This window comes from Haliotis rufescens, unplaced genomic scaffold (genome assembly GCF_023055435.1).
Source record: "Haliotis rufescens isolate VD_foot unplaced genomic scaffold, xgHalRufe1.0.p SCAF_3, whole genome shotgun sequence".
NCBI classification, from domain to species: Eukaryota; Metazoa; Mollusca; class Gastropoda; order Lepetellida; family Haliotidae; genus Haliotis; species Haliotis rufescens.
This window is the reverse complement of record NW_025964001.1, coordinates 29,225,995-29,295,078: the sequence shown is the minus strand read 5'-3', so window position 1 is coordinate 29,295,078 and position 69,084 is coordinate 29,225,995. Positions and strand designations below refer to the sequence as shown.

Sequence of the window (69,084 nt, the reverse complement as noted above, 5' to 3'; positions counted from 1 at the left end):
AATTTTGGTTTGTTGCCAGGAAATATAGTTGTCTGAATTGTCATAATATTTTTATTTTTGTACATTAATCCAACCTTTTGTAAATATATGATCTAATGAAGGGACCATGAAAAGTCGACGTAAAGAATAAAGTGGTTGTTATTCATAAACAAGTCTCACGTATTCATCATCTGTCATGTTTTGTTTCGACTGTATGCACCGGAAGTGGAGAGTTGTCCGAGGAGACAACTCTGTCGGTTTTTCGTTTCTCCAACAGACCCTATATCATATGTCAGATAATTCCTCAGGCGTATGTAAGAGATATAACAGGTATGAGGTTCTAATTGCAGGGGGCTGCTTAATTAAACGCCAACCATTCATTTGCAATATTTAAATAACGTACAAATGGACATAAATGAATCTTAACATATTATCAAATATTTTAAATGCTCAGTGTTGTCTAACCAAACAATAGGGGATGATTCTGTACCGTTAATGTTTGACGGTGTCAAAACGTCTAGTTATGCTTTACGTCATATTGAATAATATCAGGGAGTGTTGAGTTGTATTTCTGTAAGAGTTCCATCGCCATGTCAGCAGCTTGAACGCTTGTGTTGGCAAATTTCACAAACTCCATACCCCTCGTCCAGCTGTGCCTGTAGCTGGACACCTTGTGGTAGTTGTTGTCCAGTATCACGTGGGGGATGCCCAGCAGGGTGGACAGGATGTGTCCGTGCAGGCGGTCAGTGATCACCACGCGGCCTCTCTGAAGGAACATCATGCCGTTGGTTGCAATGGTAAATGCCTTTTCCATAGAACTGTCATTACAGGCCGAATGCCAGTGTATCCAGTCGGAAACGCGAACCGAGACATGCGCGGGGAAGACCGGCGGATCATATCCGGTTGTTTCAGCGTCACGGCGTTTTAGCCACAAGATGTCGAAGGATGGTGGCATAAACCGCGAAACTGGTCCAATTTGGAACGCCATATCCGGCGCCAAGATAATATTAGCTCGAGTGAAAACACCTTTTGCTCTTTTCAGTGAAAGCCTGTCTCGCACCATCACAGTCAGGTTGTCGTGCTGGTTATACATATGGGTGTAGCGACGAACTTTTTTCGCTCTATAGCGAAACCAAATGCTTTGTGGAAACAGTATTATCTTATGTTTTGTAAATGTTGTAATGACCAGTTTTCTCACAGTTTCAGCTCTCTCGTATGAAAAAATGTTCCCCCCTCCTTGTAGCAGTATAACCAGATCATCATTGGAATAGAGTTTGCTTTCTTCAAATGCCGTTTCTATTGCACCTGCCTTACACTTGGATGTTACGCAATAGTACACAAGCTGGATGCCCAGTCTTCTCAGGAGACGGATCTCGCCCACAGCTATGGCCGGGTCGCCTTTGTTCTCGTAGTCCGCTACATCAAATAACATGGCGTATTTATACCTCCCGATCAAATCACTGAAAAGGTTCATATGTATTCTTTGGGCTTCATTTATGACGTCATAACGTGACGTCATTAAAGGTGACATTTGATCAGTTTCTGTCGGATGTTCTACCAATCTCCATTTCAGAAACTCGTCCTTTACTGATGTATGATTGTTCGAATCATACGTTACATTTGAATACATAGTGTAGACATCATCTTCACGACCTCGCTCTTCAGGTGATGAACCAAACGACGAATCTGAGAAGTACACCGATAGAATAACTAGTCCAGTTAAAACAGCCAGTATGAAAGTCCCTGCCTTGTACGTGCGTACACCTGCAATGAACGATAAGTCTGTATAAGATTACAAGTGCAAAAACAATGTTCGACCCCCCAAGTCAGTTATAATCCAGCTATATCCCGGCGGCATGTAAATTAATTCTAGAACGATCATCGCCCCACGCCGTCCGTCTGGGTACAGTTATCTCCCAAAACCCCTACATCCCATTTCCCCTACAACCCAGTTCCCCTACAATTAGTTAAAACAACACGCGGCATTTACCTGTCTGGCATTATGAACTCACCTAAAGGAGAGATTAAGGTCTGGAGTAGAGGTAGTAGAAATGAAAGGGGTAGAGCTTTAGGGGATTAGGGGACTTAAAGGAAAATTAAAAAAAAAAAATTAATGTAAGTGTAATGAAAGATGCCTGTATGATGAGAAGACAATTTTTAGAAATTACAAACAACAATAGGAAGAAACAATTATTACACTGAGAAACTGAGATGAGACGATTTACAGTTGAGATGAAAAATGAACATTTTGTTACAATGTATTATGAATTTTGAAAAATGAACATTTTATTATAATGTATTATGAATTTTGAAAAATAAAGCCTTTTATTATAATGTATTATGAATTTTGAATAATATCGTAATCGTAATTAAATATTTATCTCAATCTATTCAAGTTTCTTGGGTTGTTCCATTGTATGAAATAGGTAACAGACTAGGGATTAGCAGTGCCATGAACCGTGAACTTTGTTGTCTTAAGCTGTAGGGGAAATGGGATGTAGGGGTTTTGGGAGGTTACCCTGGGTACCATGACACGCAATCAACAAAGTCCCAGTGACTGACCATTCGATTCCATTTTAGTCGTCACTTACGACCAGCGGGAGTAACTACGGATCTATTCTGACATTATTTGTTGTTTAACGCTACTGTCAGCAATATTACAGCAATTTGACGACGATCTGTAAATATTCGAGTTTGGACCAGAGAATCCAGTGATTGTTATTGTGAAAAACGATTTACGCAATTAGGATACGATGACATGATCCGAGCCTGACCACCCGATCCCGTTAATCCCGTTACAAGCATGGGTTGCAGAAGACCAACTCTAACCTGTGACCTCACGTATAAATTTAGAAAAAAAGTACATTGGATCGTGTGTTTAGTATGTTTCTTTGGTGTCATTGCATCGTTAGCCATCTATTCTTTACTATCGGAAATAGCCAAGGGCTCATAGAGAATACTACATTGTCAGTTCCTGAGGATTTGTTTACTTGAAATGAGATGCCATCGAAGTCAATCGCACACATCGCGTTAAATCTGGTTTATTGCCCCTGAACAAGATACACCATAGACTTTATAGGAGAGCCTCCTTACAGTGAAAGAAGAAGCGCATTATTTAAAATTAACTATGGCATGTCTAAGATAATTTTCTATGGCAGTGTTTTACACACCCAATAATCTTCCATCCATTGATGTGCCTTGCTTATGCTTCTTCTCAGTGGAATATGCGTACACTCCGACTGCCGCTACAACCAAACCAGCCCAGTTACTGATGCCGACATTCCTTTGAGCAAACACACACAGCAGCACCACGATAAACGCTCGCTTCATGATGTTGACGACGGCGTGAGTGATAACAGACACCGCCTTCAGCACCATCGCCACTGACAGGTAGGTATAGCCTACGTGCGCGATGGCCGACAATACTACATATGATAATGCTAAGACGTGTTTAGAATCAGCAAATTGGAATAATGTCAAAAGAGAAACTAAAGAAGCAAATATTAAACTGAGTATGTTATATTTGGATCTGGGCGTCAGCAGTTGATCATTTTCGAAAAGTTTCTTCATTGCAATGTTTCTGAAGACCAGTGCGATATTAGAAACAAGAGCCCAGATTAAACCTCGGGACAAAATGGCGTCTTGGAATGGATTCCCTGTGAAGACGATGGCTCCAGTGACGATTATAGGGAGACTAATAACATTCCCCGTTGAGAGAGGGACGGCAAACACTATCCACTGGATAACGGCGCTTGTGATTGGTTGCAACATTTTGATTGCAAATGTCGACGAAGCGTTGATAAGTGACATGCTGTAATCGGTCGATACCGTTCCTATCACATGACCAGCTAATGTGATGACCTTGTTCCTGAAATTGTCGCCGGAATGAATCCCAGTCGGGTTCGCGAATGTCAGACACAGGAAAAAGAAGAGGAGCTGCGTGTATGACACAACAATGACGTTCAGAAGTTCAGAGCCGTTCAAGGAGAAGTAACTCTTCGCAAGCTGATGACATAGAAATGACGTCAGTGTCCAGGACAGGAAAACGACGACCACACGAACCAGATGTAACTTCTGAAACACAGTGCATGTTCTAGGTAACAAAATAGACATCGTAATATAGACATGGTCTACGTAATAAAATAGACATCGTAATATAGACATGGTCTACGTAACAAAATAGACATCGTAATATAGACATGGTCTACGTAACAAAATAGACATCGTAATATAGACATGGTCTACGTAACAAAATAGACATCGTAATATAGACACGGTCTACGTAACAAAATAGACATCGTAATATAGACTACTGCCTGTCTATATGTATAATTATCAGGAATATAGTTACATATTATTAGAATATTTTCTTATTGCGAGTAAAGGAAACCCGACCTCTTAGTTGATTTTATAATGTGTTTGATTTTCAACTGAAAATATCTTTAGTCACCAATATTATATCCAAACAATGAACTGTACTGGTGCTTTGTCAGCACTGAAAGAGTAGTTTTACATGGTTTTATTGTTTTAAATATTATTTGATATAAAACTTTTAGAAGTTAAAACATAATACTCAACTGCTGATTGGTAGACATCTTTGAAAATCAATAAACTGTTGTGATGGTTAAATAGACATAATTAAATTTAACAAGTTTATTTCAATTTACAATCACATGAAAAAATTCGTTTTACTTTCATTTGCATCTCAGTTTATTATGAGAGCATTATATATATACTGAGTCAAATTAAAAACTTCACATTTTTAAAAGTAATCCCATATATGATATACAACGGACAAATGTATCAGAGAAGGTAATTTTTAATCATTAATGTCCAAAGAAGGATTTTAATTAACGGTGGTAACCATAATTTGTTAGTCCCAAGCACGAGAATCTGATGGCACACAAGTTCAGTAGCGTGTATGGCCACCATGTGCGTTGACAACTGCCACACAACGCCTCCGCATGGACCTTGTGATGCTTGTGAACACATGATTGGGAAGACGACGCCATTGTTGCTGCAAAATGGTGCCAAGATCTTGCAAATTCTGTGGTTCGTTCTGGAGAGTGCGCAGACTTATGCCAAGAGCATCCCAGACGTGTTCGATGGGATTGAGGTTGGGAGACCTTGACGGCCAGTCCATGACGTTGACTCCCGCATTCTGAAGGAAATTCCTTGTCAAAATTGCTGTGTGGGGTCTGGCATTGTCGTCTTGGAAGATCAAACCAGGCCCATATGCTGCCATAAAAGGCAGAAGTTCTGGTGCCAGTACCTGGTCGCGGTAAGCAGCAGCGTTGAGGTTGCCACGGATGACAAGAAGCCTGGAACGTGCATTGCCACAGAAAGCACTCCACACCATGACACTTCCGCCTCGAAATCTGTCAACTTCCTGTACACAACACTGGGCGTAACGTTCATGACGGCGCCTCCACACCCTCGCCCTACCATCCGCAAATCGAAGATTAATTCGTCACTGAAGACGACTTGATTCCAATTCCAATTCTTGAGTCCATCGTAAGTGTCGCTGTTCCCACAATTGACGTTGACGTCTGTGTAATTGAGTCAGAATCGGCCCGCAGTATGGCCGTCGTACTTGAAGGTGAGCAGTTCTCAGACGGTTTCGAACAGTTTGCGCACTCAGTCTACCCCTAAACAGTTCATTTCTGGTTGATGTAGCCGTCAAAAATCGGTTACAGAGGTGACGTAAGACAATCTGACGATCCTCTGTATGTGACGATACACGTGGTCAACCTGGCCGAGGGCGATCAGCGGTGGTACCCGTTTGCTGTAGACGCGTCTGTAAATCATAAACAGTCCGTCGACTACAACACATCGTCCTTGCGACCTCCACTACGGACGTTCCTGTCTGCAACATGCCGATGGCACGTTCACGTTGTACATTTGAAAGGCGTGGCATGACAAATGGCCGTAAAGACTTTTGTTTTCTTGTGTTTTTCTTGTTTTCGTTCATGACAAGTATGGCTGAAAACACGTGCGGTATTATGGCCACGTGACCAGTTGCACGTGAAAAACACTTTTGCCACAATAGTGCTGTGCACATGATTTTGATCGATTCACCTGCACAAAAACGGGTGTTATCTGAAGACAATACATGGCCATTACTGTTTAAATACACAATAAGGGCCCACAATGATAACTGGTTAAAATGTTAACATTTTAGGAGTGTGAAGTTTTTAATTTGGTTCAGTATATATGTGACATTAGTGAAACCAGCTCATCTTTGGACTTTTGTGTGTGTGTGTGTGTGTGTGTGTGTATTATTATATTTTTATATATATATATATATTATATATATATATATATATATATATATATATATATATATATATATATATATATATATATTAATTATTCATCCAAAACTGGCTTCAACAAGAGATATCACTTGCGTGAGATCAAGCAAGATACCAAGACGTCACAATCAAATGACATCACTAATGCCTCTGCCACTGGAGCTTGATAGCTCACTCAAGACATTGCTTATTACTTATTACAAACTAAAAAATTGAAATAAGGTGTTAGATGATAAATAGAATCCCGCCCTCATGACTTCTGATATATAATATGTCAGCACTCGTTGAAAAATACTTGAAAAAAAAACATCCTCAGATTTTACAAAACACCTGTTCAGAATCCATACTGGATTTCCTAAACATGAAGTGTTGTGAAAAGGTGGGTTTTTCGACTCACAACCACGCGACACCCCCCACACACCGACACCTTCCAAGCGAATGTTTAATGGCCCGTCACTCAGACATGAAGACTTTTGATGAATACTGATATATACCGGGCAACTCCGTTAGTTTACAAATGCACACAGTATGGTCAAATGTACAATTTACTATAGCCTGTGTTTCCAATGTACTATGTTATCGCGTGTTAAGTTTTGAATTTAGCAAGGCGATAAATCTTAAGTATAGAAAATTTCGTCTTCGAGTTTCAACTAACCTTTGGCGCGTTTTCCACTCTCGTCTCCATGATGGGGAGGACTCCGTTTCTAAGATGAATCTTTCACGTCTGTAGAAACCGTGTTCATTGAGAAATGAAACTCTTTGTCGAATTCTGGTAAATGACCGTTTCTCAACCAGCACAGCTTAAAGGTTATTTAATTTTCCTTCCCACAGACATGCGTCTTCTGTTGCACTTGGCGATCTCTGACACTGTGTCCAAGGGATATGTGCAATACCTCCACACAGGTTAGACCATGTCTGAATCATGTAAATTATAAATCACCATCTGGCATGCATTAAATACGCACAAGGTCAGAGTTTATCAGCTTTCCATTGATTGAGGCGGGGGTCACGATGAGAAGCCTTTGAAGCCACGCAGGGAGGTGCACAGGTGCTCTACCCATCTGATGACGCAAATCGCAATCGGCGGCATGTGAATAATATAATCTGGATCAGGAAAGTCTGTGACATGACTGATTGCTGTTCATGGTGCCCTGATTGGCGTCCTCCCATTTGTTAGACAGCCAGTTTTAAGACATCTTAAAACAACCACATTCCCAGATGGAGGGATAGCTAACTAGCCACTTGTTTCCTAAGATAGGTCATGGATCCACCTTCTGTTTGAGCACTTCGGCTGATCTGTACCTCTTTGGTAGGGAAATGGAACCACCCAGGTAGAGAATAACATAACGCCATATTAGTCTGTATCTTATTTATTGTGATCTCTTTTCTGTACTCCGAGAATAAATAGAGATTATGAGTTCCTCTCGGTGACGTAAATTATTCTACTTTGCCTAACCAAGCCATGCTGATACTATCAACGTTGTTGCCGCTTTACGTGTTTAAGAGGACGCCTTGTGTCTGAGCACTTTGCCTGACCTGTCCCTCTTCAGGACTCGTGTGTGTCAGTACAGGTACATCTATCTATTGGGAGTTTTAGTATTGATAAAATTTCGGTTTTGTATTGATAAGATTTCTATTTTCGCATTGATATGATTTGATTTTTGATATTTAGTAACTGATAAAAGGTCTTTGGCCCCGCTGTATATATACGTTCGAGTAGCCACCTTTCATAATCAGTTCATTTGACCTTCGCATTTGACCTTCGCTATTGCATCTCTTGGCTTTATGAGATCTAAATGAGATAGCGGATCTAACTGCAATTCTTGTTTTAATCGTTCCCCGGCTGGGGCATGGTCTTTACATTTCAGTAACAAGTGAGCAATGTATTTAGGTTTATTTTAAGATGCGCATACCTTGTCGTATTGCTTTTTGTGACCTAGCCTGTCGCGTGAGATGGCTCCTTCAACCTTTTGAGTCAAACATCTGTATCATCAATGTGGTTGTGTCATCATTGTATACCTACCTGCTGGGTGTTTCTGTAAGTGGCATTAAGATGTTGGTCTGACAAGGGAGATAGTTCTATGCATATACAACATCCCTGTCACAGTGACTGCGAGGTTTCGGTGTAGATACTAACACCGTTATCAAGCAAGTATTAACAAAACATCGCATTCATTGTAATACAAAAAGTTGTAGATCCATAGAACTATCGCCCCTGTTCAATAGGATGCTCTGAGGAACCAAAATAAGTTTATTGTTTGACTATTAGAAAAAGTAAATAAGTTGCTGACAAAGTGTACTTAGAACAAACATAAAATGAGAAGGTTTAACGAACATTCTTCAAACAAGCAAAAATATATTGACATGAAAAGAGCTACATAAGTTTTGTAGTAGGTCCGCATCAATTTCTAGCTAGCTCTCCTTTCACAACAGCAATCCAATTAGAACTGTCCCAATATAGCTTTTTGTTGTTGTACCTAACCTTCTTAGGGTCTGACAACTGATGGCCTCAGACAACCATTACTCCCATCTCCTCCTTAGTTTTACCGTGAACCGAAAGGAAAATAGGAGAATAAAGTGCCCTGTTTAAATGGGCTGGTCAGTTTGCACCGTTTTTTAGAGTGACTTGTGATTGCTTAAATGAAAGATAGGACATTGTACTTTGTTGCAAATGTTTTGTTAGCAACAATCCGTGCCAGGTATTGATTCCAAGTTGAAGGCCGCTGTGTACATCCAGAGAGCATTGTTGACAGTTGTAACGGTGAAATCTACCTGGTGGATCCAGACCGATACTTGGCGGGTTTTAGTGACAAGTGGCAGCTTGGTCAGCGTGCAAAAGGAGAACAGCCTACGGCCTATATTAATTATGATGGGCTGTCATGTCACTGTAGATAGCAAAGAAGGAAAATAATTGTGATCTGAGGCCAACTAACACATGGGAGATCCCCGATTGCCTGTATCGTTGCTGTTGCTTGACTGGCTCAGTTACATGGCTGATTGTGGGTCATGGACGGCATGATCGGATGATATAAAAGAGTTGGTAAAATTTTAATTAACATCACGAAGTGTAATATACCCTATGGAGCCGTAATAGAAACGATACACTGTGTTCGGAAAATCAATTGTCTCGTGATTAAAACAAAAACAGTTATCTCGTCGGCTGTTCTTCAGGTGAGGTGAGGAGAAATGGGGTTTAACGTCGCGTCCAAGATTATTGCACTTATATAGCGACGTGCATGTACGTGTGTGTGTTAGTGTGGCTGCTTGTACTAGTCCGGACTGATGCCGATTTATAGTGCTAGCTCACTGAGATACCATGCCGCAGTTTAACATGAATACCCCACTCAGACACAGTATACTGACTCCGAGCCGACCAGTCCTTGTTTTAGCCCCTTAATGCCGAGGGCCAGACAGGGTAACAATGTTCTTCAGCATCCGTCCATAATGTATGTGAGTGATATTGTTTTACGCCGCTTTTAGCAATATTCCAGCAATATCACGAAGGGGGGACACCAGTATGTAACAGATATTAACCCAGTATCTTTAATACGGTTCATTACACTATTTGTAATAGTCTGTAGAAACATGGGGGGTTATATATAATAGAATAGGAAATTCTTGCATTTCTAATTTTGTCTACAATTGCCTGTGACAGTTCAGCTTTGGTATGTGTGTATTACACCGTTCCGTTATGTCGTTAGTCGTTCAGTTTAATGTTTAACGAAACCCAAACATTCATAAAATGTGTTAGTAAGTTTGTCACAATAATGAAAGGTAGACCCCCACACTATCCAGTGTGGCCGGAGGCTGTGTAGGCAGGTCGGCTATTTGTGATCATCAGAAGACCACGTGACACAAATTGGACAGTTACTGATTTGCTGTGCCACCGGCTGATGGGGGACCTTTGTTAAAGGTTGGGGCAGTTTCGCAGCTAATCAGCTAAGAAATCCCTATATAAACAGTGCCGTTAGTGAAGACGGCGAAAAGCGCATAATGTCGGAAAGCGCACGTTAAATCTCCACCAGTAAGTTGGTTGGTTGGTTTGTTGTTTTACGGCGCACTCAGCAATATTCCAGCTATATGACGGCGGTCTGTAAATAATCGAGTCTGGACAAGACAATCCAGTGATTGATATCATGAGCATCGATCCACGCAATTGGGATCTATGTCATGCTCCAACCAAGTCAGCGAGCCTGACCACCCGATCCTGTTAGTCGCCTCCTACGACAAGCATAGTCGCCTTTTACGGCAAGCATGGGTTGCTGAAGACCTATTCTAGCCCGGATCTTCACGGGTCCAACAGTTAGTAAGTAAGTAAGAAAGAAGTCGACAGAGAGGGACAGCAGGGCGCTGGTCCAGAAGGGTCCAGAAGACATGGCATACAAAACACACCTGGTAACGCCTGAAACAGCCCGTGGCCTCGCTCACAACCTCACAAACTCCTTTAGTTCCCCCACCTTATTAGCATGGCATATTTCAAAATTCCAAATTTCCGCCAAAATTAATTAAGCGACCATAAAGCCCCTCGAGGTTGTCTTACCTTTCGGACATATCCTTCTCGACCACATCACTAGATGGCGTGTCGGGCCCGTGCGCGAATTACGCATACGTCGGAAAGCGCACGTTAAAACCCAAACTAAGTAAGTGAACTCATCCCAAATACGATCCCGTTAGTCGCCTCTTAGGACAAGCAGGGGTTGCTGAAGACCAATAATTATTCCGACCCGGATCTTCACGGGGACATCTTTCTAAATGTATAATGGACCTGTCTGTTTCTTCATGTATTAGGAGGGAAACACAGTTTCCTACTTAAAGGACTACAGAATGTTTTTGGCGATCTCTCCCATTTCAAAAGAAATAACGAGGCGCAGTGGGTGTCGCCTGGAAGCGATTGGCAGTTTCAAGTTGTACTTGAATTTTACATCGACGATTGTCCCGATGTTACCTTGTCAGCTTAGCAATGATTACGTTACTGGGGTTGGTTGGTTGGTTGGTTGGTTGGTTGGTGTTTTGTTTTGAACATGTTTTGACCCCAAATTAAACTGAGGGTCACTAATAGCCTAATTGCTGACTGGCAGTGTTGCCGGTTGATTAAGCTGGATGCTTGTTTTGACCACGTGACACAAATTGGACAGTTACTGATTTGCAGTGCCACCGGCTGATGGGGGACCTTTGTTAAAGGTTGGGGCAGTTTCGCAGCTAATCAGCTAAGAAACCCCTATATAAACAGTGCCGTTAGTGAAGACGGCGAAAAGCGCATAACGTCGGAAAGCGCACGTTTAATCTCCACCAGTAAGTTGGTTGTTTTGTTGTTTTACGCCGCACTCAGCAATATTCCAGCTATATGACGGCGGTCTGTAAATAATCAAGTCTGGACCAGACAATCCAGTGATTGACATCATGAGCATCGATCCACGCAATTGGGATCGATGACATGTATCAACCAAGTCAGCGAGCCTGACCACCCGATCCCGTTAGTCACCTTTTACGACAAGCATAGTCCCCTTTTACGGCAGGCGTGGGTTGCTGAAGACTTATTCTACCCCGGAATCTTCACGGGTCACGTTACTGGGGAGTTTACGGGTTATGATCAACGTCGAAATGTGGATGTGTATTCAGGTACAGTAATCCAGCACTCACCGTTTATTTGCATACATGTGTGTAGTATACATTTAAAGGAGAATTTAGAAAGTAACACGGACTTTAAAATATCCTCAAATAAACAACTGGTCAAAAGTGCAAACACAAGTTTGACAAACAGCGTCATATCGATCACACACACACTTGTCAGGCACAATTAAGCACACTACAATATCGAAAATAACGTTCACGTAATATATGAATCTATTTGTCTAAACCCTTTCCATATTCATAAGAAATCGCTGTTAAAATCCCATTCCATTGTACGATTCCGACAATATCATGAGCATGTGTTCATGAATCAGTATCAAACAGTGATGATACCAGGTGTTTTCGTGAAGGTGAACATATCCTGCCCCACCGCTGGCGCCCATCACAAACACAAGGTACGCGAGTTAAAATAGGGAATTAAATCGAACATCATTTGTGTTACTGAGGCGTCAAATTTGGAAACGTTCTCCATATGTCTACCATAAAATATTTTGAAAGCTTTACTGTACTGAGGCGTTGAATGTTTCAACCTTGATCAAACAACTTCTGAACAGGGTTCGTATGACAAAGTAGACACAATTTATTGATAACAACTTCTCTATTTTACTGTAAAGGCCACGTTTCTGTACGTTTCCTTATACCGTCATCAAGCAAAGGATCTATACCGAAAGGTCGCCTTTACAGTAAAATAAAGAAGTTGTTATCAATCAATTGTGTCTACTTTGTCATCCGTCAACTTCTAAGTAATGATCAAACAATTCACGAGTCGTTTGCGTTGTGAAATGGAGACACAAAAGGCTGGAGCTGCCTGAATGTTGCTTGGCATGATGGGGAAGTTCAGAGTTGACAAATGACAATTTGTAGCATGAGTTTGTGTATTACATCCTGTACAGATGCTGCCGTTAGCATAGACCTCATCTCTGTCAACCATTTGTTCATACCCAATGTCAGGAGGCTACATGGGAACGGCCCTGCTGAAAGGGCGAAGGAGGTCACACATGATGTGAATGTTCCACCGATGCTGGTCACGCTTCTGCCGATACACTTGGAGTTCCACCCCTGGACCTGTTGTCAATGGTGCCACTCCCCTTCCACCAGTAGGATGGTACCGAGCGGCGAGAATCAGGTGACCCAGAGGTCATGGACGGTAACAACGTCATGGACTTTGACGGACTGTGCACGTCTACACCCCCTTGTAGTCTCTGTATTGCCATGTCCCAATCTCTGGAAGATGAACAAAAGCAGTTTATTCAAGTGTTGTGCTATTATTCACAAGCTGAACTGAGAAACCTCAACGTGATTTAGTATATCACACATAACACGATCGTAAACTAAAGTGAGTGAATGTTGTTTTACGCCACAGTTGGTATGTTCCAGCTATAAATGACGGCGGCCAGTAACGACTACATATGAGCCGGATATTCCAATGTTTGACTCAAAGTGAGTGAGTGAGTGAGTATGGTTTTACGCCGCTTTTAGCAATATTCCAGCAATATCACGGCGGGGGACACCAGAAATGGGCTTCACACATTGTACCCATGTCGGGAATCGAACCCAGGTCCTCTGCGTGACGAGCGAACGCTTTAACCACTAGGCTACCCGACCGCCCCGTTTGACTCAAAGGCAGGGTGACACATATAATATTAGCCAGGTCACATTATGTCACCAACCGGTCCTCATCAAATCGGCCTTTACGGCAAGCAGCGGCAATCTCACAGACTCCTAACAGGGGTCGATTTGTTACAGGCAGGACTTAATACCGTGGACGTACTACTAAAACCTATTACCACAGCAGAGTCCGTGTTAAATCTGGTCCCCCAGCAACCTATGCTGGTCATAAGAGATGACCAAATTGATCGGGAGGTTAGGCTTGCATAATATCGATCACTGGATTGTCTGGTCCTGACTCGATTAATTTCAGGCAGCCGTTATTTAGCTGGGAGATTGCTGAGTGCTGCGTTAAAACAACAAAGTAAGATAGAAACCAACAAACACAACGGCGATCTTCACGGGGTTTTCAGGAAACGGGAGTTGTTTACTGAGTGTATAATAAATAAAAAATGTTTTATAATCAAGTCTCACCTTATTAAGAATCGCCTGTTGCCATTTGAATGAACGAACTGGTTCAAAAGCGCCTGGGTTATCTTGTTTCGTATTTGCGGGGATTTCTGTGCAAACAGAGAAAAACCATCACGTAAAAGATACAGTTAAAGACCATATTTTTTTCAATGGATTATTAATAATACCAATATGTTTAAAGCAAGATTAATACCCAAATTAAGGAAATCCATGGTTAGATGAATGCAAATACGCTTGTCGTTTCTATAATTTCTGACGTCAATCCTCTTACCAACAAACGTTGAATGACGTCACTCGCTGAGATGATGACGTTATCTTCTGTGACGTCAGAGAAAATACTGGCGACGTCAAGTTGTAACTCACGAATCAGATGAAGCAGGGATTGAATGTAGCTGGATAAGACATCCCATGACCTTCCTCGACGAGATGGTTCGAGATGGTAAACAACCTTGACCTTGTCGTCCTTCATGAGGTCAGTAGCTTCGGATTCAAAACTGTGGCTAACGTAAACGCCCTGTGGAAGTTTAAATAGTCATTGAAAAGTATATTCCGTCAAACAAAAGTTTTCAAGCTGCATTCAATTGCACCCTGTATCAACAGCTCAGCATGATCAATACTATCTACGAACAAATCAACACATTTTGATCACCTCATATGAATATATCATTTTCTCGGAAAAGGACAAAACATATGAAGAAAAATAAATACATATTTTTGGATGAATTTCTCCATCTTTCTACTGTCCCCCATAATTAACATCATCATTACTGACATTTTTTTGGGAGTTAATGTAATGCACATATTGAGCGCTGGGGTAGCCTGGTGGTAGAAACGTTCACACCGAAGGCCCGGGTTCCATTGCCCAAACTAGTAGAAAATGAAGCCTATTTCTCGTGTCCTCCGCCGTGTTGTTCTTGGTGCATTCAAATGCATTCTGTATCAACAGCTTATCACGATCAATAACATTGACGAACAAATCAACACATTTTGACCACAGCAAATACATATATCATGTTCTCCTTCTATTTTGCGCCAGAGTAAGTAAATATCTTCTACGAATGATACATGAATTAACAGAACCGATATTCATGAACAGTGTGTGTGTGTGTGTGTGTGTGTGTGTGTGTGTGTGTGTGTGTGTGTGTGTGAGGGTGGGTGGGTGGGTGGGTTTAACAGCATTCCAGTCATAACATACATATTTCTATGTTTTTGAACACGCGTTCCTTCTGTTGGCTGTTGGTAGGCCTGATGTAGGACAATGAAACACTAAAGTCGTTTTGATGTTTTCAGATCCATCATGAAAGGGATTAACTTAATCTCAATCTCAATCAGTCATTGTGGACAATAGCCAATCAAAATAGCGTTGGTTTGAGGATTCGTGTAGACACCTTCTGGTAATAAATAATTATTTTTATTAATTAAAGTCAGCTCACCTCAAAGTCAACAACCATTCCCTCGCTGTTGTCCCTTCCCCCCACGGCTTCCAAGATGGCCTCTGCTCCTTCAGGGGTTAAAGGATTAAATCCGACCTGTTAAAATGAAACATGACAGATGAAAGAACAGTGTTATCTCAACCAATGGAGCATTTTTTTTACATGTCATCAGGATGCCTCCGGGGTGTAGTGGGTAGAGCGTAAGCCCGGTGGGGAGAAGGTCGGGGGTTCGATCCTCGGACGCGTCAAACCAAAAGACGTTAAATGATGGTTTGTGTTGTTACCCTGCCTGGTGCTCGGCATTAAGGGGCTAAAACAAGGACTGGTCGACTCATTGTCTGAGCGGGATATCCATGTAAAACTGAGGCATGGTATCTCTGCGGGCTGGCATTATTTTACCGGCATATGTCTGGACTAGTACCAGGAGCCACACATTCATGTCACTACATAAGTGCAATAATCTTGAATGCGACGTTAAACCCTATCTCACCTCACCGCATGTTAGCAAAATGACATAACCTTGATTGTGACTATTCAGTCAATTATGAGCGCCCCCACTTGTGTGTATAAGAATACAGGAAGTTCTTCACAAATGGACATCATGAGTGAACTCCCAAGGGAAACAAATCTTTGCCAGTGGTATTGATTTACGAAAACATGAACTCATCTCAGTGAGGAAAGCCGGCGTAATATTGTAGTTATACTACAGGTTGTGGCGTTAGGCAACTTTCTCATTAACTCTAAGTTAGGAAAGTAGTTTATGATCTTAAACGTTCTTATAAATTATGCTATCATGCTAAATGACGCGATTCAGGATTCCGGCTTTTCTATCGCTTATGTTTCAGAAGCATCGTCAGATATTGGCTAGACTATAACTCGCCCTGTCATGTTTATTGGATGTTTCACGTATCGGTCCCGAAAGTAAACTCCTGGGTGATTTAGGTACCCAGCACTTCATTCCTTGTCCTGAGGGGCAACTAAATGGCAAGACTTGAACTGGTTGTTTCCCCAAACAACTACAGTAAACTACGGTTATAACGAACTCAAAGGGACTACTAATTTTAGTTCGTTATAACCGTAGTTCGTTATAAGCATATAAACAGCATAACTACAGCAAATAGTCGGGACCAAAAAGTAAGTTCGTTATATCCGTCAGTTCGTTATAAGCGTGTTCGTTATAACCGTAGTTTACTGTAGTTATATCACGGTGTGTCAGTTTAATGTGGTAGGAAAGCCAGAATTGACGCAGGTCTTAGACGTTAACCTCTTTGGTAAAATTTAAGACCACTTGTATGGTGCTGACAAACCTAGACAAATAATCAGGGCAAATTTTGGATTCGTGGGATTCGAATCTATTTATCAGAAAACATTATAAAGTATGGAGGCTTAAGATAGTTCCAACCTTCAGACACCTGAGTTCCGTGTTGTAAGCCATGCCTTCAGCTAGTGCCCGGGCCCCAAGCCTAGTGATCCTATTAGCACTGACGTCTAGCTCCCACAGGGTGGTGTTCTCCTCAAGAGCGTCCCCCAGGGCACGGGCACCCTCCACGTGGAACCCATTCATCGACACCCGCAGGACGCGCAGTTGTTGATTGAACTGTATCAGAAACAGGTTGATGCAGTTATAAACATATAGATGCATTAACAAACATACTGATGCAGAAACACACACATTGATGCAGAAACAAACATATGGATGCAGAAACACACATATGGATGCAGAAACAAACATACTGATGCGTTAACAAACGTATTGATGCAAAAACACACATACTGATGCAGACACAAACATATGGATGCAGAAACAAACATACTGATGCATTAACAAACATACTGATGCAGAAACACACACATTGATGCAGAAACAAACATATGGATGCAGAAACAAACATACTGATGCGTTAACAAACGTATTGATGCAAAAACACACATACTGATGCAGACACAAACATATGGATGCAGAAACAAACATACTGATGCATTAACAAACATACTGATGCAAAAACAAACATATTGATGCATTAACAAACATACTGATGCAAAAACAAACATACTGATGCGGAAACACACATACTGTGTCAGCAACAAACAGATTGGTGCAGTAATGAACATATAGATGCGGAAACAAACATACTGATGCAGAAACAAACATATTGATGCAGAAACACACATACTGATGCAGAAACAAACATATGGATGCAGAAACACACATACTGTATCAGCAACAAACAGATTGATGCGGTAAGGAAGTTATAGATGCGGAAACAAACATACTGATGCAGAAACAAACATAGTGATGCAGAAACAAACATATTGATGCTGAAACAACCACTGGGACGCGAAAACAAACATACTTTTTAAAACAAACATACTGATGCAGAAACAAACATATTGATTCAAAACCAAACAAACGGATGCAGAAACAATAATATTGATTCAACCCCCCCCCCCCCCCCCCCCCCCCACACACACACACACACACACACACGCACACACACACACACAGAACTATAATTTGTGTTGTTTCAGTCACTCAGCACATATTATAGTTCAAACAAGAATGACTTGTGGGTCAGTGAGCATTCAGATGTGTGTTACGGCCTTTAAAAAATTGTAACTGTTTTGTTTAATAAAATATGTGCTTCTAACCTGGTCGTGAGAACTTGGGGATTTTCGTAAGTCTAGCTAAATCCACTGCCATTATTAACGGCATTATTGTTACTGAAACAAAATGACGTCTTAGGGATTCCGGATGACAATGCCGACTGGCATGAAGATGCTCATATTATCACGCACTGGTATACCTGACCCTGTCTCGAGTCTCTACAGATCGCTGTGATAAACCGCGTAAATGTACATTTACTTCATTTCACAAAAGGCGATTATTGTGTTCCATTCATACAAATGGCCAATGCGCTACACCACAGCCAATGTTACAAAAACAATTTAAGCTTAATGAATCAAAGACCATGTTTGGTTGTTGCAGACAAAGGCGCCAGCTTGCTTTATTTCTGACCTTGACTGCCTTGGCCAACTTAACAGCTCCTTGTGATCGTATGTGGTTCCAGGAAAGGTCAAGGACATCAAGGCTGACGTTGTTAGCTGGTGATAAACGTGGACAAAATATACATATGTTCTTGAAACACGTTCTATGAGTCTAATTCCACAGGAATAACAACACACGTCATGGGCTAAATAAATTAAATGGTATATTTGTTCATAATGTTTATGTTTAATGTTAATACAATGGAGATTAACAATTGGGATTGGCTTCTTATGAATAACAGCAATTAAGTGATTAAAGGCATAAACATGTCATGGCCTCAATGGTAATTAGCCTTTGGAATGAAATGTTAATTCAGAAAATGGCTATCTCAAATCAGTTATCATGACACTTTGAATGAATGTTAAACATGGTTTAAATAGGTTAGACCTTTTCGGCGCTCCGAGCCTAGGGTTTAACTGACCATTTCAACGATTAAACACCGGATCCGACGTGGTAAACGTCCGAGAACTGCGTCACTTCGGGCTTTCCTCCCACATTAAGCTGACACGCCGTGATATAACTGGAATACTGTTAAAAGCGGCGTTAAACCCAACTCACTCACTCACTCTAAACGCCTTTCTGAAAATGAACGGATGCGTGCACATGGAATTCTTGAAGCCGGAGTTACACAAAACGTTGTTGCTAGGCGTTTCAGATCATGACAGCAAGTTTATCAGATATGCTTCATCAACAACACTACCATTATATGATAAAGAAGGCTACTTACCGATGAATGGGCATAAATAAGATATTCCTCTCTCTCCGACGTCGTTGTGTGACAGGTTTAATTCTTTCAAAAACACGTTTCTCTGTGGAAAAGAAATGAGTCATTAAGAAGGTTGTGCATTATATGTGCAGTTGTTAAAAACCGCGGCAGGTTCACGCTACAAGTATGTTACAAAGGCATGTAGCTGGAAGATCACTCACCGTGTTGACAGTTACGTATTTAAGTATAAGTTATAGTATTGAACCTTTTTTCAGATGTTAACCACATATTGATAAAACGTTTATCTTTTCGAGAACAAAATACTATATATGCTAGTGTGCTAATAATTTACCACAGTTTCCAACGTGCAGCGACATTCAAATGATGACAAAGCTAAAATGTTAAATAGTCATGACGTCGAAAACAATGTTAACAGGTTTCCGATTTTTATTCGATTTTTTTTATAAAGACTTGATATTTTTCAGCTAAAGCTGCGAATCTAGATGTAGTTTTAATTAAAACTATGAGCGTGAATATCTTCAACAATGTATTTTTCGTTGCAGACAATTTCTTTTATTTTCAACAGCCTTAAGATTAATTATTTATTTTCTTGAATATTCTTGAAAAAACTGTTTTTTTCAATAATTTTCCTGATTTTATATTTTATATTTTAAAAAACGTTTTAGCTACAGATAAACATGACAGTGCGGAAATACATTATCCGTGTGAAAAATCGATCTTAGGCGTTAAGTATGGAGTTATGCCTCCTTTTTCTAGGCGTTTGTGCACACTTCCCAGTCGTATATGTAGTCAATGAGCAAAATACATTTAGCCATATATTACAATTATGTTTTGGCAGTGACCGCGTAACGTTATACATAACGGTACATCTGCAATGTATATAAGGCAATACTTTGTTCACAGTTCACTCCAACAAAATAAATAACCCAATACGCCGCACATTACATTTATCTGTGTAAGATAAACAGTGGTTAAATTTTCAGTATAATAAAACAAATGAAAATCTTGGATATATTTTTTTTAAACCTGCCCTATGTTTTAAATTAAGTTTACAACACGAGATGCTACGGAAAATATTCTACATCTGGCACGCCATTCAGTTTGCAGAACCTCAAAGATTGTGCGTCCAGAGTTGAAGCACTCAGGAAGCAACGCAGTTCGAGTTATGGAGAGAACACAAACCGTTACTGCCAGGCAATGTAAACCTGTACTATCGGAGGGCCCGATGAGCACTGGGTATATCAGTCACCCAATCACAATGTTCCACTCCATGCCGTCAGCGAGGATCCGGCATCATTTCAAGGAAAGTAGTGTGACACATTTTATCAGCAAGAATATACTTTAGGATTGCAATTACAAGACGGTTTTGATACTCATTCTTTAAGTCATTTTATCAGCGTGAATAATCTTTAGTTTTTCAATTACAAGATAATTCTGATACTCATTCTTTAACACATTGTATCAGTAAAAATATACTTTAGGATTGCTATTAAAAGACGATTCTGATACTCATTCTTTAACACATTTTATCAGCAAAAATATACTTTAGGATTGCAATTACAAGACGATTCTGATACTGGTTCTTTAACACATTTTATCAGCACGAATATTCTTCAGATTTGCAATTAAAAGATAATTCTGATACTCATTCTTTAACACCTTTTGTCAGCCAGAATATACTTTGGATTTTCAATTACAAGACAATTCTGATATCCATTCTTTAACACATTTTATCAACAAGAATAAATCGTACTTTAGATTTTCAATTTTAAAATGATTCTGATACTCATTCGTTCATTCTGCTTATATGGAAATGGTTTTGTCCCTTTTATTTGTAAGTTTCTTCTGTTTCGTCGCCATACATACCTCCAGACCGCTGACAATGAGTCGGACCCCTTTGTCTCCGATCGCATTACCTGTTGCATGAATAATAGCATAATTATTACAGGATACTTAGACTATACTAAGCTGTAGTAAGTTCTACAATATCAGTAGAACAAACAGGCTCCAGTACAATATGTTGTTATCAATGGATTTAAACAAAGCAAATGCGTAAGATTACATACTAATTCTGCCCTATTATATTGAATGAAAACTCGACAAGATAAAATTATGTAAGCCCCGCTAACGAACCTCGACGTTAAGGAACTGCATCGTCGCTCAGGAATTAATTGTCGGAAATTACTGAACGTCTTCGAGTCGTATTTACAGGCAGGAAGACCTGGGTGAGATGTAACCAAAATACTTCACGCTGGAAATCCTATTCTATATCCGACCCAAGTTTCTATCTACACATATCTTGATAACACTTGATAACGCTAACTAACAATACATACCACTCAAGAGAAGTACATTGTATATTTTAAACCAGCTTAAAAAAACCCATGGATACCCCACTCAGACACAGTACATATTCTCTCCGGGTCCGAGTCGACTAGTCCCTGTGTAATCCCATTATTGCTGACCTCCAGACGGGGTAACAACAAGTACCATCTTTCAACGTCTTTGATATGACGCTGACAGGGATCGAAACCCCGACCTTCCGTACTCCGGGCAGACGCTCCATCCACTAGACCACGGAGGCGGTCTGTTTGAGTTTCATACAGGTAACCCATGACAACGTCCAGCCCTAGACCAACAATTGTCTCAAGATCGTGGTACATGGTCCTCCTTTAAGTGTCATATAACCTGTACGATATTCATTTACGTACAACATACCTGCAAGGTTTAAGGAGTGTAAACGTGACTGGCCTTTCAGCACTAAACGCAGAATACGGGTTCCCGCTGTCCCGACTCTGTTTTCCGACAAATTCTGAAACGAACAGGTGACGAACCGAAGTGAGTGAGTGAGTTTTGTTGAACAATGTTTTGAAGAGCATTTAGGTTAAATATCGGCGTGTCAACTTTATGCGGGATGAAAGCCCAAAGTGATGCAGGTCTTCGATGTTTACCACGATACAATCTAAGAGCACGGGTGTGGTGCTGAAATCCTTTAAAACAAGTTAGGGCGAATCTCGGATTCGAAACCACGATTAACCCTTTCTGACTCGTCTAAGGGACTCTGGACAACGACATGCGGCGCAAGAGACTACTGGGACACCTGTAACCCTGACTGTGATTACCAGAATAATTTCAATATACAACGAGTGAGTGAGTGAGTTGGGTTTAACGCCGCTTTTAACATTATTCCAGTTATATCACGGCGTGTCAGCTTGATGTTTGAGGAAAGCCCGAAGTGATGCAGGTCTCGGACGTTTCCCACTTTGGTGAAACCCACGAGCACGGGTATGGTGCTGACAAACCTAGAAACATAATCGGGGCGAACCGGGATTCGAACCCACAATCATAGGTTTCTGGTGTGTCCAGGGGACGCAACTCTGCACAGCGAATCCCGACGCCGTAGACGACTTCGCCACCCGTGCCCCCCAATACACAACGATGTGTTGGATACGATCTACTTACCATATCAGTTATTGTCGTGTTATTGTGCAGCATTTGAGCAAGCCATAACATCTGGGGAGGCCCTAGTCCATTGTCAGTAAAGTCTAGCTTTGATATAGTGGCGTCATTCTGAAAATACATGTAAAATATTAAGCCACGAGGTTATGTTGCTCACGTGGTATGGGTGAGTGAGTGAGTGAGTGAGTGAGTGAGTGAGTGAGTTTGGTTTAACGCCGCTTTTAACAGTATTCCAATTATATCGCGGTGTGTCAGCTTAATGTGGGAGGAGGTGTTACAGGTCTCAGACGTTTACCACTTCGGTGAAACCCACGAGCACTGGTATGGTGCTTACAAACCTAGAACCATAATCGGTGCGAACCGGGATTCGAACCCACAATCATAGGTTTCTGGCGTGCCCAAGGTGCGCAACTCTGCACAGCGCATCGCAGCGCCTTGGACGACTGGGACATCCGTGCCCCCTTCTCGTGGTATGGAATGATTTCACGCCGCTTTATCAATATTTAAGCGACATCTTGATGGGGACACCAGAGATGGGCTTCACACACTGTACCCATGTGGGTAATCGAACCTACGCGTGACGAGCGAACAAGCCTACATCGTGTACGTACCGTACTGTTTCTAACAGACGCTCGCGGTGTGTATCTTTTCGGACATGACCTTGACCCGGTGTTCATCGAAGATCCGCCTCTATTTCGTCACGGCCATATCCGTTCGCAGACGTTTAAAAATAAGCCTGGCATAAATCAGAGGCCTCATGTCCATACGCACAGATATCTCTTCCCAATATGTTTCGTCAACCGTGACATGTGAGAAACAATGGGTTACAAGCAGACACCATGGGAGAAACGTAACATCAGTGCATTCATCTAAACATTGGAAAACCGCGAAAAGGTTCAGGCCCTTGGAAGCAGGTGGTCGAGAGAGGCCCGACCCCCACGTTTGCACACCAACATATTTTTTATCAACATATTTCACATAGAAATTTCACCCCCTAGATCAAGTAGATCCTATATCAGGAGCAGTCAATGTACTGACATATTCCCACCATTAAATCAAGCAGATCCTATACCGGAGGCATTCAATGTACTGACATATTCCCACACCTAAATCAAGATCCGCCATTCAATGTACTGACATATCTCCATCCCCTAGATCAAGCAGATCCTATACCGGAGGCATTCAATGTACTGACATATTCCCACCCCTAAATCAAGTAGATCCTATACAAGAGACAGTCAATGTACTGACATATCTCCATCCCCTAAATCAAGCAGATCCTATACCGGAGGCATTCAATGTACTGACATATTCCCACCCCTAGATCAAGCAGATCCTATACCGGAGGCATTCAATGTACTGACATATTCCCACCCCTAGATCAAGCAGATCCTATACCGGAGGCATTCAATGTACTGACATATTCCCACCCCTAAATCAAGCAGATCCTATACCGGAGGCATTCAATGTACTGACATATTCCCACCCCTAGATCAAGCAGATCCTATACCGGAGGCATTCAATGTACTGACATATTCCCACCCCTAAATCAAGCAGATCCTATACCGGAGGCATTCAATGTACTGACATATTCCCACCCCTAGATCAAGCAGATCCTATACCGGAGGCATTCAATGTACTGACATATTCCCACCCCTAAATCAAGCAGATCCTATACAAGAGACAGTCAATGTACTGACATATCTTCATTCCCTAGATCAAGCAGATGCTACACAAGTGACAAGTCACTCCAATGACAGGATCTCCACCATTAGATCACACAGTCCCTATACCAGCCGCCGTCACTCTACTGACATATGTTCAACACCTTCCCTCCCTAAGAACATCAGTGTTAAACTTTATATTTTAGGTTACTCAAAAGTTTAAGTCATAAGAATCGAGGAGGAATGGTGTGATATGAATAAAATAACAATATGAAAAGCGAAAAACACTGAACATAGACGTTTAAACGTTTAGGGATATGCACTACTCAAATGAAGTTAAGGGACGCTCATTTATTCATATGACTATAAGTGGCGGTCGGGTAGCCTAGTGGTTAAAGCGTTCGCTCGTCACGCCGAAGACCCGGGTTCGATTCCCGACATGGGTACAATGTGTGAAGCCCATTTCTGGTGTCCCCCACCGTGATATTGCTAGAATATTGCTAAAAGCGGCGTAAAACCATACTCACTCACTCATATGACTATAGCTAATCTATCATGGCTGGTGGGTATTGCAAAACACGGCCGTCCCTCTGTGGGTGTTTTGAGTAATATAACGTGTCACGCTACACAGCGCTTGTTAGTCCCATAACAGGGCAATACGTTTCGCAGAAGTTCTGCCTAGTGTTTGCGTAGTTACGCGGGAATGCCACAAAACCTCTGCGTAGTCCCTGGCTGGCTACGCAGGAATTTTAGGGGCACTTGAGAAATAACATAAACATTTGTGCGTTGTATTAAACTCGTGGACAATTATTTTGTTAAAAGCCCGAATACTTGCCTTTATTTCCTTTGATAATGCCTTTGTGTCCTTTACACCAGGGTAACGAAATCTCATTGCAAAGTCGTCCTCCAACGCATGTCGTATGAAATAACTGTTCGGTACTGCTTGCAGCGACCGACACATTTGTTTGTAATCCGGAAAGGGGCTGTCTTCCCTTCTCTGCCGTGCTCTCTCAACAGACACAAGGTCAGAACCTGGAGGGAACAGCATAACTGATCAATGACAACACACCTAACAATTGGTACTTTGGGAGCATTGATGGCTAAATGGTGTACATTCATCGCCTGTACTTTGACTGCTCACGAATATCAACACACACACGCACGCACGCACGCACACACGCACGCACGCACGCACGCACGCACGCACGCACTGAAATGACAAACACTAACAGCTCATTCATACGGACATTGCGTCAATTTTAAGGATAACTGATCAATGACAACACACCTAACAATTGGTACATGGGAGCATTGATGGTTCAATGGTGAACATACATCGCCTGTACTTTGACTGCTCACGAAAGTTACATACATACACGCACGCACGCACGCACGCACGCACGCACGCACGCACGCACGCACGCATCGGGAGGACCCTCAACTGTCACCAGTCAGGTAAATTGTTGATAAAATACATGATATGATTATGGATGACCGACAACTCATCACACGCCACACAGCCAATACATAAACAGCCACTAGTACATTAATCTGCTTGGGCAACTGCGTGAGACTATCAAAACAAAGACAGACAAGTCTGTTGTCGCCATGGCAGCAATGGATAACTGTCGTTTTGAACTCATTGACCATCCTCGTAGTCACCATATTTGACACCGTCAGATTTCCACCTCTTCCCAACTTTGAATTAAGGCTCCAGGCTCTCCAGCTTCGTTGGCAGAAGTGTGTAGTCCTCGGAGGGGATTACGGTGGAAAGTATACCCCTTCACTGCAGTCCCTCATAGTTAGGTTGAGAACGTTTCAGCCACCCCTCGCACATAACGTTATGGTAAATGCTTTGCATGTGATTTCACTATGTAGCACTTGCTGAGAGACCGAAGGGCAACCTTCCATATTGATATATTATGTCAATTTCCATTCATAGTTGCCGAAGGTATTTTCCGAAAGCCTCGTTACATAAAGCGTTTTTTGTTACTACTATCGTAGGTGTATTGTAAGAAATAATAGTAGGTACACTTAGCTGTAGCGCTTAGATCGCTTTGTTTTAAAAAGGACAAGTAGCGTAGACCATTTCAACTGCTAGCTATTTCAACTATTGTGGTTGGTTATCAAACTTGGTCTCTTAATATTGAACAATTATCTATATCAAAATAATCCTTTGAACATTTGTTACAATGCCAAAACCTCAATAGATTTCTTTGAAATTTAATCAAATAAATCTAAATAAATAAAATAATAAATAAATAAATCTAATTTATAGAAACTACACTGCGGAATGTGACAGCCCACTTCTTGATCGGTTCGGAACAGTAAGCACTTTATCATGCCCTTGTTTTGAACATATTCTCAAGGGAAGACTTATACCTGTACAATGTAGCATGGTTGATAGATGTACACTGAACCTTTGCAACTAGTAAAACAGAGATTATACGATCAATGTACATGCAATACCTTCATCTAGATCTGTGTCGTAGTCTTCATCGTCGGAGGGTACAGGCACTGCCAGCAATTTCTTTCTGGACACATGTGGGTAATAGTTCTCAAACTCCGCCCCGAACTTTCCCTTCAGCAGTTTCTGCCTCAGCTCCTCCTCACCCGGTACAGTGTAGTCACTCCAGGCGGAGATGGGGGTGCTGGTGTTGATGGGGATGGTGACGGAGCTCCTTGTGGAAAATCTTGAAGCGGACGACTCAGCTCGCATTGAACTTGCGTTTAGATCTTGGGCTTTGATGAAGCTCATTGGAGACCCATATTCGTCAGAGTCCAAGACGGGAGATGCTGAGTGATCAGGACAATTTGGGGATGGTGACATCAGTCGGTCTACTGTATCCTGCTGTACACTTGTTGGTATGTGGCTTTGGGATTCAGTCCCAAATTCAGTATTTTCGGACGGTTTCATGTCACTTGCGTTGTAATCGGGTGACGATTGTCCTTCAAATTCAGTTTTGCCTTCTGTTCCTCCAGGTGTTACTTTTCTTGTATCCTGTCCCCTTTTTTCAAGTTTTGACATCTTGTTAACGTCCTTCCTTCGTTTGCGTATTTCAGATGTTCTTTTCTCCACGGATCTTTGATTTATGCCATGTGGCATAATGCGTTCAGATGTCGACTTCGTATTGGATGCATTCACAAGAACCTTAGATATTCTGTCACCCAATCCGCGCATCTTAGTAGGCGCCATGTCCTCCCTTCCTCCGATGTGTCTATTCTGCAGTCGAATCACATCACTACCTATACTGCTGCCAGACTTTATCCGCCTTTGGCCAGCACCTGAAACACATGTTACGTTCCTTTGGGTAGCGCTTCTTGGCTTCCGGTTACATGCATCGCTCCACGTGTTTCCTCGACAGTCAATAGCAAGCTGGTAGCGGGACTGTCCAGGGATAGGCGTGCTCTGAGAACCAGAGGGGGAAGAACTTGCCGACGGCATTGTGATCTAAAAAGGAAATGTCAAAAGATGAACGAAAAATTTAATAAACCGTGGCTATTCTGTACATACTCAATGGAGGGTTCAAACTGTGCAATGCCCATTTAGGTCATCAATATTGTCCGAATATTCTGGCTTATAAACATATCTGTCGGAGTGTTTATATTTATTACACTTGATTTGACTTAAACGATGGTTGCAGAATCATTACTATGTGATGGATAAAGTATGTGTTTTCGTCACGTACGGGGGTGGGGCTGTTGTACATAACTTTGAACATTATTTTAGTTTCATTAGCATGATGTGGCTGAAGTCAAACGTGCAGGTGTGTTCAATATCCTGGGTTTACATTATAGTGTCACGCAACGACTTGTCACAAGGTTACCTATAGAGATTATCTGACTGTGTTTCCGTATCGTAATTATCATGTATTAGGGTAATAATCTATTTATCATATGATACTTGATGTTTGCGTAGTAATTACTCTAAGGGGCGGTCGGGTAGCCTAGTGGTTAAAGCGTTCGCTCTTCACGCCGAAGACTCGGGTTCGATTCCCGACATGGGTACAATATGTGAAGCCCATTTCTGGTGGTGTCCCCCACCATGATATTGCTGAAATATTACTAAATGCGGCGTAAAACTATACTCACTCACTCTCCCAATGAAGTAACGTTAGAAACCGCTTATGATTACAATGTGAATGCACTGTCAAATTATATGCAGTCATTTATGTCTACATAGTCACACATACTTTGGGAACGTTATTGGGAACGTCAGTCAACACATTATTGAGCAAACAGACTTCGATGTATGAAGATTAAAAGTAGTTCCGGCTAGGTGATCTTAACTACATATTCATCACATCGTCATATCAGGTTTATCGGATTGGTCTGTCGCATCAATTATATGATTATCCATTTTATGATACTATAATACAATTCACAAGTTAACATAGAGTCTACAACAAACTTTATCTTATCTTACATTACAATATTAGCTTTTGATGGGTAAAAGGGCGGGGAATTGTTTTCTATCCATCTCGCTGAGAAATCAATCAGAACACATCTTAGGTAACTTTGTTATTTCACATAAGTATTTTATCCGAATGTACTGGGTAGCGGGAAGTAAATCGGTTCGTTTGCCGCGTTTGCTACGAATTTTTGCTATACATGTATATTCCGGACCTGTACGAATGAATGTCCACAAGATAAATGCGTTGCCAACCGGCCCCTTGGGCATATGGTATGGTGTACCCTGTGTGAGATCCTATAACGGGTTGTGGTACATAGGCTCACACATAGGGTACATCACACCAATTAACCCTCAAGACAACATATAATGTAGCACACAACCCTATTATATTCTAAATCTACATGTCAACTTGACCGGCTTTGAATGTTATTACCTTCTTTTGTTAAAGTCCTAGGTCAATGGGACGTCTTCAGTTTAATTTATATCCAATGTAACTTTAGATTGTAATTATTTGTAGTTTTAGGACCGACAATTTTGAACAAAAGTGCATTTATAATTCTTTCAATCCGCGTTGATGTCGAGTTATGAGTTCACGTCCGAGATATACGAGCAGCGAGGATAAGTTCTCCTCCACGCCTATCTCATTGAAAATGACAGTTAATATCCTTCCTTCAAGATTCCATCTCACAATACCGTCTGTACATGCATCCCATTTCATAGTTAATCGAGAGACAGCTGGTAGTTTTACCTTAATATCTATCCGTCAATGCAACGTCTGTACATGCGTCCCATTTCATAGTTAATCGAGAGACAGCTGGTAGTTTTACCTTAATATCTATCCGTCAATGCTACGTCTGTACATGCATCCCATTTCACAGTTAATCGAGAGACAGTTGGTAGTTTTACCTTATTATCTATCCATCAATGTTACGTCTGTACATGCGTGACATTTTATAATTAAACATGAGACAGCTTTATGTCGGTTTGTAAAAGGTGTTTGCGATATCGAGTTGAGTTTGATATACAAAATGTACTTACAAGCAAGTTGTTGATCGTTCATAGGGGCACCCTGACTTCGAATGGTTACCCACTCCCCTTCCTTACTCAGTGGTAATCCTCCCTGGGGATAATCACAGCACAGGGAATGATAAGCCGATTTACAGGCCCCCAATCTCTAATCACTCTGCAGCAGGCTTAACCCAGGAAGTATTTTGGGTAAGTTAATCTTCTCTGGTTATTTACTCGATGCCCTGGTAGTCATCAAATATATTTTATTTTATCCGTAGTTTGAAACAAATGGTGTGCCGATAGTATCCATAGTGTCGACTTTGCATAGTCTGAATTGGGATGGTTGAGTCTGTTTGTTTGTTGTTTAGAGCTGTACTCAACGAAAGTCCAGCTATATGGCGACGGGCTGTAAATAATCGAGTCTGGACCTGATATCCAGTGATTGACATCATGATCATCAATCTACGCAATTGGGATACGATGACATGTATCAACCAAATCACCGAGCCTGACCTCCCGATCCCGTTAGTCGCCTCTTACTTAAAATTATTGAGCTTTCATTGCTTGAATATTATGCTTTGCCTGATGGATTCCGTGTTCATTGCATCCAATACATCAGAACGTTCCCTTTTCGCGGGTTCTATTCCTCTGTTTATGGTGTACCTGTCTTACAGTTACTGTAACATTGCAATTCATGTGATCCCTGCTCTCAATTTAGTACTGGTCGTCAAGAAATCCCATTGATTAAATATTATTTTGTACTGGATTGAAAAGAGCTTTCAATTTCGGAACAGAAATTCGAAACTGTGTTCTTACAATTATGTGTAGCTGTGGCGTTTGTCGTACGCCATGAGTGCAATGCCGTTGCAGAAACTATGAACCAGAGCAACATACATTAAACAAAAACATATAAATATATATTCTTTCCTGTGAGTATTGCTTGTAATAACTGTAGCACGCCACTCCGTGTTGTACTTGTCGTTTGGGGTGAGTGAGATGGTTTTGACGTCAGTTTTAACAGTATTCCAGTTATATTACGTTGTTCGGGATCAGCGGCTAATTCGTGGGAAGTATTATCACCTGATTATTACTATTAGCTACAGTACACAGTAATCCCCCCCCCCCCCCCCCCCCCCACACACACACACACACACACAAACACACACCACACCCGCAAAGCCTCACCCACTTTACTCCGAGCTTGACTGTGTTTCAAAGCTGTTGGACGACGAACATAATGGACGGCTTTTGTTCATAGCCAGTTTGTGTATGCAGCACGTTAACACAATGATACGTAATACCCCGCTTTCCAGGGACTAGGGCGTAATGCCTTTCAACGATGCACGCAAGGTAAACAACACTGTTAGTTGAATATGCATTTCTTCGTTGCTTTACCACTAACTGCGCCATGTTTAGAGTTAGATATTTCAGACAGGCGACATTGTATATATCGTTTAGGTACGAAATCAGATACTTCCCAAACTATTAAGTGAGTGAGTGGAATGGTTTTACGCCGCTGTTAGCAATATTCCAGCAATATCACATCGGGGGACACCAGAAATGGGCGTCACACATTGTACCCATGTACCCATGTACCCATGTACCCATGGGTCTTCGGCTTGACGAGCGAACGCTTTAACCACTAGGCTACCCGACCGCCCCCAAAACTATGAAGCCAGTATTTTAGATACGAATCATCTTCAAAGCATTAACAGAAATAGATGAGTTAAGTTCTGAAGGTAACTAGACATGTCTATCTTATCAGCTAAATCATTTATGAATAATGAAAACAACATTGGATTATCGTACACCCACATAATAAATAAACATTTCTAAAAAGAAATAATTGCATTTAGCACATGAATTAACCCTATCATAAATTGGTTCAATAGCTGTAATCACAAATTACTGTAAACATACAGAAGCGACACCGGGTGTTACATGTCTATAACTGCAATCATGAATCAATGTAAACATACAGAAGCGACACCGGGTGTTACATGTCTATAACTGCAATCACAAATTACTGTAAACATACAGAAGCGACCTCTGGTGTTACATGTCTATAACTGCAATCATGAATCAATGTAAACATACAGAAGCGACACCGGGTGTTACATGTCTATAACTGCAATCATGAATCAATGTAAACATACAGAAGCGACACCGGGTGTTACATGTCTATAACTGCAATCATGAATCAATGTAAACATACAGAAGCGACACCTGGTGTTACATGTCTATAACTGCAATCACAAATTACTGTAAACATACAGAAGCGACACCTGGTGTTACATGTCTATAACTGCAATCATGAATCAATGTAAACATACAGAAGCGACACCGGGTGTTACATGTCTATAACTGCAATCACAAATTACTGTAAACATACAGAAGCGACACCTGGTGTTACATGTCTATAACTGCAATCATGAATCAATGTAAACATAGTGAAGCGACACCGGGTGTCACATGTCTATAACTGCAATCATGAATCAATGTTTACATACAGAAGCGACACCAGGGTTAGTAAAAAAGCTTTGAAGACTTTAGAAACATATTTGCAACACTCCATCTTGCTCTGGGGCTAAAAATGCGACAATATCTCCTTATCTCATCGTTTCAATATTTTTTATCTGATTCTGAGTCTGAGTAAGAGTCCCCTGAAGTGTGTGTTGGTGCAGGCATGTGATTCTTTAACGATAATAGTCAAAAAAGCTGTTCATACCTTCTCGTGAAAAATGTTTTCAAAACGGAAATCTAGGATCTAACGATGATTCCACTCGTACCTTAAAATAATTACAAAGATTTTCCTAAGAAAGCACACTTTCACCTACGTGAAAGAGTATTATTACATATTACTCATGTAACTAGGTCAGTTCAGGCAGGACCTCTTTTGTGTGCTGATTGCTTTTCGCTGATCCCTATTCCAGTACATGTACCTAACCATTTCATACTCTGTCCCCTACTTGCTATATGAATATGGTAACACTGAAATGTTGTTTCTCACGAATGAATGAATGTTCCTCAAACCACTTTAACAAATGTATGATCCCCAGCAACCGATGTCATCTGTACAGTGACTCCACGACCTACTACCTCATCAGTTCTGAAAAACAACAGTCCTAAAAGTTCTGATGGATTTGAGGGGGCACGGGTGGCCAAGTCGTCTAAGGCGCCGCGATTCGCTGTTCAGAGTTGCGTCCCTTGGGCACGTCAGAAACCTATGATTGTGGGTTCGAATCCCGGTTCGCCCCGATTATGTTTCTAGGTTTGTCACCACCATACCCGTGCTCGTGGGTTTCACAGAAGTGGTAAACATCTTAGACCTGCATCACTTCGGGCTTTCCTCCAACAAGCTGACACGCCGTGATATAACTGGAATACTGTTAAAAGCGGCGTTAAACCCAACTCACTCACTCACTGATGGATTTGATCATTTTGTCTATTATGTCACATAAACTAGAAAATGTTTTGCAAATATTACAATAAAGGCAACAGAACCATTTAATTAATCGTAGGGGCGGTCGGGTAACCTCGTGGTTAAAGCGTTCGCTCGTCACGCCGAAGACCCGGGTTCGATTCCCGACATTAGTAAAATGTGTGAAGCCCATTTCTGGTGTCCCCCGCCGTGATATTGCTGGAATATTGCTAAACGCGGCGTAAAACCATACTCACTCACTCACTAATTAATCGTAAGAAATCTCTGCTAAAAGCAGAGTCTGACTACATCCAGACAACTACACGAAGTCCCACATTGATTTTGACAAGGAAATATTTCCGTTAGAAGTTTTTATGCAGCTAAAATCCATCTTGACATCCATACTTTATATATAAATAACATCTCCCATATAGATAACAATCCTGTGTCTGTGTACATAATGATGACCAACGTCATGAGTGCATTAACATCTGTATCTGGATTCATTCCTTCCAAACTAATCCTCTTGAAAAAGACAGACATACTGGTTTTTTTACTGCAGATTGATTGATGAACGTGTAAAAGACTTTGACCGGTGCAATCTTTCAAATTAATTCCAAGTATATGATGTCTTGTCTTTGCAGGGAAAGTCGCCATTGGAGTCATAGCTTTTGTGAGCTGGACCACAACCTCATTTGTTGTGCCATCAGTCTGCTGGACTCTTCCAGAGAACATCAGATTTATCTCCTCTTCGTTTGATGCTATTGTTGAAGCGTGGGGGCGCTGAACCTCACTATACATTGCCCCCAAATCCACCAGGGATTACAGTAAAGTGTCCTGATTGGTCGAAATGGAAACAAACTCCGATGGGACATATAACGATGGAAACTACTTTCCTGATGCCTAATATTGGATTAATATTTCTCCAACGTGGTTATGTTGTCATCTCCGACAGATTACACGGCCATATTCTCTGTACTTTACTGCATACCTCTCACGTGTTGATCAACAACGCATACGGGAAGGCCTACCACCCACGCCCTGGAACTAACTGAGCAACTTTTACACAAATACGAGTTACTACCCATTGCACCATATATGAACGTCAGAGACACTTAAATGATTGTTAAATACCTTTGGTTTAAGTGAATTTACGTATCTCTATAACCACGGATAGAAGCATGCGAGTGCTTTGGAACTATGTAATTGTTTACTGTCGTATAAAATATTGTCATTTTACAGACGCTTCTTTAGCAATTTTAAAATGGAAAAGAACAGATATATTAATGCTCATAGTGTTATAGTCAGATAGTGGAATGAACATATAAGTGTCCTTTAGGCTGGACACTTGTGGGATTTAATGTTTTTGAATACTAATATATGTACGTACTTCATAGCGTAGGCATTACTATATCCTCTTATTGATGCAATAAGGGGCGGTCGGGTAGTCTGGTGGTTTAAGCGTTCGCTCGTCACGCCGAAGACCCGGGTTCGATTCCCGACATGGGTACAATGTGTCTTGTGTCCCCCGCCGTGATATTGCTGGAGTATTGCTAAAAGCGGCGTAAAACCATACTCACTCACTATTGATGCAATACTTGTAAAATATCCATGTGCACATTTATCTCTCTGTCTGTCTCTCCCTCCGTCTCTCTCTCCGTATTTGAGGAACGAGTTTCAAATGGCATGGGACCATTTAAATAAAAACAAAAGTACTGAAATAATGCATATGTATTTAATAACATGTTTATAGTTTCGATTTTATAACAAAACAACAACGGTATTACGTTAATAACATTTACCACTGGGGTATATAAATAATTACATTATCTTGGATGAATGTGACAAATCCATCACATTGAACACATGAGTTCCTGGACTCTTCTATTTATAAGTAAGCTCCCATTGTTCCGAAACGAGGGTAGCACTGATGCACAGTAACCCCTGACGTCATATGACTGTCCATCACATCTCGCTCTTTTGGGAGTCTCATTGTCACATGACACATCACGTGATCGTTTCCTCTTCACTGGTCTCTGACTTCCGGTATATGGAAGTCCTGGCGATGCGTCTTTACCTACACATCCTGTGACTGATTTCAATCGCGTGACGTAATCGCCAACTACCAACTGACAACGACTTGAAGTCGGGACATGGTCGACTGGCACATCCCGACGTACACTTTGAACAAGAGTGTCTAAAGTGAACCCGCGGCCTTGGTTGACTTCTGGGTAAATGAGGTTCTGGTATATTGCGTCAAGGGCATATTTAGACAGATGCATCTGTTCTGCTTTGTGTTGTTCTGTGTGGTGTACTGGGGAGTGTTGGTATTGAGCTGGAAATTTGGAGCTGCTTGTCAAACAGGCAGGATCTAGTTGTGACGTTTGGGGATGTCGTCGTACTTGGTGATGATGAATTGGAGCTGGAGTCTTGCATGTAATGTTGTCGTTGTTGCAGTCTCCTATATTGGCCTTGTATTCTGGCTCGTGCTTTTCTGAAAAAAAGAATGTAACACATAATTATATGAAAATTATGGACATCCAACAGAAACAGCTTTCCCTTTGCGATCATTTGAAGGGTAGTTCGGAGATATGTAAGGTAATGGTGAAGACAATATTAATATAATTCCAAAAAGAAAAAAAGTTTTGTTTCCGCAACATTTCATTATCACGTTCGCAGACACCATCCTGGGATACTACATAGTAATAAGAAACAAAAGTAAACATGCAAACTGGCTACTTACCTATGATTGACAACAAATCTTGTAACAAGTCATCGGCTGTGTCAGTCGTGTCTTGCGTTGGACTTGGTATCAGTTCCACGGCTCCATCGGCTTCAAATGGTACAGACGATGTGACGGACAAAGCCATCTCGGAAGTATCCACAAAAGAAGAAGACGAGGCAATTAAAAGGGCCGGTTGGTTCTTATGCTGAGGGTCGTCCAGACCCGGGAACCTACTAAAGTCCAAGGAATATGTGATATTTGTGTCGATACACAAAGGTTGGCGAAGATGAGACGGTATATCCATATTGAGAAGAATGTCAGCACATGCAGCTCTAACGCAAAGAAATGTGAGGTTCCACTGAATGCACAAGACAGATATGCCCCTTTCCGACTGGTTCACTGCATTATATCTCTTCCTGTAGCACTGTTGTTAATAAACCAATCTGCTGCCTTGAGTAATAGATGTTACTAATACGCTATACATCCGGGGTTAGAGTTAATTAAGTCAACTCACCTTTCTTGTTTATTGTGACAGATAAGGAAGTAAACTAGATAGATATTGGTCCTGCTTCGCTGGGTCTCAATGGACACAGACAATGCGTGTTGTAAATACACCCCAGGGGTAGCTCATCAGAGAGTGTTATCTCTCGAAGCGGTGTCGTCACAACTGTAAGTGGTTGGCTGCCGCCCTGTCGGTGGTAATCTGTTATGTATTGCGGCGTCCGGGTACACCTGTGACTGCTCTTAATTAAGTGATCTGTATTAATAAGATGAAAATGAACTCATCATGGGTGACGCGTTGCCCTGTTAACATACGTATGGAGTCTGATTTGTCCTGAGCAAATTGGCGCAGTGCTAATTAAAGCTAATGCAATGCATTTGTTTTTATCTTTTAATGATTTAACAGAAGATATGCAAGTTTTCCGACTGAGGTGAAAAAGGTACTTACAGTTGCGGGATAATTCAATAGTCTCCTATGCAATGACAAACAGCGTGTGCCACATGCACACAAAGTTACAGAGCGGACAGACAGACAAATAATCTATTAAAGTCTCACCTCTTTACATCTGATTAAGGTAAAGAAATAAAAGTGTGTAGACATAATAAAAGACTTAAAATGATATACAGTGAAATATAACGAGCCATCCCATGCGGATTTTTGAGTGAGTGAGTGAGTATGGTTTTACGCCGCTTTTAGCAATATTCCAGCAATATCACGGCGAACCCGGGTCTTCGGCGTGACGAGCGAACGCTTTAACCACTAGGCTACCCGACCGCCCGATTTTTGAGTGAGAGATCATCAAAGCTATATGCAATAATAACATCTGCAAAACAACGAGGTTCACATTAAAATGTATCCTATAAGACCTAACATCGATCTTTAGGCGATAATGACACGGCAGGTCTTGACAAATAGTGAAAATACATATAGGCTAGAGTGTATAAAAGCTGCTTTCCTAATAGCATTATAGTTATCAAAGTTCTACTTCATTGCATCTAAAAAGCAGCTCCGATCATTCAGTTTCAAACATGTAACAATTAAAAAAACCTGTTTTCATCTCCATCTTCATGGGAACATGAGGGGCAAACTCAGTCAGAAAGAAGGTGGTTGGTCATCACCACATCTGAATCTTACAGGAGCGCTTCTGACATAATGTTCAGCCGGGTATAATTTCTTACAGTACAGTAATGCCTCAGTTTATTTCGGCCACTCATTCGTTTACTCTCGGTCTGTACGTCTTTCCACCAGTTATTAAAAAAATGCTTCATATAATTCTTTGTGTTTCCGACACAGCATGATGGTTGCAATATCTGATGTTTTGGTAGTCCTGCACCATGACCGTGGAATATATTTATTTTATGAAAAAAACATCATCTAGAAATGCATACAAAAGCAAGTCTAGCCAGCTCAAGCTAGCTCTATTCCAGCAGAAATCAGCATAGGGAATTTTATTTTTATTTTTAGAGTCAAGAAGGATATTGTGTAATATAAGATTTAAGAGACTAAATGTTAGTCTAATGTTTTGGGTATGATATGGGATAGCTGTAACATGTCTAGTTGTTGATGAATTCTAAAAGTCCTGTTATGTTTTGTTATAATGGCCCATTGGTAGCTCTACTGAAACATGTGATGTGTTAGCCGTCTTTGGTGCAGGTTACGTATACGCATATAGGGACGTATGACATTGCTTCATTGATGAATAGTGGGTGAGTATGGTTTTACGCCGCTTTTAGCAATATTCAAGCAATATCACGGCGGGGGACACCAGAAATGGGCTTCCATTGTACCCATGTCGGGAATCGAACCCGAGTCTTCGGCGTGACGAGCGATCGCTTAAACCACTAGGCTACCCGACCGCCCCTTGATGACTATGAGGGTGGATCAAACCCATGTCTCCATATACTGCATTGTTGAGTGCAAACTTCCTTAATCCCAAGAAAAACCGACGACAGTGACAAAAATCTTTTCCATGATAATGAGAAATATCTACAGTAGAGTCCATTGTACGATTCCGACAATATCATAAGTATGTATTTATGAACCTAAAACCTGTTTAATATCTTAATGTACTAAATATTCGTTTGCGCACAAATATGAAGAGCTTTCGTGACAGCTTTAGTATGAATACTGAGCCACATTCTAAATAGTCCAAAATATACAATGAACAAAACAGGCATTTCTTTGCATTTCATAAGAATGACCAAATGAAGGGCGAAATTTATATGTATTGAATTTAAGAAAATAAACAATTTGGACTAATTGAGACTGCCTTGTTTGACCACATTAGGCATGTGGTATTTTGGTCAAATTTATTGAATTCAACATTTTAATCGTAATCTCTTCTATTGCCTTGGGCGAGCAGCACAGAATAGAGATGAATTCATTTGGTCCTGGTTGTGCGATTAACATAATCTATCCGATTAAAGAAGATCGCATCTTATGCTAAGCCCTAAGAAGGATCATCTTTAAGGGTTCATGTCCCTAGTCTCTTGCCATTTCTGTCTGGGCATGATCTAATGTCGCGAAGTCAGTACAGCTTTCGCCTTTTAAATATGTCTCCACGCAGTTATATTTGTATATAGCCGTTCTAGGTGATAAAGGAATTGATTTCTGTAAAGATTTTGTACATTTTCGATTTACACCGTGCTACATAATGCACACAGAACACAATTCTCACTTAGTTGTTTCATGATAAATTCGTAATTAGAGAGAGATGTGTGTGTCGTGCTCGTGGATATTTTGTAAAAGTATTGGTATGCGAGAGGGGTTGTTTAATGTTTCGGTCTCTCTATCTGTACAGACATACACATGGAATAAGTATTTTATCGGCAACTTACTTACTTAATTGAGGGTTTAACGTGCGCTTTCCGACAAAAGCGTATTTCGCGCATGGGATGCTTAATAAATTTTAGAGAAAAAAAATGAAATTTGAAATATGCCATGCAAAAGGTATTGGCAACTTGGTGTTTTTACATGCGCTTTCCGACTTCATGCGTATTTCGCACTATCGGCAACTGCTGGGGTGCTGCGTAATGTTCTAGACATCCAGAAACATTGAAATAACATTGAAGTATTGCCCCAAAGCTAATTAGAACTCAATTAACAAATCACAAGCTCTAGTTGTGATTGCGATCCACGCTTTGATTCGTGACGTATTTATTGCTGGAACAATATCAGGTGCGAGAAGAACCTCTGACAGGTAACTCAATTAGACCGGCGTCTCGGTGTCAATGGTGCAATCAGCATTGTGAAAACCTATCACTCACCAGATAATTAGTACCGTCGCGACAGTAGGAGCAGATGATGTCAGCTTGTGACTGATTCATACTGATGTAAAGTCGCCATTATTGGTTCGAACCTCATTGGCTGAACTAAATAAACAAAGTCGGTGGAATATGGTTATATTCGGCTGCATGCAGTAGGCCTATACCTCACACAACGTACAACATTACAAACCAACCTAAATCCAAATAACGCTCTTACCTTAGAAGCAATCCTTAACCCCCAAAATAAAATAGAAAACTTCAAAGCCCTAGGCATTTACCTAACCAAAACAGAACTAATTAACCGTATTTAAAACTTCACTAAACCACCAACACTTAACATCAAAAAAACATCAACTCACCCCCACACACTCCCTTAGTCCCAACCACTCCCCCAAGGCATGTATTCCAAATCTCAAAATTTCAAAACTTTATATAAGCAACCACTAAACCCCCCTCCTTGGTTGCACTCCTCTTGCTACCACTTTTATACCACTAAATGGCCCGGCCGGGCCCGTGTGCGAAATACGCTCCAGTCGGAAAGCGCACGTAAAATCTCCTAATATAAGTAAGTAAGTAAGTAGGCCTATACTAACAATGGATGTCCCTCAACAACTACTTCAGCCCCTTACCATCGACACCAACATCACTTACGATCTGGATATGTCCAAGTTCCCAGGTGTAGACGACCCACAACACATGTACCACCCTGCTCTGTTGATAGCATCTCCCGAGACCTACAGGTCATGGTTGTTGGCTTTTGAAGACCACGGCACTGCGCCTGATCATGAAACATGTGAAGCAAACGACTTATTTGAACTCATAGGTATGTCACGAACTTTACTCTATCGCGATAATGGCTGTTAGTAATGTAACATAATCTTTGTAAATGAATGCGATCAATAAGCGTTACTGTTGGCATACAAAATTGTGACAATTATTGTTGTCGAAAGACTCGGTTTGTAATATGCTATTTTCTCCTGTTTGCAGAGACCTGCGATTTTAATGAGACCTCAGATATTGGTCCGGATTCCGAAGCTTTGGACAACTTCCTTGATGATGTCATAGACTGTACCACAGTGGAGGACATATTGTGCTCGTCCATTATTGTCATTACAGAAGATCTCCCTCCAGTGAACACTTTAACAAGCGTGGCATCAAATAATGGCACGGGGCATCCTGCAGTAAGATGTCGTAAACGGAAATCTTCTGATGACGAGCAAGTTATGGATCTTAAACGGAACAAGATCACCGATGATTCCGTGTTGCTGCGGAACGTAGTGGAAAACTTGTACATGTCCTACCTACCCACTCAGCAACCTTGCGGCTGCCCCAGGGAGTCCTGAAGACGCCAAACCTAAGAACATCCTAATTAAAAACATCACTGACTCTGCAAAAATTTGTGAAGGTGCAATGGATATATTCCTGAACTAGCTATAGAAAATGGAACTTGATGACAGTGCTGATTTACATCTTGTGATATGTTTTGCTGAATTTGCTATTTGCTTGTTAAATCTGTTATTTTTATTGTGCTATTCATGGAAACAATAAAACTTGACCAATGTATTAGTGACTAGTTACGTGATATTTAAAGATTCTAATTTTCAAGAATGAATGATACACGAAGAGCTGTTTCGTAATAACGAAATGACATAGCATGATGAATTCACAGAATAAATGTGAAAAAAACTTTTATGCATCACTATCAAAAAGTGATGATAGTTACTTGCGAAAAGGCGACCGTATCCTGCCCTATCGGTGGCACCCGTCATAAACACATGCAAAGGCAAGTCAATTGTGTATCTAAAATTTTACTTGTACCATATGTCCCCCTTTTATTTTTATTTTTTTGATTTGCCTTTGAATGTGTTCGTGGTGGGTGCCAACAGTGGGATAGGATATGCTTACATATGCCAACACATGGGCACACCAGAAGCCTATTATTGTAATTTCGAATTTCTGGTTTTGTCAGCACCATACCCGTGCTCGTAGGTTTCGCCAAAGTGGACAACACTGCATCACTTCAGGCTTTCCTCCCTTAGGAAGCTGACACACCGCGGCATGATATAACTGGAATACCGTCATAAGTTGAGTCAGACCAAACGCACTCACTCCACCGGGTTCCGACCTGTGCTCTGATAAATATGTGACCCGTGAACATTCCGTGAACCCGTCTTCAGCAACCCATGCTTGCCGTAAAAGGTGGCTATGCTAGTCGTAAAAGGCGACTAACGGGAGCGGGTGGTCAGGCTCTCTGACTTGGTCTGAAGCATGCCATCGGTCTCAATTGCGTGGATCGATGCTCATGATATCAATCACTGGATTGTCTGGCCCAGAATCGATTATTTACAGACCGCCATCATATAGCTGGGATATTGCTGAGTGCGGCGTTAAACAACAAATCAATCAACCAATTGATAATTATTTAAATCGGAAGATTCACTGATGCTTCCACACAACTCGTAGTCAACACTGCAGCAAAACTGTATGCATATCCAAAATTGTGACTCACATATGAACACCGATTTATAATCTAAATTTTACTGGTGCGACTACACATCTAATGACTGTTAATCGGTTTTAATTATTTTAATGTTCATTATATGGTTCAATATATAGTATTGTTTCTACATCACATTGTGCATACATCCCAATTTGACTACGAAATTAATGTAGGCACATTGGGAACCCAATTGTGTAAATGGAATGAACCTATTGTTAGACTAATTTTCTCAGGATAAAAGTCAATATCTGTTGCCCAATTCAGGCTTGTACTGTTGCAGATACCTGAATAAACTTTTGGTAAATAAATAAAACGGAGTAAAGGAATTATTACTATATAAACCGAAACAACAAAATGATATGGAACCAATTAACTATTTTAAGATCACTGCAATTTACGTTTTATTTCATTGTTGTAAAAACAAGCCACATCTTAAGCTGAGGAGACTTGTTAATTCATATGACTGTATAATCTTTATTTTCTTCCAGAGATCAATACAATTCACGTTTTAATCCATTGTTGTTCAAACCAGCCAGATCCTAAGCTGATTATGGACAAGTTTATCTCATATCACAGGTGAAACAGGTATCAGTCGTGTACTTTCTGAGAAGTTATCATTTCATGACTGTAGGCACCGATTAAATTGATCTCCCAGATATACAGATATTCTGATTAATAATGTCCACAAATGAATTTGATAAATTTGATATGTGTATATGATATGAAAATGTCTTATAATTCGTAGTGTTAGTATTTGTACATGTTTGTATCTGGTCTCTCGTAATTACGTGCACGTGCATTATTGATAACGTATATTTTATATTTTAATGGTGTACATGCAGTGATGCGTTACAAAAGTAGCTGTATGTCTGCCCCTACACTTGAATCAAGAAATCAGTTTTGCTGGTGGTTTGATTTACATGATTAAGTATTTGGTTGGGATTTGTCTCTCCCTCGGTGTATTCTGCAAATGACAACCCATGTGAAGTAACATCGCTACTTTCCTATGGGTTACATAGACCACCATTTCATTGGTGAAAAGCACCGGTCTTTCATCGTCTTCAAAATGACAATCAGCAACAAGACAATAAACACCAAGGACTGGACAATATTGAGTTGTTTATTTTCAGCGATTGTGAATATCGCACATGCACATGTATTGTTAGCTCGTGACATTTGTATCTTTGAGAATATCCTTAATACAAACATGGTTTCACACGCTCTTGAGAACTCACGTACGACAAAGAGATACACTAAAGGCAATACAAGCAACACATGATAATGAATACGATCATTCAACAATGGATATCGATGAATCAACGTCTGCATTGTCCCACTCGTCTTGGCACCACTTTTCTCCTGTCAGTATTTGCGACTTTTGATTCATCTTGGGGAGATTCACAAGAGTCATCTGAGAGAGTCTTGCATCTGAGCCGTTTCTGGGTGTCATCTCCACGCGACAGGTGATCTAAACGCTTCCTCTTTCCTGAAAGGGTTCCTCTTTTCACGGATGCTTCAGACAGTAACACACTGTCCTCGACCTGTGTCCGTGGAAGCCAAGAACACTGCAAATCAGAGGCAGCATTGTCTTTGTCGGATAGGGTTTGTAATAGGGTGTCGTATGTGACACACTGGCCTTCGTTAACGTCTGGGTAGATCAGGTTGTTGAAAATCATGTCCAAAGTGTACTGTGAGGATCTGCTGGAGGATGATTCGTGGTTATCAGATTGTTGGTTGCAGTCGTTTTGGCTAATAGATATTTGTTCACGATTCTGTCCATCTGAAAGTACGAAAGAAGAAGAATGTCAATAATTGGTTTTGCAGGGATCTCGTCCACCATACTTCAGTCATTTGAGAAGCGAACCACAAGACAACCCCTCCACCCCATTTAATAAAGTATGGCATAAGCAACTTTTGAATACACTTTTGGATAAAGTGCGCCGTTTTTAAATAAGTGGTCCTTTGCTAAAATGGTTTGATGTTTAATACAGTTCCAAAAGTATTAATAAACGGGTATATTTCGGAATTTAAGCCTGTGATTGGGGCGTACCTCAAGGATCGGCGTTGGGACCATTATTATTTCTTATATTCATATATGACCTTGGTAATATAGACATGGTGACTTAGAAAGAATTTTATTCTGGACATGCAATCGGGAAAAATCGCAGAGCAATAAAATCCTGTAAAAATATATAAAAAAAACAGTTATTCATGCAAGGTATTCCTATTACAGAAGCTGAGACGCGTAAACATTTAGGATTTTCCACAAAAAATCCAACGATGCTGACGTGAATGCTCATATAGATTCAATTAGTGACGTGCCGATGAAGATTCTTACACCGCTATAAAGCTCGAGAGACTTCAATTTAACCAAGTAATGAGAGTAGATATACATGATATGTTGTGATACATCGCTTCATGCAATAAATAAGAAGTTGTGACCCATAAAGTTGTATTCTTTGTCCTACAATGACAATACATTATTGAACGCAAGGGGATTCTGTGTTCGTGTATAAGTGCTAGATATGTACAAAAAATGACTTGACAATTACACTAAAACTGTATAGAACTTAGCAATCATCGGATACGTGATGCGATTAAAGATCTAAAAGCGGTTTGATTTAATACGTGTCAATAAATATCGCTTGCCCGAAGGTAAATGTCCCTCACAGATCAATTTAAAGATCACTGTCACGAAATATATATGTTTAAACCAAGTATATGTTACCCATGTTAGAGAAGACGTCTTGTAGAAGACTCTCGCTTAGACAAGGCATATCCATGTTGCGGTAACAGATTCAGGCAGATCCTCTATGGGTGTCGACGGGTGATCCTATGTTGTGGCTCACGAGTGGAGGTTGGCACAAGATGACCCTGCGTCGTGGTATAGCTAAATATAGATAAGGTGAGATGACAGTGAGTGAGGTCTCACTTGCTCATGGTATTATGTTTTGTCATGAGTTGTAAACCTCTAACAGTGTGTGCACCAATTCTTGAAGATTATGTGACAATGTTGTTTATCCGTTTTAATTGGTGAAGTACCAACACCACTTAACGTCCCTGACACCATGGCCTCAATCTCATTGTGCTGGACGCCGTTTCAAATGCACTGAGATATGCAAGCCCAATCTCCCGCGGCTTATGGCGGAAGGTGTGGATAAGGATTCTGCTAGGATTTGAAGTAAAAACCTTGCAAAAACAGCCATAGGTGATAATCTCCTATTGATCTACAGATAGCGGTATTATAACACTTTAGGGTGGAATTAAGAAATTGAGGTATAGAGATTACTTCGGCGTGTTCATGGTTAATACAAGGTGTACAACAGTTACCGAAAGCGCAGTGGGCTTCTTTAATAGGATAGCTGCGCCAAGCTTGGACCATTGTTGCTTGTGGATTAAGGTGTATTGAGGAAGTCAGTTAGTTATATATTCAGAATCTGAATTGAAATTGACAATCCTTCCGACTCCGAATGGGCATGGCCTCAGCCCTCCATAACCAAGAATCCCAAAACCACCAAAAAATCCTAATACTTACCGACTCCATAAGTGGACTGCAAGCCCTCCAAAACAAAAATACCAAAATCCGACCTAAATTAATAAATCAAATACTTAAAAGCTCCGACGACCTAACTAAAGCAGGCAAACAAATAACATTCTTATGGATCCCCGCCCACGTAGGAATACACGGTAACGAAAACGCCGATAAAGCAGCTAAACTATCCCTCAAAATCCCAGAAATAAGCTTAAACTTACCCATCTTACAAGCAAAAAATGGCATAACCTATATCTAAACTCAAATAGCCAAATCAAAAAAGTACTCAGCAAACAACTAACCAAACCAAACATTCTCCATCCATAAAAAAAATGGACAGAGTAATCACGCGAAATACGCATCAGTCGGAAAGCGCACGTTAAATCTCCAAAGTAAGTAAGTAAGTAAGTAAGTAAGTAAGTAAGTAAGTAAGTAAGTAAGTAAGTAAGTAAGTAAGTAAGTAAGTAAGTAAGTAAGTAAGTAAGTAAGTAGCCAAGCTTGGATCATTGTTGCTTGTGGATTCAGGAGTATTGAGGAAGTCAGTTAGTTATATATTCAGAATCTGAATTGAAAATTAGTACGTTTTCTGTCATATATCTGTAAATGTACATCAATCTTTATGATTGAATGGTAGAGAATAATCAGTCTCGAATATCTACCCCAGATTTCATATGGCGTACATGGCACAAAAGAGATGATAATCATATGACTGTGTCACTAAAAATCAATCACCATTTATTTGTAAACAATATGATAAAAATTAATATTGAACAAGATGATGGTTATACTGTACAAATATTGGGTGACATTTAACCTTTTGCTTGAAAATCTGTACGAACATATAAACAGAAACACATCCATAAAACACACATATATACAGTCAGAGGCAAAGGTACTTATCTATTATGCATATGAATTTTGCAAGGTCCATGATTTATTTTACATTTCTGGTACTCAACAAGTTTTTGAATTTTATTATATTTGGAAACTGCGTATATTTATTCGAGATAAGTTTCAATCTTGATTCACGGAAAGCTTCACATTTAAGCAGGTGGTGGAATTCATGGGCTATAGCTGACGACATACACAGTGTACATGTTCTCAATTCTCTGTCAATAATTAAAAATCAGTGTTGACCCTTGCATACGCATGCCATGCTCTACCGGTAGCTAGCAATTTAGATATTTTGTACATTGTGTCGTGCCGATTTCACGAATGCATCGGGAAAAGTGTTTCCGAAGCAAGAAAAACAGAGCGAGGTTCTGACACGAGGTTCGTGACATAAATATGAATGTTATAATTCATACGCATCAGACTTAGCTGTATTGAAGAAATAGTGACTTTAATATTGAAGTGCCAACATAAAGTCAACAATATGCTGTGATACACACAAATATATATATAGTGGCGTCTACTTAGCATTTGTCACCTAAAAATTATGACTTTGATTGTTTACATATTGTTACGAAAAGATTCAAGTTTGTAATATACACGATGGGTGTTCAGTGAAGGCTTACATGTTGACATTTATTTTTTAACCAGTGCAGGCTTGCCAGAATGTACTGTTTTAGAAGGAGCTATACTCATCCGCAATAGTCCTCACAGCATTACAGAAGAGAAGAAGAAGATATTTTATTAAAGTGTCACACACATATAAATGTGTCCGGCCAGATTTGGCCTATGAGACACTACAATTCAATAAATGTCTGTTAAAACATATTTTAAGATATTGGTTTAAAATATATAAAGGTAACAATGACAATTATCTATCACGTATGCTGAAAGGATGTGAAATTGTTAATAAATAAGTTAGTAATGTACATAATTATATATAAGCAAGTGTCGACCTTCGTCGGTCGAACATTTGCGACACCATGGCAGCTAGGGATGTGATGTTATTGTCATAATTCAGCAGGCGGATAACCTTTTGTAATGAAGATTTTCCCAGAAACGTCAGGTCAGTCGTATATATTTTGTTAAAATGATTATGCCGCAAATCGGAGTAGAAGGGGCAATCTACGAGAAAGTGAACCTCATCCTCGACTGCGCGATTGTTACATAATTTGCAAATACGGTTCGCAAAATGAGTTTAAAATAAAAGTTAAATGTGCTAATTAGCGAACGCTGATGAGGGCACAGTAAATCAATCTAACTGTTTATCTATAATTCTTGGCAAAGTGTTGAGTCATGGCATCATTATTTCTGTGACAGCAGTAGGTGTGAGTGACAAGTAATACAACCAAGGCTTTCTCGTTCTGAGTCACTGGTGCTGTCGTCATAGCATCTTAATCAGCCTGCAGGTAGCGTCGCGACAGAAATAATATACTACTTGTTCCAGTGACTGAAATATATGTACGTCAGTAAACCGTGGCTCAACATTCCTATTCTGACTTGAACCATATGTTCCCTTGTTTTTGTTCAGGTGAACAAGGGGGCACGGGTGGCCCAGTCGTCTAAGGCGCCGCGATTCGCTGTGCAGAGTTGCGTCCCTTGGGCACACCAGAAACCTATGATTGTGGGTTCGAATCGCGGTTCGCCCCGATTATGTTTCTAGGTTTGTCAGCACGATACCCGTGCTCGTGGGCTCCGCCGAAGTGGTAAACGTCTTAGACCTGCATCACTTCGGGCTTTCCTCCCACATTAAGCTGACACGCCGTGATATAACTTGAATACTGTTAAAAGCGGCGTTAAACCCAACTCACTCACTCAGGTGAACAATTGTCTTTTCGCGAACGCCTGGTAGCATCACTATTCGATAGAGATTCAATAACATATATGATGTCGTTAGAAACGTACAATGGACAAAAGAACTCTACATTTAGTAGAAATCTGTTATCATTGTCATTTTGTTGTCGCTTTTATTTATTTTGGTTAATAAGACATCACTTCTGATCAAGACGGCTGTAAAAAAAATGACCAACGTTTTGGGTTCACTGGTGAAGGCTAAATGATTGAATAAAAAATTTGAAAGCCTCGGTCAATTGCGCGTTGAACAGTATTTTATGGCTGTGTCTTATAAAGGCGTGTCAGTTGAATGTGAGAGAAAAGCCCGAACGGTGGGTGTCGTACATGTTTACTAGGTTTGTGAGTTAGAGAGTATGGTTTTCCATCGCTTAAAGTAATATACCAGTAATATCACGGCGGGGGACATCACAAATGGAGTTAACATATTGTTTCCATGTGAGGAATCGAACGCAAGCTCTCGGCTCAGCTTCAATTCAATATTAAATAGATTCCAGCGTTCTTAATTTTATTCATTTAAAAAAATCAGGAAAAAAACATTTTTGTCAATTACATGGCAAATAAACATGGAGCATGTGATAACTGGTTATCTCAATAACTATAAACAATTAGGAAAGCCAATGAGATAAAATAATAACATTTATTAATAATAACTTACAACATATATTAACAACGTGACCAAAAGAAACTAAATTAACGCTTGAACATTGTCATTCGTTTATATGTAGGCACCTTCATTCTTATACCGTGATGCATGCCATGTGCCACACCTGGATGACTATAAAAATATATAATGTCAAAACATGTACGTCATATCGCGAGGTGTAAAACAACATTGATGTTTAAAGGTCAAATAGGGTTTGTCAGAAAATATGTTTTGAGGTTTACAAATCTCGTAGCGACCCATGGATACATAGTGACTGTATCTGATAATATATGTTTCATTTTGAAGTCACTGTAAACCACTTTTTAAAAATCATAATGAATAATGTGTTATGATATCAATAAAACAGAATTATGACGATATGGGTAAAGCAAAGTAAATAATGGACAATGTAGCTTAGATCATCGTAAAATTGATAAACTTAGTAAAGCGCTTTATGCAGATACCACGAATTATAAAGACTTCAAACTTTTTATGAGTTCACGTAATATTAGTTACGGTATACAGATGTAAACATTAAAAAATGTACGTGTGCATATATACTGATATCCAAAATATTTACATATGGGTACGTGTTAATAAGGACGCGGGGAACATTGGTTCAACAAGTGTAACAACTTAATTTCAATCCTTTTGTAGAAATCTTTCGGATTTGCCACTCTATGAAGCTTTGAGTCAGGTTACATTAACTAGCATTGGGTTAAAATGTGACCTTGTATTGATAGTACTAAACTCTGGTTTATTTATTGTAAAAACAACCGTACCAAAAGCGGAATATATTGAACCAACAATCGCATGCCTGTAAATGGTCAACACTAATTAAAGTCTAATTAACAAATCAAAACCGTCACTGCAATCCATTAGTTGACTCATGACGTGCTTATTGCTGGAACAATGGTAGATAAGAAAGAAACAACTGGCAAGAAACACATCTGTGCATGTGAGCTCCTTTCATTTGTGAACCAACGCTGTCAAAATCAAGCACTCAGTTGGTAATTAGTGTTGTCGCGACAGGGAAAGTAAATCATGTCAGCTGTGACCTACCTTCGAAATGTCATATGTGTTTGAGTTTCATTGGTTTATTTCTATAGAATGAGACGCTAAAGATATACAACGTGGACGTAGGAAAGTGGGAGATGTTTGCTGGTAAGATAATGTGCGGGTATATGTTACATTTAAACTTGTTAAACCTCCAATACCAGTTCCAGCTCAAAGACGTTATACCAAGTGACAATGACGCGCACTAAAATGAGCTGTTCTGACCAATCCTGCCGCGTCACTTTCTGCAATGAAGTTATGAAATTATGTCCTACAACTAAATGTCACAGAAGTGTCCAAGTGTCCTAGTTTTAAACATTTTGTAATCAAAACAACATTCTTCTTCGCGGTGGCCACTAGACATAATTGAATGCGAAAATACCCTTCCATATAAAGTAAGATGTATATAAGCAAGTGGTGCCTGGCGATATTAGTTGATGTTCAATAACTATAAAATTTGAATAAAACCAATGCGATAAAATAAAAATATTTATTAATAATACTTACAGCATTTATTAACAACATAACAAAAACAAACTAGATTAACGCTTGAGCGCTGTCATTTGTTTATATGTAGGCACTTTCATTCTTCCACCACGATGCATGCCATGTGCCACACCAGGATGATATAAACTTGAGTCATAAGACTGGGCATCGTTTCTCAAACGTTTCTGAGTGTCGTAATCAAATGACGAATCATGTGAACGCTTCCTCTTTCCTGATAGTGTTCCTCTTTTCTTTGTCGGTGAATATCTACAGTGCTGTGTTCCCTGTACAGATGGTCCATTGGGTACACTTTGTAATAAAGTATCTAATGTAAATATGTGACTCTCACTAACATCTGGACGAATAAGGTTGTGGAAAATAACATCCAAGGTATATTGTGAACAACTGTTGAAGTATGCTCCGCAGTAATCAGACTGCAGGTGATGGACATCGGATGGAGTGGACTTGTTCAGGTTAACAGGCTCTGGCACTTCCCACTTCTGTACATCTATAAGCATAACGAAACACATTAAGAATGACATCATATGTAACTGCTTCATAACTATTCTCATTCAACATATATATTTTTCACACTCAAATAGTTCCACTTTCATTGTTGATTAATGAAGACAAAGATGACCCACAATATATTTTTACACTGGATTTGACATGGAGTGATACATTACCTGTAATTGAGAAGACGTTATTCATAAGACTTCCATAGTGACATGGTATCTCCATCATATGATAATAGTCTGGTCTGGTGAGGCCGTCTATTGATGGCGTCATCCCAGATGGGTCATTCCTGTAGGGAGGATCCATGACCAAGAGCCGTGACCAAGGTGCTTCTGATGATGATAATAAGTGCTTGCTTGTGTGGATCGGGCGTATTGAAGTAGAATCAGAGCCACAGTTGCCTGCACAATTGCGATCATACACAGCTTAGGGTTAGTAATGTAGATATATAGTCACAAAATGCATTTTACAACTGTCCAGACCAAATCGCCAATGTGTATAATGCATTGGCATTCTGGTCATATTTATGGAGGTTCCAACATAACATAATATCTATGATAACCGTCCAATGAACGTTATGCTTTAGGAGCCGATACGTAAGAATGGGTCATTTGCAACTGTTCTTAGATGAGCAAGCTTACCTTAAAGGAGTTTAATACAGATCTATACTACAATTATTGCGACACTTCAAGATACTGTGTTATAAAAACATCCCCTGGGTCTCGTCAACGGGCACATATCTGTTAAAGAGATATCATCACATTGTTTTTAATTTGTCTGCCTCTACAGACAGAGTTGTTATAGTACCTGAATAGTGGCATCACGACGAAAGGCCAATTAAGTTAAATGTATTACTGAGAACACATTACACTTATTGGTTTAGTTAAGACTAGATTGGATCACGAAGCTTGGGTGATATTACATCGGATACATCTTCACTGTAATTGTTTTATGTCTGAAACATAATTAGAAAGGAGTTATGGAAATAAGGGTATGGTAATTAGGACTTAAGTTTACTTCAAAGATATGAACACAGCTTCTGAATATTATTTCATTTGCCCTTTTAATTTATCATAATTTCGCCAACAGAAGCATTGCGTGAAACGTAATTTTGCTGGTATTATGTTGCACATGAATTAAGTAATCTAAAGTGTCCTCCTTGAGAGGGAACAACGTCACAAAGAAACGTCTCTATGTATGCATGCACGTTGCCAAACAAGTGCAATTATCTTGAACGCAACGTTTCGACTAAAACCAATAAAATAACATGTCCTGTAAGAGCACTTCATATTCAATTACACTGAGAACAAATTCTTTTCCTGGGTATGGTTAAAGTGAAAATAGTAAGGATGTCGACATGACTTCTCTCATTGAACAGTAACACATAATATCTGTTGCTGCTGTTACAGCTTCAACGTCTTCTGTAATATTTCGTCTCGATATATACCACTAAAGGGTAGAACATGGTCCCGAACGATGTCATCCAGATCGCGTACGATATTTAAAGTGCCATTAACAATGATTAGTTGTCTTTTCCCATGAGTTGTGATGCCATCCATACCATTACATTTCCAAACCGACGACGTTGAGTACCACAAGCGTCGCTAAAATGTTTCCCTGGACGCCTGTAGACCCTTGTCCGAGTATCAGAGGTGTCCAGATTATTGGACTCGTGTGTGAATAGTGAACTGCCCCACTCTTGTCTTCTGAACCTCTGGCGCTGTCTACACCAATCTAGGCTTGCCTGATGGTGACGTGAAGTAAAATTGGGCGTATCGTTTGACGTCGGCGTCAGAGGTTTTGCTCCCTCAAACCGGCTGCGTCGGGTTCTGTCTAGTCTGTCTTACAGACCCTGATACAAATATATATCAAATACAGCCCATGCAAGTCTATAATGTTTGGCAAGTCTAGATCACTGCAGTGTCTGAAAATGAAGAGAGTCACTGGGCTCCTTTTTATTATATTTTTATTAAGATAACTGAACAACTGTTTTTTTATGTACGATATGTTCATTTCAGAGACTAGATGTTAGTCTAGGTTCTGTCACTAATTGGTTTTTACCCAGGAATAGTTCTAGCTGTTAATGTGGCAGTTTGGTATGGATTGCAACCACCGAATATCGTTAACTTGTTGACATGACGACACACGTGGATGACCGGCCTGTGGTAAGTCATGAATGTTGCACTGTTGTAGATAACGTCTCTCAAAAGAGATAATATTGTGTTTCGATGAAAAATAAAACGTCTGGCAACATCGTATTGCGCCGTTCCTATTTGCGGCATACCCCCGGCGCGTAGACTTTGAACTTGTAGCAATCCGTGGCATTGCATAAGCGTTATTTACGGTTAAAGAAAAGTGTTTATGAGCACTTGATAGCTAAATAATCATTGTGTGCTGTTCACATAAACAACACACGTGTATGAGTATCATGCTCCCAACAAAGACGCAAACATCCAATTTGAGTGCCGTGCATTAACATTTAGGTCCAATTTGTGAATCACGACCTTAAAGTCGAGGAGATGTTTTCCTGTCATGATATCTTTTGAAAGATGCATTACTTAATTCCTGTATGAATGTATTTTCATTGAACTTAATATGAAGCACAGTAACGCATTATACGTGAACCATCATTGATTACGAGTTTTGTATGTAACGACCCATGGAAACATAGTGACTGTATCTAATAATATATGTTTTATTTTGAAGTCACTAGTTAAGCAACTAAAATGTAAACCACTTTTTTAAAATCATAATGAATAATGTGTTATGAGAAAGATATCAATAAAACAGAATTATGACGATTTGGGTATGCAAAGTAAATAATGGACAATGTAGCTTAGATCATCGTAAAATTGATAAACTTGGGCCTCTTAAGTTATTGAATATTTTTTTTAAATTACAATGAGTAAAACGTTTTATAGAGACACCACGAATTATAAAGACATCAAACTTTTTATGAGTTCACGTAATATAAGTTACGGTATATAGATGTAAACATTAAAAAATATACGTGTGTATATATACTGATATCCAAAATATTTACATATGGGTACGTGTTAATAAGGACGCGGGGAACATTGGTTCAACAAGTGTAACAACTTAATTTGCATCTTTTTGCAGAAATCTTTCGGATTCGCCACTCTATGAAGCTTTTAGTCAGGTTACATTAACTAGCATTGAGTTAAAATGTGCCCTTGTATTGATAGTACTAATCTCTGGTTTATTTATTGTAAAAACAAGCATACCAAAAGCGGAATATATTGAACCAACAATCAGATGCCTGTAAATGCCCAACCCTAATTAAAGTCTAATTAACAAATCAGAACCTTCACTGCAATCCATGAGTTGACTCATGACGTGCTTATTGCTGGAACAATGGTAGATAAGAAAGAAACACATCTGTGCATGTGAGCTCCTTTCATTTGTGAACCAACGCTGTCAAAATCAGGCACTCAGTTGGTAATTAGTGCTGTCGCGACAGGGAGAGTAAATCATGTCAGCTGTGACCTACCTTCGAAATGTCATATGTGTTTGAGTTTCATTGGTTTATTTCCATAGAATGAGACGCTAAAGATATACAACGAGGACGTAGGAAAGTGGGAGATGTTTGCTGGTAAGATAATGTGCGGGTATATGTTACATTTAAACTTGTTAAACCTCCAATACCAGTTCCAGCTAAAAGACGTTATACCAAGTGACAATGACGCGTACTAAAATGAGCTGTTCTGACCAATCCTGCCGCGTCACTTTCTGCAATGAAGTTATGAAATTATGTCCTACAACCAAATGTCACAGAAGTGTCCAAGTGTCCTAGTTTTAAACATTTTGTAATCAAAACGTCATTCTTCTTCCCGGTGGCCACTAGACATAATTGATTGCGAAAATACCCTTCCATATAAAGTAAGATGTATTTAAGCAAGTGGTTCCTGGCGTTATTAGTTGATGTTCAATAACTATAAAATTTGAATAAAACCAATGCTATAAAATAAAAACATTTATTAATAATACTTACAGCATTTATTAACAACATAACAAAAACAAACTAGATTAACGCTTGAACGCTGTCATTCGTTTATATGTAGGCACTTTCATTCTTCTACCACGATGCATGCCATGTGCCAAACCAGCATGATATAAACTTGAATCATAAGACTGGGCATCGTTTCTCAAACGTTTCTGAGTGTCGTAATCAAATGACGAATCATGTGATCGCTTCCTCTTTCCTGATATTGTTCCTCTTTTCTTTGTCGGTGAATATCTACAGTGCTGTGTTCCCTGTACAGATGGTCCATTGGGTACACTTTGTAATAAAGTATCTAATGTAAATATGTGACTCTCACTAACATCTGGACGAATAAGGTTGTGGAAAATAACATCCAAGGTATATTGTGAACAACTGTTGAAGTATGCTCCACAGTAATCAGACTGCAGGTGATGGACATCGGGTGGAGTGGACTTGTTCAGGTTAACTTGCTCTGGCACTTCCCACTTCTGTACATCTATAAGCATAACGAAACACATTAAGAATGACATCATATGTAACTGCTTCATAACTATTCTCATTCAACATATATATTTTTCACACTCAAATAGTTCCACTTTCATTGTTGATTAATGAAGACAAAGATGACCCACAATATATTTTTACACTGGATTTGACATGGAGTTATACATTACCTGTAATTGAGAAGACGTTATTCATAACACTTCCATAGTGACATGGTATCTCCATCATATGATAATAGTCTGGTCTGGTGAGGCCGTCTATTGATGGCATCATCCCAGATGGGTCATTCCTGTAGGGAGGATCCATGACCAAGAGCCGTGACCAAGGTGCTTCTGATGATGATGATAAGTGCTTGCTTGTGTGGATCGGGCGTATTGAAGTAGAATCAGAGCCACAGTTGCCTGCACAATTGCGATCATACACAGCTTAGGGTTAGTATTGTAGATATATAGTCACAAAATGCATTTTACAACTGTCCAGACCAAATCGCCAATGTGTATAATGCATTGGCATTCTGGTCATATTTATGGAGGTTCTAACATAACATAATATCTATGATAACCGTCCAATGAACGTTATGCTTTAGGAGCCGATACGGAAGAATGGGTCATTTGCAACTGTTCTTAGATGAGCAAGCTTACCTTAAAGGAGTTTAATACAGATCTATACTACAATTATTGCGACACTTCAAGATACTGTGTTATAAAAACATCCCCTTGGGTCTCGTCAACGGGCACATACCTGTTAAAGAGATATCATCACATTGTTTTTAATTTGTCTGCCTCTACAGACAGAGTTGTTATAGTACCTGAATAGTGGTATCACGACGAAAGGCCAATTAAGTTAAATGTATTACTGAGAACACATTACACTTATTGGTTTAGTTAAGACTAGATTGGATCACGAAGCTTGGGTGATATTACATCGGATACATCTTCACTGTAATTGTTTTATGTCTGAAACATAATTAGAAAGGAGTTATGGAAATAAGGGTATGGTAATTAGGACTTAAGTTTACTTCAAAGATATGAACACAGCTTCTGAATATTATTTCATTTGCCCTTTTAATCTATCATAATTTCGCCAACAGAAGCATTGCGTGAAACGTAATTTTGCTGGTATTATGTTGCACATGAATTAAGTAATCTAAAGTGTCCTCCTTGAGAGGGAACAACGTCACAAAGAAACGTCTCTATGTATGCATACACGTTGCCAAACAAGTGCAATTATCTTGAACGCAACGTTTCGACTAAAACCTATAAAATAACATGTCCTGTAAGAGCACTTCATATTCAATTACACTGAGAACTAATTCCTTTTCTGGGTATGGTTAAAGTGAAAATAGTAAGGATGTCGACATGACTTCTCTCATTGAACAGTAACACATAATATCTGTTGCTGCTGTTACAGCTTCAACGTCTTCTGTAATATTTCGTCTCGATATATACCACTAAAGGGTAGAACATGGTCCCGAACGATGTCATCCAGATCGCGTACGATATTTAAAGTGCCATTAACAATGATTAGTTGTCTTTTCCCATGAGTTGTGATGCCATCCATACCATTACATTTCCAAACCGACGACGTTGAGTACCACAAGCGTCGCTAAAATGTTTCCCTGGACGCCTGTAGACCCTTGTCCTAGCATCAGAGGTGTCCAGATGATAAATGGACTCGTGTGTGAACAGTGAACTGCCCCACTCTTGTCTTCTGAACCTCTGGCGCTGTCTACACCAATCTAGGCTTGCCTGATGGTGACGTGAAGTAAAATTGGGCGTATCGTTTGACGTCGGTGTCAGAGGTTTTGCTCCCTCAAACCGGCTGCGTTGGGTTCTGTCTAGTCTGTCTTACAGACCCTGATACAAGTATATATCAAATACAGCCCATGCAAGTCTATAATGTTTGGCAAGTCTAGATCACTGCAGTGTCTGAAAATGAAGAGAGTCACTGGGCTCCTTTTTATTATATTTTTATTAAGATAACTGAACAACTGTTTTTTTATGTACGATATGTTCATTTCAGAGACTAGATGTTAGTCTAGGTTCTGTCACTAATTGGTTTTTACCCAGGAATAGTTCTAGCTGTTAATGTGGCAGTTTGGTATGGATTGCAACCACCGAATATCGTTAACTTGTTGACATGACGACACACGTGGACCGGCCTGTGGTAAGTCATGAATGTTGCACTGTTGTAGATAACGTCTCTCAAAAGAGATAATATTGTGTTTCGATGAAAAATAAAACGTCTGGCAACATCGTATTGCGCCGTTCCTATTTGCGGCATACCCCCGGCGCGTAGACTTTGATCTTGTAGCAATCCGTGGCATTGCATAAGCGTTATTTACGGTTAAAGAAAAGTGTTTATGAGCACTTGATAGCTAAATAATCATTGTGTGCTGTTCACATAAACAACACACGTGTATGAGTATCATGCTCCCAACAAAGACGCAAACATCCAATTTGAGTGCCGTGCATTAACATTTAGGTCCAATTTGTGAATCACGACCTTAAAGTCGAGGAGATGTTTTCCTGTATATGTATTGAAAGATGCATTACTTAATTCCAGAATAAATGTATTTTTATTGAACTTAATATGAATCACAGTTACGCATTATACATGAACCATCATTGATTACGAGTTTTGTATGTAACGACCCATGGATACATAGTGACTGTATCTAATAATATATGTTTTATTTTGAAGTCACTAGTTAAGCAACTAAAATGTAAACCACTTTTTTAAAATCATAATGAATAATGTGTTATGAGAAAGATATCAATAAAACAGAATTATGACGATATGGGTAAAGCAAAGTAAATAATGGACAATGTAGCTTAGATCATCGTAAAATTGATAAACTTGGGCCTCTTAAGTTATTGAATATTTTTTTAAAATTACAATGAGTAAAACGTTTTATAGAGACACCACGAATTATAAAGACTTCAAACTTTTTATGAGTTCACGTAATATAAGTTACGGTATATAGATGTAAACATTAAAAAATGTACGTGTGTATATATACTGATATCCAAAATATTTACATATGGGTACGTGTTAATAAGGACGCGGGGAACATTGGTTCAACAAGTGTAACAACTTAATTTGCATCTTTTTGCAGAAATCTTTCGGATTCGCCACTCTATGAAGCTTTTAGTCAGGGTACATTAACTAGCATTGGGTTAAAATGTGACCTTGTATTGATAGTACTAAAGTCTGGTTTATTTATTGTAAAAACAAGCATACCAAAAGCGGAATATATTGAACCAACAATCGCATGCCTGTAAATGCCGAACACTTATTAAAGTCTAATTAACAAATCAAAACCTTCACTGCAATCCATGAGTTGACTCATGACGTGCTTATTGCTGGAACAATGGTAGATAAGAAAGAAACACAACTGTGCATGTGAGCTCCTTTCATTTGTGAACCAACGCTGTCAAAATCAAGCACTCGGTTGGTAATTAGTGTTGTCGCGACAGGGAGAGTAAATCATGTCAGCTGTGACCTACCTTCGAAATGTCATATGTGTTTGAGTTTCATTGGTTTATTTCCATAGAATGAGACGCAAAAGATATACAACGTGGACGTAGGAAAGTGGGAGATGTTTGCTGGTAAGATAATGTGCGGGTATATGTTACATTTAAACTTGTTAAACCTCCAATACCAGTTCCAGCTAAAAGACGCTATACCAAGTGACAATGACGCGTACTAAAATGAGCTGTTCTGACCAATCCTGCCGCGTCACTTTCTGCAATGAAGTTATGAAATTATGTCCTACAACCAAATGTCACAGAAGTGTCCAAGTGTCCTAGTTTTAAACATTTTGTAATCAAAACGTCATTCTTCTTCCCGGTGGCCACTAGAATTAATTGAATGCGAAAATACCCTTCCATATAAAGTAAGATGTATATAAGCAAGTGGTGCCTGGCGATATTAGTTGATGTTCAATAACTATAAAATTTGAATAAAACCAATGCGATAAAATAAAAACATTTATTAATAATACTTACAGCATTTGTTAACAACATAACAAAAACAAACTAGATTAACGCTTGAACGCTGTCTTTCGTTTATATGTAGGCACTTTCATTCTTCCACCACGATGCATGCCATGTGCCACACCAGGATGATATAAACTTGAATCATAATACTGGGCATCGTTATCAAATGACGACTTATGTGATCGCTTCCTCTTTCCTGATAGGGTTCCTCTTTTCTTTGTCGGTGAATATCTACAGTGCTGTGTTCCCTGTACAGATGGTCCATTGGGTACACTTTGTAATAAAGTATCTAATGTAAATATGTGACTCTCACTAACATCTGGACGAATAAGGTTGTGGAAAATAACATCCAAGGTATATTGTGAACAACTGTTGAAGTATGCTCCGCAGTAATCAGACTGCAGGTGATGGACATCGGGTGGATTGGACTTGTTCAGGTAAACAGGGTCTGGCACTTCCCACTTCTGTACATCTATAAGCATAACGAAACACATTAAAAATGACATCATATGTAACTGCTTCATAACTATTCTCATTCAACATATATATTTTTCACACTCAAATAGTTCCACTTTCATTGTTGATTAATGAAGACAAAGATGACCCACAATATATTTTTACACTGGATTTGACATGGAGTGATACATTACCTGTAATTGAGAAGACGTTATTCATAACACTTCCACAGTGACATGGTATCTCCATCATATGATAATAGTCTGGTCTGGTGAGGCCGTCTATTGATGGCGTCATCCCAGATGGGTCATTCCTGTAGGGAGGATCCATGACCAAGAGCCGTGACCAAGGTGCTTCTGATGATGATAATAAGTGCTTGCTTGTGTGGATCGGGCGTATTGAAGTAGAATCAGAGCCACAGTTGCCTGCACAATTGCGATCATACACAGCTTAGGGTTAGTATTGTAGATATATAGTCACAAAATGCATTTTACAACTGTCCAGACCAAATCGCCAATGTGTATAATGCATTGGCATTCCGGTCATATTTATGGAGGTTCCAAAATAACATAATATCTATGATAACCGTCCAATGAACGTTATGCTTTAGGAGCCGATACGGAAGAATGGGTCATTTGCAACTGTTCTTAGATGAGCTAGCTTACCTTAAAGGAGTTTAATACAGATCTATACTACAATTATTGCGACACTTCAAGATACTGTGTTATAAAAACAGCCCCTTGGGTCTCGTCAACGGGCACATATCTGTTAAAGAGATATCATCACATTGTTTTTAATTTGTCTGCCTCTACAGACGGAGTTGTTATAGTACCTGAATAGTGGTATCACGACGAAAGGCCAATTAAGTTAAATGTATCACTGAGAACACATGTACATTACACTTATTGGTTTAGTTAAGACTAGATTGGATCACGAAGCTTGGGTGATATTACATCGGATACATCTTCACTGTAATTGTTTTATGTCTGAAACATAATTAGAAAGGAGTTATGGAAATAAGGGTATGGTAATTAGGACTTAAGTTTACTTCAAAGATATGAACACAGCTTCTGAATATTATTTCATTTGCCCTTTTAATCTATCATAATTTCGCCAACAGAAGCATTGCGTGAAACGTAATTTTGCTGGTATTATGATGCACATGAATTAAGTAATCTAAAGTGTCCTCCTTGAGAGGGAACTACGTCATAAAGAAACGGCTCTATGTATGCATGCACGTTGCCAAACAAGTGCAATTATCTTGAACGCAACGTTTCAACTAAAACCTATAAAATAACATGTCCTATAAGAGTACTTCATATTCAATTACACTCAGAACAAATTCCTTTTCTGGGTATGGTTAAAGTGAAAATAGTAAGGATGTCGACATGACTTCTCTCATTGAACAGTAACACATAATATCTGTTGCTGCTGTTACAGCTTCAACGTCTGCTGTAATATTTCGTCTCGATATATACTAGCGAAGAAAGGGAAATGTGCTGAGTTACCCTTCAGATATGAAATTTATGATATGTGTGTGTATGTATATATCCAGATATACACATGCGGGGTATATATTAAGAAACATCGGATTAACAAGTGTACCAACTGCCCCGTTGCAAAGAAATCTTTTGCATTCCTTAATCCTTTTATTCAGGTTACATAATTTAGCAATAGGTTTAAAGCGTAGCCTTGTATTGATTATAATTATTGACTGTAAAACCAACCCAAAATGTCATTGGATATACTGAAGCAACAAAGACATGCCTGTAAATGCTCAAACTATTGAATCAACAATCAGATGCCTGTAAATGGCCAACACCAATTAAAGTCTAATTAACAAATCAAAACCTTCACTGCAATCCATGTGTTGATTCATGACGTGTTTACATCTGGAACAATGGTTGATGAAAAAGGGACAACTGGCACAAAACACAATTGGGGATGTGTGCTCCCTGTCATTAGTGTAATCAACGCTGTCAAAACAAACACTCAGTTGGTAATTATTGTTGTCGCGACAAGGAGAGTAAACCATGCCAGCTTCAATTAAATTCTTGGTAGACACAATTTTATGGATAACAGCTTCTTTAATACTGGGAAGAGCGACGTTTCGGTAAAGATCCTTATACCGTTGTCAAGCAACATCGCCCTTTACAGTATTAATGAAGTTGTTATCCATAAAATTGTGTCCACCTTGTCATCCGTCAACTTCCAAGTAATGCCTATCTAAATAATACCCTTATGTCTATGCCTTCTAAGTAATACGCATACGTCGGAAAGCGCACGTTAAATTCCCAATTTAAGTAAGCTCGAAGACAACCTTTGTCCCTTCTGTGCGTGCGTGTGCTTGTACTAGTCCGGACCTATGCCGGTTTTATAGTGCTAGCCAACCGAGTAACCACGCCGCAGGTTTTAACATTGATATCCCACAGTCACAGTATACGAACTGCGCCCCGACTAGCCTTTGTTTTGTCCTCTTATTACCGAGTACCATCTTTTAACGTTTTTTTGGTATGATGCGACCACTCTACCACTAGGCCAGGGAGGCGATCTACCTAATGTGAACGGATTAAGTTTATTTTGTTCCATCATTATACATACGATCACTCATTGAACATTTCCTGATATATGGAACAAAGGGTTAGTTTTTTCCCGGTTCAGATTATTTTTTTGCAAAACGTTACATAAACCACACATTCCCAAATCAAATAAAATGTTCAAAGACACTGCAAAGACATGATTATTTATGTCGATAAAGGCCAGACAGATTTTACCATCTCACTCTTGAAACTCATCTGCGCCACTTGTGCCACACCCAGCGCCAATAACAAACACTTCAGCAAATAGGTCTCATGGTTACACTCTCACAAGGTCGTCACGAGCAGACCACTAACAATGTAAGGTACCAGTCTTCCTAGAGTTTAGACGGTGATCATGTTAATATCATAACCAAAGATGTCATGAGACGCCCAAATGCGCTGTGCTCAGTTGCACACCCTTGCAGTAGAGGGATCCGCTTGTCGTGGTCTCAGTCCCATTATGATCCTTGGGATCCGTTCTTTGTATAGTCATTTGTGAGCCCTGTACCACAATACAAGACAGTGTACTATGTCACAACTATACTTGCAAAAGGGTGTAGTAGAAATCGTAATACATCTTACTGGATTCAATGAGTAAAGGATTTAATAATTGCAACATTTGATTTGTTAGAACGTTTGAGTTTCTTTTTACAGAACATGTAGAATGCTCTCTTCCGTTCTTATTCAATGTTCGCTGAAAGTATATTATAAGCTATTCCCATTAATCAAACAAATTTAATAAAGGATTGATTTCTACTTTGAGTTTATGGGAGTATGACTCTGAAACGAACTGTGAGGTTAAATAAAAATATATAATGTCAAAACACGTACGTCATATCGCGAGGTGTAAAAAACATTGATGTCTAAAAGGACTCTGTTTTATCAAAATGGAAAAATGCATATCAGTCACTCCTTAACACAGCACCTGGTGATTGTATTTTAAATGTGAACCCTACATTAGATCAGTCCCCCATCGATACTTACATTTTAAATAAACCTACTTCAGTGCAGGAAATTGAAGAGGCTTAAGAATGGAAAGGTTTCAGGTGTAGATGATATTCCTGCTGAAGTGTTAGAAATTGTAAGTTCAGTTGATTTGTTGTATAAATACTGCTTTGAAAATGGAACTGTACCAGCTATGTGGAACAGCGGTATAATCCATCCTATTCCTAAGAGTGTTATGAAGGATTTTAGAAACCCTTTAGAATATAGAGGTATCACTGTAACATCTATTCCCTGTAAAGTATATGCTAATGTTTTATTGTGTCTCATAAGCCTAACACGTGACACGTTAATAAAATAACTCTCTCTCACTCTCTCTCCCTATATATTGAGTATCAAGGACACGCCCGACAGTCCTTCTTCCAGGCAACCAAACCCATATTGTCTGACTCACACTAAGAATAACACCAGTCAAAGTTGTGATTTGTATGTTGGATTTGTCATGCTTATCCAATAATGACATACGCGATAAATCTTTCCTGATAAGTTCCCGAGGCTTCTATTTATATGTCTTCTGTTAATACTATGGCATCGCAAACAATATTAAAAGAACGCAGCTATAAAAAGAAAAAATCAGGATACGCAATATGTTCTAAAGTTACCGTAGCAACAAAAGTCATATGTATTTTGAGTACATCGGTCATTGACTGTTTCTGACAGATTCCCGAAGTGTTCTTTTCAACAAAAACACATGGTAAAACAATATATAATGAAATAATGCTTATACTTAAAAGGACCCAAGCTACGCTGTAGACTGACGGACAGTCTATTAAAGACTCACTTTATGTTCAGCAATACTATAAAACAGCTCAAAAACATACACATGTACACAAGCCAATCTTGTAGAGTAATGGAGACTATAGTAAATATAGTATAAAACATTACCTTTAAATGTCCTCACATAAAATTATTAATATCTGTTTAAAATATGAGTATAAAATTACCAAATATAAGGCTTAAGATATATAAATGTGCATCTATAATGCATGAATAATACGTCGAGATAGCATACGAGAGAGTGTTTGGGGATATTAAAAACATGTTTTCGTTTGATATTATAAAGCCGAATGTTTGTACATAAAGACTAATTAGGTAACCTGTTTAACTAATAACATATTTCGGTCAAGATTAACATTAGGGACTAACGGGATCGGATGGTCAGGCTCGTTGACTTGGTTGATGCATGTCATCGCATCTTAATTGCGTACATCAATGCTCATGATGTCGATCACTGGATTGTCTGGTCAAGATTATTTACGGCCCACCGTCCTACAGCTAGAATATTACTGAGTGCTGCGTTAAACAAACACACAAACAAAGAAACTTACACTTTCAATTACATGACAACGCAACATGTAATAAAAGAGTGAATAAGCTAAACAGGGCCCAAGAAACGAGGGGCGTTGCAAGTACCATAACAACGAAAAGAAATGAGTCATTGTGATCAAATTTATTAAAAACTTAACAAAAACATAAGAGGTCAACGCTTAATTGCTGATATTCTTTTTGGCACCATCAATCTTCTACCATCAATCTTGGCCACACCTTGAGGATATAAATTTGAATAATGTGACTGAACATTGTTTCTCAAACGTTTCTGGGAGTCATAATCACATGAAGAATCGTGTGACCGCTTCCTCTTTCCCGACATAGTTCCTCTTTTCTGTGACTCTAAATATCCACAGTACTGTGTTCCTTGTGTAAATGAGTCATCGGATACACTCTGTAATAAAGTATCAAATGTGAAGCATTGGCCTTCACTGACATCTGGGTGAATAAGGTTGTGGAAAATCATATCCAAGGTATATTGTGAACAACTGTTAGAGGATGTCTCGTGATAGCCAGACTGCAAGTGGTGGACATCAGGTCGAGTGGTCATGTTCAGGTTAACAGACTCTGGCGATCTTTCCCACGCTAGTCCATCTGTAAGCAAAATAACAGCTGTTAAGAGTTACGTCTTGATTCAATACATATCATTATATATATTCATATTTTATCCGATTTTCATAGTTGAGTGTATCACATGAAGACACGCACGGAAGTGTTTATATGATTTCATAGGGACAACTATTTAAAAAAGTAGTTTTACATTTATACTTCGACTGTTATATGCATATACGTTACCTGAAAATGAGAAGTCATTTACACGACACTCATTCCGACTCGGTAGAGCCATCGTGTTATAATAATCAGGTCTGTGATAGCCTGCAGATGTCATCATCACGGATGGGTCGTCCCTGTATCGAAGATCCATGGACTAGGTACTGTTGATGGTCAAAATTGATGTCTGACGGAGATCAGATCACACTTAATTAAGCAAAGCCAGGTACACCAATGCCTGCAAATGGCCACACTAACATACACAGGTTAGTTGCGGTGCAGATATAAATTCACCAAATGCCCCACTTAGCTATCCGGACACAAAAGGGCCTATACTCATACTTTGGCGACGTCTTCGTATTTATAAGTTTCCAACATGATTCTATCAGCCAATGAACATGCTTTATAAGCATTACTGGTGAATAACTCATTTGGAATTGCATTTAGATGAGCAAGCTTACTTTCACAGGGCTTAAGACAGGCCGGGAAGTTATTATCCTTAACTCTTAAAGAAAACATGTTATAAAAACATCCCCAGGGGTTCATCAGTAGGTATTTGTCTCCTAGAGAGATATCATCACATTGTTCATGGACTGTCTGCCTACACAGACAATGTTGTTGTGGTGCCTTAAGGTATTAAGACTAATTTAGTAATCTGTATTGTCAATAAGACCATAAACCCGTCATCGTAAACGAATTACAATTATTGATTTGTTTATCTTCAAATGTTATAATCAGCTTGGGTCGTCGTTGGCGATACTTTCAGAAGTTTCATTTTAACATATTCAATTTATACAGTATGGTGAAGAGTTTAACGATTCTGCTGGTATGTTTAATATTGAATGTGGCAAATTAACCTAATTTATAGTTATCAATGCCACATTTTCCCTTTTCTGTCATAACGATTTTACTCTGTCCGTCGCAAATTGACTATAAAGATAAAATTGATTGACAATATGTGAAGAACCAGCATTCCGAGTAGACAACATATGTCTTGTGAAGAAATATTCATGACGTACCAACGTTGAGTGCGTTTATCATATATAACAATTTTTAAAATTAAATAATCTGTCTCGATCCTTCATGTGTCTGTGTATTTTGAATACATATGTTTGTTTAACTATACGTGCCAAATAATTAAAACACCACGGATATTACCAGCAATATGTTTATTAACTGTTAGAGCCACATTCCTTATATTCAGCTGAACGGCAATGTTGTGGGATATTTATAGTCTATGGAGTAAGAGAATCGTAGTATAGATGTCAACACATTATGTTTTTAAACATATCACTATTATTCGAACTGATCAGTTATTGATTGATGGACAATATCGTTCAAGCAACCTTCATTTGGAAAATGGCCGACGTGCGGATTGTTCATGTAATTCTCCAATTTATATTTACCAAATTAATGTAGGCGACACAGATATAGAACAAACACAAAGCCTTGTGGCTATAACATCAAATCTTCACATAACGGAGGTGTGGAGTAACTTCATACTTTCTGGGGGCACGGGTGGCCCAGTCGTCTAAGGCGCCGTGATTCGCTGTGCAGAGTTGCATCCCTTGGGCACGCCAGAAACCTATGATTGTGGGTTCGAATCCCGGTTCGCCCCGAATATGTTTCTAGGTTTGTCACCACCATACCCGTGCTCGTTGGTTTCACCGAAGTGGTAAACGCCAGAGACCTGCATCACTTCAGGCTTTCCTCCCACATTAAGCTGACACGCAGTGATATAACTGGAATATTGTTAAAAGCGGCGTTAAACCCAACTCACTCACTCACTTCATACTTTCTCTCGTCACACCAAAGGTCCGGGTTCGATTAAGCACATGGATTAACTATATGAAGCCCATTTCTGTTGCCACCAGCCGTGATATCGTTGAAATATTGCTAAAAGCTACAACCATACTTACTCACCCTTCACACTGCATTGCACATGTGTTAATTAACAAAGCAAGGCGGAAAACATGTTGGCCTTTTTTGCACAACCCGGAAGAACTTGTCTATCCCGACGATATTCATATTTCATATTTTCTATTGTTTTATATGGTTTCGTATTATCTGAAGTCTTTCAGTGGCATTTAGAAGTAATGCTCATTTGGAAGAGAATATATGGATGTCAAACCTTTTTATAATGAGGAGCACAACGTTTCGGAGTGTGTGCTTATTCCTTCATTCACCTGATTCACCAGGAGTAAGTATATTCTCCGAAACATTGTGTTCCTCATTATAGTGTCTCGTAGGCCATTTTGGCCGGCCGCTGAATTTTTACACTCTTTCCTTGTCATTTAGTACAGCGGGTGACACTATAATAAAATATTCTTCTTCTTCTTCTTCTTCTTCTTCTTCTTCTTCTTCTTCTTCTTCTTCTTCTTCTTCTTCTTCTTCTTTATAAAGAAGTTGACATCGATATATCCTCTTCTTTATGGGTATCACTTCTAAATGCCATTTAAGCCTTATACAAAAGGAAGAGAATTTATGGATGTCAACTTAAATTGTGTTCCTCATAATAAAGAAGTTGATATCCATAAAGAAGTTGGTAACCAAAAATGTTCTTCCTTTCGTATTGTGTAGTTTGAAGGAAGGTTTAGATATATGGTCCATGGGGAACTTAGAACTATAGTATTCATATATATGGTAACACACTTGGGTTGAAAAACATCTAAATTGTCATATCTTTAACCGTTAATCGGGTTTCTGTACGTCACTGTCATTGTGCATAAGACGATGTATACAATACGCTTTTACAATGTATACACTCTTTTTTTTCAGAAATGGAGAAGTGACGTTAATTCTACTTCTAAAGGGTTATATTATAAACATTTAAAGGACACTCCGGTTCTCGATAAATATCTTCTTTTGCCAAAACGAATATCAATTCGAATACTACGATTTCGAACCTGTAATCATAATTTACCTAATGAGACTGGCCGATGGAAAGATACTCCAAAGGAAAATAGAACCTGTAAATTCTCCATCTATTACTGATGAATTTCACTACTTATTCAGATGTATTTCTTGCAAAGAGAGAGGCAAACATGTCTCTCATCATATTATACTGAATGGCCAAATATTATAAAATTTGTAAACCTCTAAGCAACAACAAACACACAGGATCTAAAGAATTTATCGAGATTTATTGTAAAAATGTCCATTAGTATTCAGAAAGCTAGGTAATCACATGTTGTTATTAACTGCCATCTTGTCTGCTTTTTGTACATATACATAATTATATATTGTAATATACTCATGTACCACCTTTTGTGTTTTTTGAGAATAAACTGATT

General features: G+C 39.6%; 4 protein-coding genes across 4 annotated transcripts in view; all 4 read right to left on the bottom strand.

Annotated features, from left to right (window-relative positions):
* LOC124146313 (pyruvyl transferase 1-like) overlaps window positions 1-3,430 on the bottom strand; it is a 4,291-nt gene extending 861 nt beyond the window's left edge. The window contains exons 1-2 of the mRNA XM_046516560.2: window positions 3,150-3,430; window positions 1-1,743 (exon numbers count right to left, since the gene is read on the bottom strand). The exon at window positions 1-1,743 is cut by the window's left edge and continues 861 nt beyond it. Coding sequence (XP_046372516.2) covers window positions 497-1,743; window positions 3,150-3,357 — 1,455 coding nt within the window. The 5' untranslated portion in view covers window positions 3,358-3,430 and the 3' untranslated portion in view covers window positions 1-496. The remainder of the gene's footprint in view (window positions 1,744-3,149) is intronic.
* Window positions 3,431-11,913: 8,483 nt separating this feature from the next.
* LOC124146672 (leucine-rich repeat-containing protein 74A-like) lies at window positions 11,914-22,775 on the bottom strand. Its single transcript, XM_046517086.2, has 10 exons — window positions 22,672-22,775; window positions 21,928-22,021; window positions 21,076-21,125; window positions 19,210-19,291; window positions 18,453-18,538; window positions 16,839-17,033; window positions 15,437-15,532; window positions 14,275-14,517; window positions 14,007-14,092; window positions 11,914-13,148 (listed from the first exon to the last, which is right to left on the bottom strand). Exons 1-10 carry the CDS (start codon window positions 22,720-22,722, stop codon window positions 12,950-12,952), a joined length of 1,182 nt encoding a protein of 393 aa, XP_046373042.2. The 5' UTR covers window positions 22,723-22,775; the 3' UTR covers window positions 11,914-12,949.
* Window positions 22,776-24,475: 1,700 nt separating this feature from the next.
* On the bottom strand, window positions 24,476-29,843 carry LOC124146305. The gene is made up of 4 exons (XM_046516550.2): window positions 29,785-29,843; window positions 26,802-27,783; window positions 25,168-25,364; window positions 24,476-24,505 (listed from the first exon to the last, which is right to left on the bottom strand). Exons 2-4 carry the CDS (start codon window positions 27,775-27,777, stop codon window positions 24,476-24,478), a joined length of 1,203 nt encoding a protein of 400 aa, XP_046372506.2. The 5' UTR covers window positions 27,778-27,783; window positions 29,785-29,843.
* A 13,474-nt stretch (window positions 29,844-43,317) lies between these two features.
* Window positions 43,318-45,029, bottom strand: LOC124146665. Its single transcript, XM_046517074.1, has 2 exons — window positions 44,897-45,029; window positions 43,318-43,948 (listed from the first exon to the last, which is right to left on the bottom strand). The coding sequence occupies exons 1-2, from the start codon at window positions 44,949-44,951 to the stop codon at window positions 43,485-43,487; spliced, it is 519 nt and encodes a 172-aa protein (XP_046373030.1). The 5' UTR covers window positions 44,952-45,029; the 3' UTR covers window positions 43,318-43,484.
* Between the last annotated feature and the right edge of the window lie 24,055 nt (window positions 45,030-69,084).

What these genes read in the sequence shown, in the direction of transcription:
- LOC124146672 (XM_046517086.2), bottom strand. Translation starts at nt 22,722, where the DNA reads ATGTTATGGCTTGCTCAAATGCTGCACAATAACACGACAATAACTGAT. An exon ending in TTATTTATGCCCATTCATCG is followed by an intron (nt 18,539 to 19,209) that starts GTAAGTAGCCTT and finishes GTTTATCACCAG; the next exon opens with CTAACAACGTCAGCCTTGAT. An exon ending in CGGAACTCAGGTGTCTGAAG is followed by an intron (nt 15,533 to 16,838) that starts GTTGGAACTATC and finishes TCATTTTAACAG; the next exon opens with GTCGGATTTAATCCTTTAAC.
- LOC124146305 (XM_046516550.2), bottom strand. Translation starts at nt 27,777, where the DNA reads ATGCCGTCGGCAAGTTCTTCCCCCTCTGGTTCTCAGAGCACGCCTATC. An exon ending in CGACACAGATCTAGATGAAG is followed by an intron (nt 25,365 to 26,801) that starts GTATTGCATGTA and finishes TGTTCCCTCCAG; the next exon opens with GTTCTGACCTTGTGTCTGTT. An exon ending in CATTATCAAAGGAAATAAAG is followed by an intron (nt 24,506 to 25,167) that starts GCAAGTATTCGG and finishes TGATGTTCTTAG; the next exon opens with GGAGGGAAGGTGTTGAACAT.
- LOC124146665 (XM_046517074.1), bottom strand. Translation starts at nt 44,951, where the DNA reads ATGGATATGCCTTGTCTAAGCGAGAGTCTTCTACAAGACGTCTTCTCT. An exon ending in AGACGTCTTCTCTAACATGG is followed by an intron (nt 43,949 to 44,896) that starts GTAACATATACT and finishes TCGTACTTTCAG; the next exon opens with ATGGACAGAATCGTGAACAA.